This window comes from Rhineura floridana, chromosome 14 (genome assembly GCF_030035675.1).
Source record: "Rhineura floridana isolate rRhiFlo1 chromosome 14, rRhiFlo1.hap2, whole genome shotgun sequence".
In the NCBI taxonomy this organism is placed as follows: Eukaryota; Metazoa; Chordata; class Lepidosauria; order Squamata; family Rhineuridae; genus Rhineura; species Rhineura floridana.
The window spans coordinates 24192948-24265036 of record NC_084493.1 but is presented as its reverse complement, the minus strand read 5'-3'; the positions used below and the strand labels follow the sequence as shown (position 1 = coordinate 24265036).

Sequence of the window (72089 nt, the reverse complement as noted above, 5' to 3'; positions counted from 1 at the left end):
CCCCTGCCTCCTCCTTGCTTTGTGTAATAATATCTTGCTCTCGCCTGATGAAGAGTTATGCAAAACTCAAAAGCTCAAATGTTATATTGCAACAATGTGGTTGGCCTGGATAAAGGAGTGGGTTTTGCAGGGCTTTTTTCTCTCTTATGGACTAGTGCGTCTTTTTTTCCCTTTGATGTTTTAAAACGGCATCTTCAGTCATGTTAGTTGAGACATATCAGCAAAGGAATACATGGTTTATTTTAGCCAGCCAAAATACTACAAACTGCAACACACCCTTGCTTCACAGGGTCAGAATCCATACAATGCCATACATGTTTTTATGTTTCAAAGTTACTGGTAGTTCAGAAGTTAAGTATTTCTAACACATTGCTTGGAATAAACAGATTTGTCCAATGTGTTACCAAGGCTTTGGGTTGTAGGCAACTAACTTTTACTCAGAGTAGACCCATTGAAATGCGTAGCTATGACTAACGTAGTTTCATTCATTTCACTAGGTCTACTCTGAGTAAAAGTTAACTGAATACAGTCCTCTCTTTCACATAGCTAGCTTCAATGGGTGGGCTGTCCTTGAGGTTGGTCCAGAAGCTGCAGCTGGTGAAAAATGCAGTGGTGCGACTGCTCCCTGGGGCAGGGTATCACCAACATGTCTCCTCGCTGCAGAAAGAATTGCAGTGGCTGCCCATTAGCTTCTGGGCTAAGTTCAAGGTTCTGGTTTTGGTGTTCAAAGCCCTATACAGCTTGGGACCAGGATACCTGAAAGGTCGTATTCCTCCTTATATATTCCTCCTCATACAAAGGTCGTATTCCTCCTTATATACCCAATCAATCACTGAGCTCTGCAGGTGAGGGCCATCTTATCAGGAGGGCTGTTGCACACAACATAGGAAATGGACTTTTAGCATAGTGGAACCTTCCCCTGGGAATTCCCTCCCCTTAAATATTAGACAGGCACCATCTGTGTTATGTTTTCAGTGCCTACTGAAGATCTTCCTCTTTCAACAAGCCTTTTAAGTAGAGACCTTATCCCAGAATGCGTCGGTGTTGGAACTGTTTTTTAAGATGTTTTAAAGCTCTTTTAAAAATATGTTTTTAAAGGTGTTTTGTTTTAATATATTTTAAAGTCTGTTTTTAAGATGTTTTAGAGTGTTTTAGTATTTTATTTGCTGCCCTGGGCTCCTTCTGGGAGGAAGACTGTGATATAAGTTAAATAAATAGTAAATATGTGTGCAGCTTGCATCTACTACCCTGCTCATGTGGCCTAGTTTACAGAGGACAGCCACTATTTGAAGCACTGTCAGAGGACAGTCCTCTCTTTGGAGGAATCCTCTGCTTGAAGGGCTGACCAGCAAAAGAACATACAGGGGAAGGGGCCATACTCCAGTGGTAGAGCATCTGTTTTGCATGCAGAAGGCCTCCCGTTCAGTTTCCAGCATCTCCAGGTGAGGCTGTGAATGTCTGCTATCTGAGATCCTGGAAAGCTACTGCCAGTCAGTGTAGGCAATGCTGAGTTAAATGGATCCTGAGTCTGACTCATTATCAGGCAGTTTCCTGTGTTTGTATTTACACACCTGTGAAATTCATATAACATTAAGAAGGGCGGAGGAGAAGAAGGGAGTGCAGGAGGGGCCTTGAAGTTGCTCATCCACAGTTAGCAGCACCTGGACAGCAGACGGCACAGGTGGGCATGGAAGTCATCTGGCCACAGTTCTCCCCACTTTGGTGAGATGCATTTCTATTTAAATTGTAGTGATTATTTCTAAAGTTGCATCTAAATATATTAATAAGAATATGCCAATGTTATGCAAATTGGAGTCCTCTTTTATTTTATTTTTTGGGGGGAGAGGGTGATATATTTCCTTTTTTGATGTCATTGCAGAAGTAGGCCACCTGGCCAGTTCAACTGTTGCAATCTGGCCAGCATCACCCTTATACTTGGGCATTTTTTTAGACAGACGTGTCAGTCTTCTGAAACTTGCAAAGTCTGTGTCTGTGTGTGTCAACAAAGCCATGGTTGCAGGGAGAGGGGAGGGAAAAATAAATAAGCGCACAATCTACACCTGGGGCATAGATTTTTGCGGATGAGTCTGATTGAAGAGTTGTGTGGCAACCAACTCCATGGGCTACTGTCCCCTGTAACCACAGTATACTAAGTTGGGTTGTTGTTTTTTCAACTGGGAGCTGCTGCAAAAGGAGATTGGAGCATCGTTTAGCAAAAAGATCTCAACAGCAGTATAAATTCAGTGGTGAGGTTTTGAGGCAGTGTTCAGCCCTGGAACCTGTGTTTTGAATGTAGGGCTGCCAACTTTTGTTTTTTTATTGACTCCTGCTCTCCTGCCTTTTGCTGCAATTTGATCTGCAGGTTTAGTTTGCAGTCATGGTAATCTCGTTGCTGTGAAAAGCTCCACCTACTGATTTCTGCATATATGAAAGGCAGAGGAGCAAGCCTGGCACACACACCCATCAGCTGGCAATCCCATTTGTTTATTTGCTGCATTTATATACCATATGGACAGTGCATGGTCTTGGACCAGACTTGTCTTCTGCCTTCCGTTCATCAGGGGTGTGGAATCTCTGGCCCATGGGTCAAAGGTGGCCCTCCAGGCTGCTCTATCTGGCCCCTGGGAATTTCCTCAGGGAACACCACTCACCAGCCCTGCTCTGTGTCAAGTGTTTTTGCCTGACTAGAATGTGTCTTTGAACTGTTATAATGCTTCTTGCTTGCTTGGGTGGATGGATGGAGGATGGAAAGATGGGGCATGCATGCATCAAGGCTCCTCTGCTTTTTCCATGGCTACAATATAGCCTATCATACAAAGGTAAGAGTCACATCTGTTGCTCTGTCCACTTTTGTCTCTGGCCTGATCTACCTCTGGCATCAGGACCTCAAAAAGTTGTGGACAAGGGATTGTGGCCCCTGAGCTGTAAATCATAGAATCATAGAATCATAGAGTTGGAAGGGGCCTTGTAGGCCATCGAGTCCAACCCCCTGCTCACAGCAGGAAATCCACAGCTAGAGCATCTCCCGCAGATAGCTGTCCAGCCTTTGCTTGAAGACATCCAGCGAAGGGGATCCCACCACCTCCCTAGGCAGTCGGTTCCATTGCCGAACTGCTCTTACTGTCAAGAAGTTCCTTCTAATGTCCAATCTGAATCTATGCTCCTGCAACTTAAAACCATTAGACCTAGTCCTACCCTCTGGGGCAGCAGAGAACAAATCTGTACCCTCCTCTATGTGACAGCCCTTCAGGTACTTAAAGAGTGCAATCATGTCACCCCTCAGCCTTCTCTTCACCAGACTGAACATGCCAAGTTCCTTCAACCTTTCCTCATAAGACTTGTTCTCCATACCGGCTATCATCCTCGTCGCCCTCTTCTGAACCCGCTCTAACTTGTCTATATCTTTCTTAAAATGAGGCGCCCAGAACTGAACGCAGTATTCCAGATGAGGCCTGACTAATGCAGAATATAGTGGGACTATTACTTCCCTCGACCTGGAAACTATAGCTCTGTTTATGCAGCCCAAAACCGCATTTGCCTTTTTTGCCGCAGCATCACACTGCTGGGTCATGTTCAACTTGCGATCCACTACAATTCCAAGGTCCTTCTCACACGCACTACTGCTAAGCCGGGTATTTCCCATCCTGTATCCGTGCATTTTGTTTTTGTGGCCTAAATGCAGAATCCTGCATTTGTCTTTATTGAATGTCATTTTATTAATTTCAGCCCAATTTTCTAGTCTATCCAGGTCCCTTTGGATTTTATTCCTGTCTTCCATTGTGTTAGCTATCCCTCCCAGTTTCATATCATCCGCAAACTTCATAAGGCTTCCCTCCACCCCATCATCTAAATCATTGATAAAAATGTTGAAGAGTATCGGCCCCAGGACAGAACCCTGTGACACTCCACTCGAAACCTCCTTCCAGTCCGAAGCAGAGCCACCGACAACCACTCTTTCAGTACGGTTTTCCAACCAGTTGTGAATCCACCTGACAGTATTTCCATGTAGTCCGCATTTGACCAGTTTGCTAATCAAAAGGTCATGGGGGACTTTGTCAAACGCTTTGCTGAAATCTAGATAGATGACATCTACAGCATTTCCACCATCTACTAAGCTAGTGACCCGATCAAAAAAAGAGATGAGATTAGTTTGACAGGATTTTTTCTTGACAAACCCATGCTGGCTCCTACTAATCACAGCATTGTCATCTAGATAGTTGCCAGTGGACTCTTTTATTATCCGTTCTAATATCTTTCCCAATATTGAAGTCAGACTGACCGGCCTGTAATTCCCTGGATCTTCTTTTTTACCCTTTTTAAAGAGCGGGACGATGTTTGCCCGTCTCCAGTCCTCCGGCACCTCTCCCATTCTCTAGGATTTCTCAAAGATGATGGCAAGAGGTTCCAAGAGTACATCCGCAAGTTCCTTCAATACTCTGGGATGCAGTTCATCAGGCCCTGGAGATTTGAACTGGTTGGCCACTGTGAGAACAGGATGCTGGACTAGATGGGCCACTGGCCTGATCCAGCAGGCTCTTCTTATGTTCTTATGTTTAACTCATTTAGGTTAACTAGGTATTTCCTGACTATCTCGTTATCAATCTCGAACTGCAATCCTGACCCCTTACTGAGATTGCTACCGATGCAAGGTTGCGCACTGTTCCCTTTTTGGGAGAAAACGGAGGCAAAATGGTTGCTCACCCCTGTTTCTGGGGAGACAGGAGAATGGCTTTCCCAGCTGGACTCTCAGGCTGTTGGTGGCCACTTCAAGAGCAGGTGGCATGCAGAAGGATCGTAGCTCAGTGGCAAAGACCATGCTTTAAGTCCCAGGTAGGACTGGGAAAGACTTGTCTGAAACCCTGGAGAGCTGCTGCCAGTCAGTGTTGACAGTTTTGAACTAGATGAACCAATGGTCTGACTCAGTATAAGGTGGCTTCCTATGCTCCACTCTGGCCTGGACCAATGCTCACTGAGCATGTGCAGAGTGCTTTTTGTCTTGGTGACTATTGAGTAAGATATATAGCCAGCCCACATTCATTTGGGTTCAAAGTCTGGATCTTTCTGCTTAGAGAGGTTTACCTCCAGATTTCTGCACCAGGCTGTCCTACAGTAGGAAAGCAATTACTTCAAGCAGCAGCGGGGATGGAGAGGCACCATCTTCCTGTCTCCATCTCCATTCAACAACAACACATTCAGTGGGAGAGACTTCTTGGCAAGCATGGTTAGGATTGATGCTGAAATGTGATAAGAAAGCATAATGCTGGGGAAAACAGAAGGGCGTAGAAAAAGAGGAAGACTGAACAAGAGATGGATTGAGATGGTCGCCATAAGTCATAATTGACTTGAAGGCATATAACAACAACTGATCCCTAAGTCTTTTTTAGAGAGTCCCAAATCTCCCACCCCTTCCCCCTTTTTAAAAGTTGTAAAAGGATATATTCTGTATATCTCACTGATAGGATACCTGGGTGCACTGCATCACAGTGGGGCCCCTCTGGGGATTTGAAGGAAAGGCAGTTTTTCACTTATAAAAATGTAGCGGAATTATTAATTGTGTCTGAAAATAAGGATGCAGCCTCCTATGCATGCTTACTTAAAAGTTAAATCAGCATTCTTCCGACATCACAACTTAATAATAGATCTAAAGAACAGCCAGTAATATATGCTGGGAGATGCAAAGCACCCAGTGCTGGCATGCAACATATTTTTTGGACCTGCTCTAAAATAAGGAAATTCTGAGATGTCAGAATAAGAGAAATTGAGAGAACAACAGGATACATGTTACAAATAGATCCTCTAATTATCTTATTTGGATACAGTAAAAACCTGGTATTAACAGCGGACAGAGAAATGGTGCTGCATCTAGTGACTGCTACCTGGGTAACCATCTCCTATATATTTAGGAAGGTTGCTTGTTCACTATGCATTTGGACACCTCGAAAGAGATCATAACCAAATTTTGTGTGGTGGTTCCTGAGATTAAAGAGCACGGTTTCCTCTACGTTTGGATACAACTGGATGTCTTTTTGAATCAAGGTGGTGGATTGAAGCTTTCAAAACTGCACTGGTTTTAACTGCTGATTTCAAAACTGCACTGTTTTGTTTTTGTTGGTTTGTTTGCTTTGTTTATCAGAATTCCCTAACGATGATGGGCATGAGTTTACAGGTCTGTTATAACGGGGGGTGGGATAAGGACTCCAACATTGGGAGATAAAGCGTGGGCATAGTATGCATGGTGAAACTGACTGATATGGCCAGAGAGGAAACACAACTCTAGGTCAATCAACTCTATATCCTTTTTGCTGAAAAATTGACTGTTTTCATTTTTTATTGGCTTAACAAGGTTCAATAAAATGCAAATCCATATGTATTGCTGGGAACATTGTGAAATATTTATTGAAGTAATTTGAATGTTTCTGGTGGTCACGTATTGGATATATACAAATAATTTACTCAATTTTATTTATTCACTATTCCCCTTTACTTGTTTAATGTATTTTCACTTTTCTTTGGTATTTGTTGTTATGGGTTGTATCAACACTAGTTCTACTCAGAACAGACCCACTGAAATTAATAAACATAATTAACTTGGGTCCATTAATTTCAGTGTGTCTACTTTGAGTAAAACTTAAGTTGGCGATGCCGACAACCCTATATATTGATTTTAAAAATCGAAATCAAAGTTAAACTAGTATTAAGATCTTCAACTGAGGGACACCTCTGGGTGCTGTCATTTCCTGGAACATGTTATGGTTGCTCAAAGGAGAGGAACTTTTCTGTGGTGGTACCCCAACTTTGGAATACCCTCCCTGGGGAAGGCTAAACTGGTGTTGACATTACAATCTTTTTGATACCATGTTAAGATTTTCTTGTTCTCCAGGCATTTGTGCTTTTTAATTGTTTAAAATCTATAATCTACCAAGATTATTCATTATAATTTGTACAAAATAATAAAAAGGGGAGGGGAATCACAGTAATGAAAGGGCATCATCCGGTAAACATATTGTTATTATATATATCAGGAGGAGCCCAGGGCAGCAAATAAAAACATTAAAAACACTCTAAAACTTATTAAAACAAACATTTTTTAAAAAACAGCTTTAAAACATCTTTAAAAGCAGTTCCAACACAGCCACAGACTGGGATAAGGTCTCTACTTAACAGGCTTGTTGAAAGAGGAAGGTCTTCAGTAGGCGCCAAAAAGATAACAGAGATGACACCTGTCTAATGTTTAAAATGTAAATGTATGGCCTTCAAGTCAATTCCAACATATGGTGACCCTATGAATAGGGTTTTCATGAGGCTGAGAGGCAGTGACTGGCTCAGAGTCACCCAGTGAGCTTCATGGCTATGTTGGGACTCGAGCCCTGGTCTCCCAGGTCATAGTCCAACACCTTAACATTTAAGAGGAGGAAATTCCAAAGGGTAGGTGCCATGACATGATCAGTCTGCTTCCTATGTTGTATGGAACAGACCTCCTGATAAGATGGTATCTGCAGGAGACCCTCACCTGTACAGCGCAGTGATCGACTGGGTATATAAGGTGTTTGACTATCAGGTATTCTGGTCCCAAGCTGCATAGCACTTTGTACACCAAAACCAGAACCTTGAACTTGGCCCAGTAGCTATTGTTGGTTGGTTCCTTTTCATTCAGTTTTTAGCTATACAAAGTTCTGCAGCTGTTAATAATTGGCTGTTATTTCTAGGTAATTTTAAAGGGGTTACATTTGTCTTTGGTCTCCTTTTTTTTTAGAAGTTTTTCTTTAGTTCTTATCGTTTTAGGATGGATTATATTTTGCCTTTAATGTATTTTGTTATTGTTAGGGATGGGGTGAAATTCAGTTCAGTTTCTATTTAAAGTCACATCTATCAAATCTGCACTTCCCAAAACAACATGAGAACTGAAACACAGGCATCCTTCAAAGTTTGCAGATCTTAGAATGTTGTGATGCAGTTTGCCAACCATTGCTGCAAAAATGCAGTTATTATGGGAAAGCATGCACAAAAATGAATATATGAGTTAACATAACATACAAAAATTCATTATGTTAAGAGAAATTGCTTGCCAAACGGTGTACATTATTTATTAGCAAATATTTATTAGTCAAAATTGCATACAAAATGTGTTTATTTGGAGAAATTAGCACTAAAATGCTGAAGAATTTTCCTGAGAATTAAAAAAAATCACAAATTGCTGCAGTGGCTAGTTTCTGTGCAGCTGCTATTGCTTGTCAGAGAGGGATGATAATCTGATTATTTTAATCTTTTATTATGATGTTTTTATCCTGATGGGTGTATATATTATTATCAGTGCCGCAGGTTTTTTTGCTATTACTTTCTGTATCTTGCACTTCTGATGTTTTCTTTTTCGTATTCGCTGGTCTTTGACTGAAATAAAAGTTACTACTTCTTGCTGCACAAATGTGCAAAACTGAATTTAAGACTGGAATAAGAAATGGAGAGAACACAGATTGACAGATCTTTCCGTCCCTAGTTGTTTTTATTGTACACCGCCCTGGGATCTATTTGGATGATGGGTGGTTTAGGCATTTATAAATAAAAATTAAATAAATAGGACCTGCTTTACAGCAAACATGCTTAGGACTGGAGGAGTATTTAAGCAAAGTATACAATTGTTCCTCTTTCATAAATCTAATGCTTGGAACAAAGTTTGTCCCCCATTCACATGCATTCTGCCACTTCACTCTCTCCCAATACCAATCTATATTTTTCCTCCCTAGTGCCTCTACAATGGTTAAAGCAACCCAGCAACACAGAAGATCCAGCAACAGCAAAATAATGATATCAATCATCGGAAGAAGGATGGAGCAAAGAGTGCATCGTAATCAGAGATGTTGCCCTTTGCACACTCCCTCTATTTTCTTCCATCTCTACAGTCTTTTATTGGAGCGATATGGAAAGCTGGAGCATATGATACAAGGCAGCTCTCCGCTCCATGCCTTTCTATCTGTGTGCTGCATCACCCCTTCTCGGGTCTCAGCCAGTCATCGCATTGCAGCACAACAGCAGGTGAGCAGGTTACCTTGCTAGACTCAGTGTGGTTTGCAATCCTGGACTGGCCGGCTTTCATGGGGGTTCCTCTATGACAGGGGTGGGGAACCCATGGCCCTCCAAATGTCATTGGGCTCCAACACCTATCAGCCTCAGCCAGCATGGTCAGTGGTCCAGGGATTATGGGAGTTGTAGTCCAGCAACATCTGCAGGGCCAAAGGTTCCCCACACCTGCTGTTAGATGTATGGTACAGATTCTTGTGCTGCTGCTAATCCATTGCTCCAATTACAGGGAGGGGGTGAGTTTAATGAAATCCACAAGCCCCTCTCTTCCCCAGCCTCAATTTATTTATTTAGAATGAGGTGGGGAACCAGTGGCCCCCTAGATGTTGAAAATGGGAGTTGTGTTATTAAACAGCATTTAGAGGGCCAAGGGTTCCTTGATTTAGATGATTTATATTCTGGCTGTTGATTGAATGATCCTGAAGGTAGCTTTATTTTAAATTAAGTTACAGTTATTTAATTGTATAACATACTAAGGAAAATTATTTAAAAATTAAAATAAGGGCCTATTAGCGCATTCCAGGGTTTGTGAATTCATTGGCAATGAATAAGGACCATCTGAAACAGATTAATGGTCTGACTTTTTGCTGGGCTTTCTTCCAAATATTAAGAAGGAGGTGTTGTAGTTAAGCGGCAGAGCATCTGCTTTGCATGCAGAAGGTCCCAGGTTCAATCCCTGGCATCTCTAGGCAGGGCTGGGAGAGTTCCCTGCCTGAAACCCTGGAGAGCCACTGCCAGCCAGTGTAGCCAATACTGAGCTAGATACTGAGTCAGTGGTCTGACCCCATATAAGACAGCTTCCTATGTTCCTTAGAGAGATCTCAGCTGAGCTGATGGACCTCTGAGCAATTCTCCACTCATGCTGGATTGTAGATTTTTGTATTTCTGCATATATGCTTGGCATTTGCAATTTCAGTGTTTTGTCTACATCTTTTGTAATTTACTAATTGTGTCATAGATTATTATCATTGTAGTTTGTTCCCCCTGCACAAATTATATTGCGCCAATACAATGTGAGTTTTTGAATGTTATTACAGCCATTAGTGTTTTCTTTGCTCACTGTATATAATTATTGGACAGGGGGTGGGATTTCTTTTACCTCCACTTTTTGTTTCACCCCATCATTCCCCCCTCTTTTTGCTGTTGTCCCAATAAATCAATGGCTATTCTGCTATAATGACTATAATGTACCATTGCATCATTATTTGTCAGGGCTCAGCTACCGAATAAGCGACATTTTAGACAGGATTGCCTAAGGAAGAATCAGGTGCAAGGTAAAAGTAATGCAGGATCAGGGCCCAAAGCACCACAGTACGCAGGCATAAAGACATTATCGTAATAATTAACTGCAAGCTGCAACAGACTCAGAAAGGTTCATAAAGGGAGTAGGGCAAGAGGAAATAACTACAAACCCATAAAAATAGAAAAAGGCTAGAAGTTGCATGCCATCAGACTCCTTCCTGCCACCTTCTGGTCTAGAAACTGATTTGTGTTTCCACTCTGCCTTCCAAAGCAAAGTATAGAGGGATTCCATTGCAGAGGTGCCAAGGGATGGACTGACACCAGGTGTGCCTCCAGACAGAAATCATGTGTTATTTAATTTTATTATTTCAAAATACTTATGTACAACACCTTTCATCAAAATAGATTCCAGGGCAGGTTACAAACTATGAAAAAATGCAGACAAACAACATCCAGATAAAAATGCAATACACAAAACATGGCCAGGGGCATTTATCAATTGTTACTGGAAGGATGCTACACTCCATATTTCTAGCTTTGTGCTTTAGATGGATGCTCAAGGCAGGTTCTGGACAGCTAAGTGCTGGGAATCCCAGCCTGGGTTGCACTCAGCCAGGGATGGGGAGGGAACCTGTGGCCCTCCAGATGTTGCTGAACTACAACTCCCATCATCCCTTAACCTTAGCCCATGCTGGCTGGAGCTGAAGGGAGCACTCTGATGATCTCCCTCCCTATCGTTCTTTACATTCAATCTGGACTTGGACCAGATAGTCCTTCTAATAGGAGGACTCCACTCTGTACAGCAGGGCACACCAGCACCCTGAGCATAAGGTGAGAGACTAGATATTTATAACAGATTTAGTGACCCATAATAAAAAAAGTTGCATAACATTTGCATATGCTAATTCATATGTATATGCAAATATATGTTTCTGGGGAAGTTGAAATGGTTGGTGGCCAGGGCCTCCTTAGCATGTGCTTTCCAAAATACCCAACAACCCTGTATGCAAAGTACATTTAAGTTTTTAAGAAGGGGACAAGGTGCAGGAGATCTGGGGTAGAGGGAAAAAATACTGGGGCTCAGGCCTCTTAGCAAAGCCTCTAATTGGAACAGGCTTGGGAATTGTTCTCTTCCCCCATTCCCAGACTAGGAGCTGACAGAGATAGGAAGCCAATTTTTCAAGCTGAGCTCGTTTAGTTCTTACATCCTCTTCCAGAGAGAATGGCCACTTGCATTTGGGTGGATTGATGTTTCACTTAGCCATGTGATCTATGCTAGGGACTGCTCTGCTGTATGCAAAAAAAAAATAGCTGTGCTCAAGATAAGCTTCATATAAAGAATCAGGAGGGGAGGAGTACATGAGACAGAGGTGGAGACGCATAAGAGATCTTTATCCTTAGTCTTACTGAGGTCAGTTTTCAACCTGGGCTTACAGTCATTGCCAATAGCCTCCAAGGCTCCTTTTACACTCCCTGAATGGTACTAAGGAACATAAGTGTCAAAGAGAATGAGACCAGGCCCCTTTGCTTGGACTGCATTTCTCTGCTGTCCACAGCCAGCATGATTAGGACAATTCTGCTAACAATGACACTACCTGCTGTATTGTCCTGCCTGTGCACTGGATCTTCTACAAGTGCCGCTGAAATGCATGAGCGAAGGAGAGGGCCTTTACTGTGATGGCCCTGACAACATTGGATACACCCTCTGGAGTGGCCCAATTGGCATCTTTTCAATATTAAGACCTTCCTGTTTGCCCAGGCATTTTAAAGGGACTACACTTTGATCTATTTTTTAAAAAATCGGTTGTCTTTTATTGTTTTTTGATGGATGTTTTGCTTTTATTGTTGTTTTACACTGCCCTGCAATATCAGAAATATGCTTGGGTCTAGAACCTGGCACCTTTGGGCAGCTGCTGGGGCCCCAACACCACAGCAGAGCTCACTTGGGCAGGGTATTCAGCATGCATTTAATGACTTTCCCCAAAGAATCCTGGGAACTGCAGTTTGTTAAGGGTGCTGGGAATTGTAGCTCTGTGAGGGTAAAATACAGTTCCCAGGATTCTTGGAGGGGAAGCTTTAAATGTATGGTGTGCTTTAAATGTGTGGTGTGAACACAATCAGAGTCTGCAAAATGCCATTTTAAACTTTTGCTGGATTGATTTATGTCAGCATGACTCTCTCGTAGCTGGAGTAAGTAGATATGCCAGGATAAGTCATTTATGCCAGCCTAAGGCCAGCTTAACTAGGATTTGGGAGAGGGAAAGTGAACAGAAGTGTTTAAGATGTGGCAGTATTTGGAGGCTAGGATTGCACTGTTATTCATGCAATTTTGTTCTTGTAGTCTCCATTCATGATCTGTTTTCTTGTTTTGATAGCCACTGAATTCTGAATTCAAGTGGCAATTGAAGGATAGGTTTCTATGGCACACTTAACCCGCTCCCCCAATGCACATAGATTTGTTGTATGTAAAGATCAAAATAATGTTTTAGAGTAGGAACATGTGCAGTTTGAAACTGTGCAATGGGAAGGGCAGTAGCTCAATGGTAGAGCATCTGCTTTGCATGCAGAAGGTCCTAGGTTCAATCCCTGCCATCTCCAGGTAGGGCTGGAAGGGCATCCTGCCTGAAAACCCTGAGCCCCTGCCAGTCAGAACAGTGAACACAGAGCTAGATGGACCAATGGGTCTGACTCGGTATAAGGCAGCTTCCTGCATTCCATAATCTTAAAATTCTTGAAGAAATCTGCCAGTGACTGAGTCCATCAGAAGCACTATGCTTGCATCATTTGTCTGCTGTTGAACTATGCCGAGAATTCTTGTACTTTATCAGAACCTGGTCCTAGTCATGCCCACATTTACTTCCAAGTAAATGTGCTTAGGACTGCAGCCTTCATAATGCATGTCCACCTGCTGTTTTATCTAACATGTTTTGGAAGGTTTGCTATGGCAAATGCCAGACTATCCACTCAAAACCAAAACAGAAGAGGCTAATTTGGATTGCAGGGTAGTGTGAAAGAAGAATGCTAGATGAAAGTTGCCCATGGGAGCTGTCCAAAGGCATAATCTCAAAGACAATAAAGAGGTACATTGCTAGAGTTCTGATTATCTTCAATGAGGCTGGGATTTCACATCAAACCTGTTAATGAATTGCTTAAAACAATGTTGCATGGGCCTGGATAGAAATAATGGGAAATAACACTATACTGCTGTTCATCTGTTTTGGATATTTTACCTCTTTACATAAAACTTGCCAGTAACTGGGAAACTGAAGGAAAAATAGAAGAAGCTTGCATGAACAACCCTGCTTCCACCCCACCCTGCCTCACCCCATCCCAATTTATATTTTAAATCAAGCTTTAACATCATGGTTCACAAACCAGTTAAGACTGCAATCGCCTGCACACTTACCTGGAAGTAAATTCAACTGAACATCGCTGGGGCTAACATCTGCATAGGATTGGGTTGTAAAACTGTAATCCTATGCACATTTAGCAAGGAGCAAGTCCCATTGCACTCGAAGGAGGTCATGCTTCTGCATAAATGTGCTTGGGATTGTGCCAAATGCCATGGAATATTAGGTAAAAGCTCACTAAATTTTGGGAGACTCAGACCAATCAATAAATCAGCTGAACTGGAGTAACTGGAATTAAGGTTTCATTGACGCTTAATCTCTGGCATAATTTATCGGAGCACAAACTGATTTAAACCAAAGTACTCTGTTTTTGGGTTGTGTTTGCTGCTATTAATGCAGTGTGTGAGTAGTTATTTATCTAATGCATTAGTATCACTTTCTTTGACCCATCATGGAACCCAAGGTGACATGCATGAAGTCAGTGGATGCTGGTGGCTCTGATGTCAGTGGGGCAGTGAATCCACTCTGGGTTTTAGTCCGAATGTTCAAGGAGCTGTCCAAAGCGCTGAAAGCAGATTCACTGCCCCACTGACATTAGATCCACCAGTCTCCACTGAACACCATTCATTAATTTCAATGAGTCTACTCTGTGTAAAACTTAGAGACAGCTCAATCACACACACAGAGGAGCAGAGTAAAAGGAACAGTGGAAGCCTCATATGCTCCCATGGCTTTGGCAATAAAAGAAGGAAGAAGGAAAACAAGTCCATTTCCAGTGTTCCAGCTCTCTTAGTCAGTCCTCCCCCCCCCCTCTTCCAGTCCTTCGGCTTTAATTGCAACACTTTCAACTTAACTACCCTATTTTTCAACTCATATATAATAGTTTCAACTCCACCACATCTTTTAGCCAATCAGAAGAAAGGTAGAGTCTTGTTAATATTTATTTTCCTCTTAATTGCCTGGTTCTTAGGATGAACCCTTGACCCTCCTGTGCAGAACATCCATTTGTACTTTTGACCCTCCTCCAAAATTCCTGAGTAAAACATTCCCTTTAATTCCTAAGGAACATTTGACCTTCCTATACAGGAAAGTATTTAAAGCAAAAAGCAACTGTTTTACAACCAACCCCCAACACAAAATAGCTGAAAATCCTTTTTCCTCACACATCCCTTGCCACCAGCATGAAGTTAGGCCAAGAGGCACATGCGGCCCTAGAGCCATAGGTTGCTCACTCCTGGCCTAAGACCTTACATTGTTCTAGAGCCACCTTCTCCAATCTTGTGACCTCTAGATGTTTTGAACTACAGCTTCCATAATGCCTGATCATTGGATATCCTGGCTGAAGAAGATGAGAGTTGGAGTTCAAAAATCTGGAGGGCACCAGGTTGGGAAAGACTGTCCTAGATTATATTTTATGTTGATTCTTCTGTCCTGTATCACTATCCTAAAATTATAGTGATGTCACTTTGCCACTTCATATAGCTTGCAGTTCTGTGATTTCAGTAGGGTTTCCTCTTAAGTAGATATATTTATGATTGGGGTTCTGAATCCTAATTATGGGATTTGTGTTCAACCTTGAACACAAAATGTAGAAAAGCACCATCTGGAGGTTTACATAAGATACTGCACTGGATTTTTCTCTCTCTCACTAGCTCATGCAGAGACCATGAGGGTGGGATATAAATATGATAAAAGGTGGACAGCTCAGTCAACATTCCACTTTCCCCATATGACTCTCCTATATGTAGGGGTTGTATAGAGTGATGGGAGGAGGGTTCAAGTTGGATATGTAAATTCCTGCAGTTAAAGAAGTAAAGAGATCACTGATTTGCAACTGGGAAAGGGCCATGGCTCAGTTATAGAGCACATGCTTTGCATGCAGAAGGTTCCAGGTTCAAACCCCAGCATCAACAGGTAAGGCTGGGAGAAACTCCCTATCTGAAACCCTGGAGAGCTGCTGCCAGTCCACATGAACAATACTGAGCTTGATGGATCAATGGTCTAAGGCAGTTTCATACTACACATTAGGAAGGAAAGCTAAGCAAGGAAACCTTAAGAGCACAAGCCTATGGACGTTTAGTCAGTCCTGTTGAGTGCAATAGGGATTATTTCCAAGAAAGTGTACGAGGTTTAGGATTGCAACACTTCAAGCCAGTGCACACTTACTTGGGTGCAATCTCCATTCATCTCAGTGGCATTTACTTTAGAGTAAACATACATAGGGATTGCACTATAACACTGCAATGTAATCCCCATTATGATCCTTACATTTGGGCACAGTTGAAGAGAATTGGGCTGCACAGGTCAAATGTTGTGTTTGATGCTGATTCTCAAACACAAGCCTCTGTTCATCCCCGGCTGGGGGAAGGGTCGATGTGGCAAACTGGTTAGAGAGACGAGGGTTCAAATCCTTGATCGGCCATGAAGCTCACTGGGTGGCCTTGGGCCAATCACTACCTCTTAGCCTAACCCTACCTCACAGGGTTGTTGTGAGGATGAAATCAGGAGGGGGAGAAACATGTATACCACATAGAGCTCCTTGGAGGAAAGGTGGAGCATAAATGCAATAAATAAATAAATAAATAACATATCTCCATGACAGAGCATCTGCTTTGCATGCAGAAGGTCCCAGGCTCAATCCTTGATGTCTCCAAGTAGGGCTGGGAGAAACTCCCTGCCTGCAACCCTGGAGAGCCACTGCCAGTCAGTGTAGACAGTACTGAGCTAGATGGACCAATGGTCTGAATTGGTATAAGGCACTTCCCTATGTTCCTAACCTCTGTGCTTTTGGTTCTGCAGGCAAAGTCTTTGTGGTGGTGTGCACTTGAAAGGGATGGCAGAATGCCATCCTAAAGGACATATTTGAAAGCGACCGCCTCCTCTTTTGCTCTTGGACTGAATCCATGTCCTTTACACATAAAAATACAGTCGAGGGGGACAGACAATTTTGGATCTCAGTGGGATCCTCAAATAGTATGGCTTGCCAAAGCACTCTTAAGATCCGGAGAGGAATTGTACACAACAGTGGAGCCCAGTGGTGGGGAATCTTTCTCAACCTACATTCCTTTGGAGGAATCTTAAGGGTGGGGGGCATCATGCCAGTGGTAGGCAGGGCCAAATGGGTGGCACAATGAATGCAATTTTTGTCGGAGAGTTGCGATGCTGGGAATGGAGAGTTCTGAGAGAGCTTATGTGTGTGTGTGTTTCAATCTTTGCTAAAGATTATACCTTCCCTGCAAATTAGTCAGACAGAGACTTTAAGCTTTAAAATAAGAAATAGCTACTTTATTCTGGAAGCACATACGTGATAGGAAAGAGTCCTATATCTAGCTAACTAGCTAAGTTGGAGACGCAAACACTGAGCCCAGTGCTTGCCCTCATGCTTGGAGAAGAGGGAGAGACAAAAGGAATATGTCTGCTCTCCCTTACGAGAGAAAGAAGAAAAAAGGAAGGAGGGAAGGAACTGGGATCAACATCCTTTGCATATCAGTCAAGCAGGAACAAGAGACAGCAGGAGATCAAAGGACAGGTATAGCCTAGCAACCAAGAGGTCTCCTCTCTAGCTACCCTTTTTAACCCCATGCAGCCTCAACCCACAAGCTGGAGTTGAACCACATATATTCCAACCATTTTTACCTTTGTAGAGTAGATGAGTTTTTACACACTCCCCTCTATCCAAAGAGGCATCATCAGAGTTCAAGAACAACTCCAGCTAGGCAAAAACATTCAAGAAGGGTGCAGAGAAGGTCTGTGAGGGGTGTCGCCTAGGAAGAGTCCCTAGGACCAATTGGAGAGGGCTAGAAGGCTGCATTTAGCTCCTGGGCCTGAGGTTCCCCACCTCCGATATAATAGAATGTGACCTGAAAATTAAGGGAGAACAGTGTTTTGTTTGGCTGTTTTCATTTGTTCTCCACCCACCACAACTGGAAATTATAGCTGAGTGCACAGACTTGACATGCAGAAGGTGCCAGGTTTAATCCGTAGCATCACAAGGTAAGGCTAGTAAGAACTCTAGTTTGAAATTCTGGAGAGCCGCTGTCTATGATGCTGATCTAGATAGACCAAAGGGTTGTCTCAGAATAAGGCAGATTCATATGTACTCCTCAAGAATTCCCAAAGGCCACCATGAGTGCAAGCACTAGAAAATAATGACCCAGACTTGAATTCAGTTGAGCTTCCTCCACCCAACATTGTAATAAATTGGCAGTGCTTACAGTAGGGTTGATCTTTGCATTTTCCCTTGGGTCTGTTGACACAAACACATATTCAGTCACCCTCCCATAAATTTTTGCATGATAAAACAGATACCATTTGCATAAGGCTGGAAAGTATCAAAAGGTCATATGCAACCTTCTTAACCTACCTAATCCAAGCTTAGGGAGGAAGACAGCAAAGGGCAGCATTTCTGCAAAATAAGTAGGTGCTTCAAATAAGCAAGTCAAGCTGCAAGGCAAATATACCTTCCGGAGTCTCAGTGTAATATGAAGGGAAATTCCTTCACATACTGTTTTAATTTGCTTAAATGGATTCTTTTTGGGGGCCAGGGGGTGTCCAAACTTTTTATTTAAATTCTTTTTCAAATGTATACACAATATTTTCCTGAATAGATGACAATAAGATTAGCACAACCATGGTCTTTGTAAAACAAGCCATTGTTTTAAAATCAAACTTATTTTTCGAAAGCAATCAAACAAATGAATCAAGAAGAAAAAAACTTAATTTTAAAATAACAATTAAGGTATATTAATGTACTAAGGCTGCAATCCAATACATGTCTACTCAGAAGTAAGCTCTATTGGGTTCAATAGGACTTTCTCCCAGTTAAGTGTATATTGGATTGCAACCTAAAATGTTTCCCTTATCTCTCAGGTTGTAACCATTGTATTCCAATAAATTCAACAGATAGTCAAAATATGTATATCAAATCAATTCTTGTCCTCACTGGGATGTTGGTTAAATTAACAATATGTCCATAGCAATGTGAAAAAATAGGAAATGATAACATCCGTTTTATGATTGTCAGATACTAATGGTTCATGTCCCCACTATTTGTTTGTGTTGATTGACATTGTAAAACACAACCAACACAGGCACCTGCAATCAATTTCAAATAAATAAAGTAGCTAACTTGGGGTATTGGTTAAGTGTTGACTCCAGGAAAGTGTGCCACCTAATGGTAACAGTAGCTTCTGTTAATAGTTTGACTTCCTTAGCAATTTTACTTGATTTAGGCTACAATCCTGTTTATGTTTACTTGTGAGTAAGGGCAACAAACAGAATGGGTCTGAATAGACATGCATAGGATTGTGCTGTTAACCTCACAGTTGCAAGGATTGCATGCTTCTCTTTAGCGGTGAAGAGTTTAGTTCTTTTGCATTCCATTCACTGAATACCGTGATATTGCCTGTTCTTTCATTAGATCTTTTCACTGCAAACAAACTGGTTGGTGCAATAGGAGTTTGCAAGGCGTGAAGGATCACATTCACACCTCTCCATGTTGTTATGATGACCATATTGGTTCAGTTCTGATATCACAACAAAGCATGGTTTGTGTAGCTTAACTATGGTTAAGTTATGGTTAAGTTAAGTTGTGGTTTTAGTTAGGGAAGGGCTGTAGCTCAGTGGCAGACTATCTGCTTTGCACTCAGGTTCAATCCCTGGCATCTCCAGGTAGGGCTGGGCAAGACCCCCTGTCTCAAACCCTGAAGAGCTGCTGCCAGTCAGTTTGGACAATACTGAGCTGGATAGACCATTGGTCTGACTTGGTACAGAGCAGCTTCCTATGTTCCTATATTGGGTTTTGGGGTGTGGTGTCTGAAAAGATAAAGCATAGTTTGCAATATGGCACCTATAATTAGACACGAGGGCCTGAAATGAATTTTTGCTAACAACGGTGTGATGTGATGTCTGAATTAGCAAACTATGGTTAGGGTCATTGCTTCATTTCTGGAGACACCCATGCAATAGAATTGTGAGTGCTAAGCAGATTGAAAATGAAAGTGGACATGCAGCTCTAAACCATGGCTTGTCTGTACATTCTGAAGTTCAGATCAGCAGAATTTGGTGTGATGTGTGAAGTGGACCATTACTTGTAAAGCATGCTATTTTCAGCACAGGTTGGACACTCTTTGACCCAAGTTAAATGGGGTTTCTTTATTCTTCCAAGTCATGGATGTTGGGATTATTATATTTTCTTCTCCACTAGGGCTGTAATTCTAAGATGATGGGAGTATGGCTTTTTGAACAGAAAGCAAGGTTGCTTATGTATAGACATTAGGCATGAAAATTAGATTAAAAATAGATAGATAAAAATAGATTAAAAAGAAATATTTTTACCTCTTTTGATACCCAAGGTTCACCTGCCTTTCCATTCTGCCCAATGAAGAATTAGATGTTAAAGTAAAATATTATATACTTTTTGTCAAATTGCACAGATGTTTTTGGATTCTGTTAGCATCAGCCAGCATGGCCAGTAATGAGGGATGATGGGAGTTGGGAGTCCAACAACATCTGGAGGGCTATAGGTTCCCTGTACCTTCATTAAATACTACTTTTATCTTTTACAGTAGTCCTACATGGAAAGGAACATCTGGGTATGAATTAGTATGCAGTTCCCATGTAGATCATCACATAGAATGGTTACACATATTTTGTTCTGTAAACATGCCAGAAATCCATGGTTCATCAGGGCTTCCCTGTACTTGTATAATACATGTATATGCAAATAAATACATTTTAGATTATCATGGCTGATTGTTGCACAACATCAGGGGTGGGAAACTTGCGACCTTCCAAATGTTGTTGGACTATAATTCCCATCATCCTTGGTCACTGGTCATGTTGGCTGGGGCGGATGGGAGCTGGAGCCCTACAGCATCTGGAGAGGCACAGACTCCCCATCGTTGATCCATGTACAGCAGCAATAGGGAACTTGTGGCCCTTGAGATGTTGCTATTAATTAAACTTCCTTCCAGAAGGAGCACAGGGTGGCAAACAAAGAACAAAATACTAAAAACATCTTAAAACATCTTGAAAACAAAACATAGTAAGAACATTAAGAATATATTAAAAACATCTTTTTTAAAAAAATCTTAAAAAACATCTTTAAAAGCGATCCCAGCACAGAAGCTCACTGGCTTAAGATCTCTATTTCAAGGCTTGTTGAAAGAGGAAGGTGCCTGTCTAATATTTAAGGGGAGAGAGTTCCAAGGAGTAGGTGCCACCACACTAAAGGTCTGCTTCCTATGTTGTGTGGAACGGACCTCCTGATAAGATGGTATCTGCAGGAGGCCCTCACCTGCAGAGCGCAGTGATCGACTGGGGATAAGACGGTCTTTCAGGTATCCTGGTCCTAAGCTGTATAGGGCTTTGTACACCAAGACTACAACCTTGAACTTGTTGTTGGACTCTAGCACCCATCAGCACCAGCTAGCATGCCCAATGGTGAGGCATGATGGGAGCTGTAGTTCAACAACATCTGGAGAGTCACAGGTTCCCCACCCCTGGCCTACACTTTGTATGCTTTTTCTGATGTGGGGATGCTTAGTGTGTGCAAGAAACGTCGTACATTTGACAGAACCCTAAGGGCAAGGCTGGTGAACCTAAGAGAGGGAGGCATATAAATGATGCTAGAAATAAATAAGTAAATATGCACGTCAAGATTTGTTACGCCAGTCCTTCTATTTGGGGGACGGGGCTGGGGCTGGGGCTTGGACGTCTGCCCTGAAGCCCGCCCGTGATGGCGGCGCCACCGGCTCCATCTCCTATCCTGAGCCCGCCTCTTCGTTTCAGCACCCTGGAGAGCACCCGCCTCCGCCCCGCCCCTCTCTCGCGTCCGCCGGAGCCACCCGACACTGGGTGGGGAGGGGAGAGGAAGGATTGGCGGAGCCTCGCGAGAGCTGGGGCCGCTGCAGCAGCAGGAGGCGCCGGTGGGCGCTGCGGGTCAGGATCCGGGGAAGCGATTTGCGGGACTCGCGCGGACCGGAGCTGCGGAGCGGTGAGTCCCAAAGGCGGTGGATGGCGAAGCGGGGAGGCCTCGCCCTTTGCATGCCCGGCGGGGCCCCTTGCAAAAAGGCCTTCTTAGAGTCTATCCTCCGCGCCGTTATGTTAGCATGTACCAGGGGGGGTTATCATCATCCACATCTAACACCTCATCTTCCACAGGGCAGGTCAGTGTGTCCTTCAAGTCGATTTCCTAGAGAGGATATGTGCAAAGGAGCCTTCCTCATTGCCTCTCTCTCTTCCTCCCCCCCCTTGCAAAAAAAAGGGACCGTGGATTTGCATCTTGGCTCCCTTTCCTCCGTTTCAATATATGTGCTTTGGATCCCGCGCCTTCCCCCCACAAGAGCGTCATGCAAAAAAATGAAGTCATCGAGGCAAAAGACTGTGTACATCCCCTGCCAAGGTGTTGGCATTGATGGGATGTCTGTCTTTTGAGGCTTTCGGTCGTGCGTCTGCTGGCCCTGGCAAAGGGCTAGGCCCTGTATGTGTGCATTTATGTAAAATGACAATTTTCCTCTCTTCCCACCATCTGCGCTGTACATTTAAAGCAGTATCAAACCACTTTTCAACAGTCATGGCTTCCCCCAAAAGATCCTGGGAATTGTAGTTTGTAAAGGGTGCTGAGAGTTGTTAGGAGACCCCTGCTCCCATCACAGAGCTACAATTCCCACAGTGGTTGATCAATCAATCCCTCTTCCCAGGGAACTCTGGGAATTGTAGCTCTGTGAGGGAAACTGGGGTCTCCTAACAATGCTCAGCAGCCTTCACAAACCACACTTCCCAAGATTCTTTGGAAGCAGCAGCAGCTGTTTCAAGTGAAATAATGTTGCTTTAAATGTATTGTGCAGATGGGCCCTAAGCGTGCAGAGATATTTGAACTGAGGCAAAATGTATGTGCAGGGCAGGGGTGTAGTTGTCCGGGGACTTGAGGAGTCTTAGACCCCTTACTTTTTTGGGAGCAGAGTCCCTATGTTTCCAGCATCCAATGAGCCAATGAGCATGAAATGGGAGTGTGTGAGCCACTGAGAAGAGTCTTCTAACATGCTTTTATGTCCTTTTCTGCTGTTGCTGTAAACTGCCCAGAGAGGCTATGGGGCGTTTTATATATATAAAACCTTTCATTTTGATCTTTATTTTTATATATATAAAGATCAAAATGAAAGGAGGTGAGTCAGCCACTGAGAAGGCTCTTCTCAGTAGCTAACACTCTCTTCTTTCATGTTGATTGGCTCCTCAAGATGTTGTGGGAGAAGAGAAAGCATTAATAAGGATCTCATGCGCAACCCAGGAGTGAAAGAAGGGGGGAGGGGTGTGGCTGTGACTATTATGAAGGGACTCTAAACTTCTGAATTTGCCACTATGCTACTGGTGCAGGGTGACCTCAACTATGGAATTGCACCAAGGGCTTTCCTGTGCTTCATCTAATCAACATCTGCCCAGAGGAAGTTGCCCTGTCTGCCACAGTGAACTGTAAGCTTTCCAGCTCTTGTGGGATAAGTGTCCACTGCACCCAGGCTGCAATCCTATAGCCTCTTGCCTGCCAGTAAGCCCCATTGAACTCAATGGGATTTAGTTTAAATTTAAGTGCAGGTTTGTGGGATGGGGTGGAATGTGAAGTAATTATGTAGTTGTTAGTAGGGATTCTTTAGTATGTCATTTAATGGACTTAAGTCACAGGAGGGTAGACTGTGGTTAAACGTTAGGAGAAACATCTTGAGAGTGAGAGCAGTTTGGCGATGGAAGCAATGCTCTAGGGCAAAGCTCCTAAACTGTGGGCTGTGGACCACTAGTGGCCCACAGGCTTCATTCAAGTGGTCTGTGGCATTTCTGTATTAAATATATTGATTTTTAAATGCTTTTTTGGATTTATTTCTCATATTTGTATTTTATTTGTGGTACAATTTGCATTCTACAGAATATAAATTGTAATACAATAACATACGATATAAAAAATAAAAAAGCAATGAAAATCCAATGAAAAATCATACAGTATCTAGCACAGTGCATTGCAATAGCTACAGCAGGCAGGAAAATCATTAAGTGGTCTGCCATGACTGTCAGCAATTTTCAAGTGGCCCGTGGGGGGAAAGGGTTGGGAACCCCTGATCCAGAGAGATAGTGGGCTCTCCCTGGCTGTAGGATTTTAAGCACAGGCTGGACAGCCATCTGGTGGGGATGCTGCAAGCTCTCAATCTTTTTGCACTGAGCAGGAGGTTAGGCAAGACGGCCTAGAGCAGTGGTGGGGAACCTATGGGCCTCCAGAAGTTGTTGACTACAAATCCCATGATCCCTCACCATTGGCCATGTTGGCTGGGGCTGATGGGAGTTGGAGTCCACCAACATCTGGAGGGCTGCAGGTTCCCCAGCCTTAGCTTAGAGTCCCCCTCTGACTTTATGATTCTGTGTTGATCTTATGCGTTGTTTCAAGCTTGGAATTTTAGCTGCAAATGCATCTCAGGCCAGGGGCTTGATACAGGATTTCCTCACTTGACATGGCTGCTTAAGAGCCAGAAGAGTTTCTTGCAAGCTAATTCTTCAGTTTAGCCAATGGTGGTCTAGGATGTGCTGCTAACGTATGATATGCCTGGCTACACAGTGTGGGTGGCCTGCAAATGCCTCTGATTGAAACATGGCAGTCAGTGCAGGACAACAGACATAGGAAACTGCCTTGTGTTGAGATGGACTATTGGTCTGTCTCATTAAGTATTGTGTTCAATAGCTGGCAGCAGTTCTCCAGGGTTTTGGACAGAAGCCTCTTCTGGCTCATGAAGATGTTGAAAATTAAACCTGGGACCTTTTGTGTGCCAAGTATATGCTCTGGTAGTGAGCTGCAGCTTTTGCTGAACGGAGGAGCTTCAGATCAGTCTTCAGCTAGTTTGTCACAACCCAAAGCCTTCCGCTGCAATCCAATACACGCTTACCTGGGAGTAAGTCCCATTGAACCCATGGAGTATATTTCTGAGTAGTCATATATTGGATTGCAGCCTTAGTGTCTTTGCTTGGGGGACGGTTGGGAGGCCCTCAGAAATAAGGTGTGGCTACTCTAAGACAGCCTCCCCCAACCCGGTGCCTGCCAGATGTTGGATTATAGCTCTCATCCTTTATTGGCCATATACTTGCTGGGGCTGATGAGAATTGTAGAACCACTGTGAGAAAGGGTGGGATGTAAATCTAATAAGCAAACAAACATTTGGAGGGCACCAGGTTGGGGAAGGTTAGTCTAGGACGATGGGTTCTTTGGGGAACTCATTCAGATGGCCACATTCTCCAAAAAGTATAAGCAGGTGATTCTTGGTGACTTCAAAAATAGATGTGAGAATCAATGTGCTGGTGTATATGTTAAAAAAGGGCATTCTTTTAAAACTAAATCTCAGTGTACGGAAGTAAAGATATTTATTCATACTGGAGAGAGAGAGAGTAATAGGCAGACAGCATCCCCTTAGAGAGAGAAACCACCACAAACTGCTTAGTGTCCAGGCTCCATTGATCTGTAAATGGCAGATAATGTTTTGCTTGAAGATGTAGCTTCTATTATTTATAAAGTCAAAAGTATTGGCTCAACCAATGGTGAAATGTCCACTTAGACCAGATTGAGGTCCTCAGTCCAACCTTTTGCATGTTCACTCATCCTCCTGAGACCAACGACACAGAAATGCACATAGGATTGAAGCCCATTTGTATTGGCCTAGAGGTAGCTTATTCGGAGGCTAAGTAACATAGAGGCTGTTGGCTGCAACTGGTAAATGAAACACTTTTTTGGTATGATTTCTCTTGCATAAACTTCATGGTCCTGGTGTTCCTTGGCATCCATTTAAATTGGGTTTCATCCTCCCAGTGGTGCAGTTAGGTGATTTTAGACTCTAGACCAGAGTCTCTAGACATTGCTGAAACTACAGATCCCATCAACCCCAGCCAGCATGGCCAATAGTCAAGGATGATGGGAGTTGTAGCCTAACAACATCTGAAGGGCCAAAGATTCCCCACCCCTGCTCTAAACCTATGGTGGTGACTCTTTAGATGATAATGTGCATTACTTCAGAAAGTGGCAAGCCAACTGTGTTGTGATTTTGGGAGGCGGCCTCCTCATTCTGTGAAAGAGAGCCCTTGACCTCTGCCCCAAAGTCCTGTCCTGATGGCACCATTGAACTCTGGGGAGGATCCTAGGGGATGAGCCTTCAAGGTTAGTCACAGAGCATGCAGAAGGTCCCAGGTTTATTTGTTTATTAATTAATTTTATTTATTAATGATATTTTTTTCAAAATGGAACTCAAAGCGACTTGCAAAAAAAAATTGTGCTCAAAGTAGCTATAACAAAAGCAAACAACAATTACAAAAACAATTTCATAATAAAATAATACAACAGCAGTAATAAAACAATAACAAATGTCACAGCAAACACAAAACCCTTTTCAATACTGTAAGTATAATATTACATTCTTTAGCAGGCTACATTACACTTCTTGGCAATATGGCAAAAATAAAAGGAAGTTAAGACAGTTTCAGCTTTGCTCCTAGAAACACCCCACCCATGACGTTACTTGCAGTCTCACTCCTGCAGCCACTTCTTGCAAGCCCTCCAAAGGCTCAATCAGGTTCCGTCCCTGACATCTCCAGATAGTGCCAGGAAGGACCTTGGAGAGCCGCTGCCAGTCAGTGTTGGCAATCCAGAGCCAGGTGGACCAATGGTCTGACTGCTTACATCAGCTTCCTATGTTCCTAATCCAGTGACCTGGCTGGAAGCAGAGAGGCTGCTCTCGCCTGTCATATGAGAACAGCAGAATTTGTGGACCTTTGCAGATTGTTGTCTTATACCTTGGACTATCCGTGGCTGTATCTGGAGGTTTCTGTGCTATCGTAGGGCTTTAAGAGGTGCAGAAAAGAGAACCAGAATGATTAAATGGACAGAGCGCCTTCCCAATGAGGAAAGTTGAGGCTTTTTGGATTAAGGAAAAAGAGTATTAAGGGGAACATGGCAATGGTTTATAAAGTTATGGGTGGTGTGGAGAAAGAGGAGAGGGAGAACTTACTCTTCTTGCATAACTTCTTGCATAACCGGCCCGTGCACTACGTTCTGCTACGAAGGCCCTCCTCCGGGTTCCAACTCACAGGGAGGCCCGGAGGGTGATGACAAGATCTAGGGCCTTCTCAGTGGTGGCCCCCGAACTATGGAACAGTCTCCCTGAGGAAGTACGCCTGGCGCCGACTCTGCTCTCCTTCCGGCGCCAGGTCAAAACCTTCCTATTCTCTGAAGCATTCTAAGTTACACTGATTTAATTTTAAAAATGTTTATTGTATTGGATTGTTGATTGTATTTTAGTATTATTTTGTTATTCATTGTATTTTTATGCTATTTTATGTTCACCGCCCAGAGAGCTATTGCTAGTCGGGCGGTATATAAATTTAATAAATAATAATAATAATAATAAATAACTTATGCTCTTTCTTCCATTGGTTCTAGTCCTGCCCCTTACTGCTGCTCTAGGGCGGCAGCACAGAACCTCCATCTTCTGGGCCTAATTAGGTCTGCCACAGGTCCCAATTGGGCCTGCAAGGCCATTTCCTCCCAAACCATGCTCACCTGCCCCACATCTGATGTCATATATGATGTCAGTTATGTGGCAGGTAAAGATGTGACTGCAGAGAACAGCCAGGAGTTTAAAGTGCACTCCTGATGGTTCTTTGGCAAGTGGGGCTCACTGCCAGTGCTGATGAGTGAGCCCCACTGGGTTTGGCTGCACTAGAAAGTCCCCTACTGGGAACTCTCTAGTGCAGCTGACGGGGCTGGCTGTTGGCACTAATCAGCCAATGAACATTCTTCCCCTGCCAGTTTGTAGGTGTGGTTTGATATAAATCACTTTAGTGAACTGACATTAAATGAGCTTGCTGTAACTGCCAATCAGCTGCTTGATGAGCACAGCAAGCCTCATTGAAAACACTCTGTCAGCCCCAATCAGCTGACTGGCACTGACCGCACATATTCAGAGGGGCTCACTCTCAGTGCTGATCAGCTCTGAAAGTGAGGTGCTTTCAACATGTCACCTGATAGCATGATGGTGTCAGGTGACTGACAGGTAAGCAGCCCAGCCCTCCTATCATCCTTGGTCTGTGGGGGTGGAAGTAAAGATCCAGCCTTGTGGCCAGATCCAGTTCCCTGCCCTTCTGCTCTAGGGCATCAAGATATGTTCCAGTGCAAGCTGAAAATTCCCCTGTGCAAACTAAAAACTTTCCAGAAAACCCACACCACTTAGTCCAAAACATCTGGAGAGCACCAGGTTGGGGAAGCTTGCCTTGTTGCATTTATAGAACACTTCTCCCGGCACTGAATTTTACATCTTTCTGGCACCAGACGAAGACTTTATTTGCTCATGCTTTTTTTAACCCTTAATCCTAATTATTTATGTTTGGTTTTGCTGCTTTTAGTATTATTTGGTGACAGTTTTAATATGGTTGTGGTTATTTTTTAAGTGTTAATTGCAAAGCACACTGGAGGCTTATGAAACTGCAGGGTGAGGCGTTAAATGTTGTAGGTAAATAAATAAAATGAAAACATTAGCTCTCAGAATGATCTATATATGATCTTTCCTGCTTCTAAATATCATATATGCTGTAATGTCAAATCTGAGCCCAATTCTGAAAACTTTTAATGGGGGATAAGTTCCATTTAAATTAATGGGTTTTAGCCAACCCTTTTCTACTTAGAGTAGACCCATTAACATTAATAGTCCATTAATGTTACTCATGTCTATTAATTTCAATGGATCTACTCTGAGTAGGACTAACATTGTATACAGCCCTATATTTAGGAACAACATATTTTTGTCTGCCTCCCCCACTCCAAATAAAGCAAATGCATAATGAGATTTTAGTCTTCATGCAAGTGGGACCTGCAACAAAATGTTGCTATGTAGCCTCCGCTCCTAAGAGTCCTCAGCTACCAAATGTGGATCAGCATTGCATAATTTGGACTTGGTTTAGTAATTAAGCCTTTTTTTTTTTTTTTGAGAAAGGAATTCTGGAGATGAGATTACAGGATGTGGAATCCTTCTTAATCAAAAGAAGGAAAGAAAGAAAAAGAAACTTCTGGAGATTTTGAAGAAAAAGAGCCTGAATGATGAATCAGGAAGTCACCAAGCTGAATCTTGCCTCTTCCATGAAGTCACTTAATGGCCTTAGGCAAGCCAGTCTCTGTCTCGGTATTTCGATCTGCAGTACTGAGAAACAATAATACTGACTTATCTACCTTACAGGGCTGATTTATTTATTATTTTATTTATTTAATTACATTTCTAGACCGCCCTATAGCAGAAAGCTCTCAGGGCGGTGTACAACAAATAAAATCACAATTAAAATATGAGCAAGTGTGGAAAAAAATATATATATATAGTACAATTATAAAACATTAATAAAATTGCCATTGAGATTTAAATTAAGATCATATTAAGTTTAAAATGTTAAATTAAAATATTTAAAAATTTACAAAATTTAAAATGATGATTGCTTTGCATGGGAAATCTTTTTCCCTCCCTCCTTTTTACGGTCTGGCTTAGCCATATTTTAACTCTGGCCTTGTGTTGACACAGTAAAATAAAAGACCACAGTAAGTTGTTTGATTGGATAAAATAGCATAATGGAACACTGAAGTTCCAGGGCAATGTTGAACTCATTGTTTACATCAGTGGTCTCCAGACTTTCCCCTATGGACCACTTGAAAATTGCTAAGGTCTTGGCAGACCCCTTAAGGTTTTTGCTGCCTGTTGTAGCAATTGTAATGCTCAGTGCTAGGTGCAACATGGTTTTTAATCAATATGTGTATTTAATGCGGCTGTGCCACAGACCACCTGAATGAAGCTCGCCGACCACTGGTGGGTCCATGGCAACCTCTAGCTTACAAGATTATAATAGATTTATATGTATCTCTCCAAGGATCTGATCTCTGAACATTGTTTGCATTTTCCTAATAAATAAGGTGGCTGAAATGGTGTGGAGGGAGAAAGAGCAACAGTGGTTTACTTCATATGAAATTATATAGGGGGTGCGGGTTGGAAAAGCGGAGCTCCACTCTTGAATCCACATGGTTCACTGGCTGGTCTTGTGCCACCCTATCCTGCCTTATAGATTTAGTGAGGCTGTTCAGCCTTTACACCAGGGTTTCCCTAAGCGGTGGTGGTTGACTTCCTAGATGGGAGTGTGTAGTAGGTGAATAAAGACCTAGGGGTTAAAAGCGAGATGAAAATGTCCTAGGAATGAAAAAGTAGTTTACAAAGTATAGGGCAGAAATTTTAATTGGGAACTATGAGCCTCAGAAATAAAGGGAATGGGGAGGTAAGGAGCCCAACTCCCTTGCCAATGAGGAGTCTCTGTATTTAATAAGATGATTTTACAATACGACAGTTAAAGTCTATCAGGCCCATCCACCTCGTTTGGAAAGATACAATATGGTATCGTCATTGTTTTCACTTCCTTCCTTATATCTGAGGAAATTGAACTTGTCAAGTATTATCAGTACCTCGGCACAGTCATTAACCAAAATGGAGACACTAGTCAAGAAATCCAAAGAAGGCTAGGACTGGGGAGGGCAGCTATGAGAGAACTAGAAAAGGTCCTCAAATGCAAAGATGTATTGCTGAACACTAAAGTCAGGATCATTCAGACCATGATATTCCCGATCTCTATGTATGGATGTGAAAGTTGGACAGTGAAAAAAGTGGATAAGAGAAAAATCAACTCATATGAAATGTGGTGTTGGAGAAGAGCTTTGCGCATACCATGGACTGTGAAAAAGACAAATTGGGTGTTAGAACAAATTAAACCATAACTATCACTAGAAGCTAAAATGATAAAATTGAGGTTATCATACTGTGGACACATAATGAGAAGACATGATTAACTAGAAAAGACAATAATGCTGGGAAAAACAGAAGGGAGTAGAAAAAGAGGAAGGCCAAACAAGAGATGGATTGATTCCATAAAGGAAGCCACAGACCTGAACTTACAAGATCTGAACAGGGTGGTTCATGACAGATGCTCTTGGAGGTCACTGATTCATAGGGTCACCATAAGTCGTAATCGACTTGAAGGAACATAACAACAACAACAGTGCCACTGCCAAAAGCCCAGTGGAAGTTAAGCTGGCTGTCCTTGCACAGCTATTCTGGTTCTTTCTCCATATCTGCATATCCCCTTCTGTGGATTAGAGGGTCAGCGTAGGTCAGTTATCAGTTACTCAAGAAGAGCCAGATGCTAAGTATGTTTGCCCTACATTGTAGAACATTTTTTTTTACTTCTTTAGGCTAAAGCCAGTTTGCTTAACACCACGCTCCTGCTGGATGCCACTTGTATCTGCCTCAAAATGCTTTGCCTGGGGTTTGCTAGCAAGATCTTCTGCATTTCCATTTCTCTAGATAGGATTCAATATTCAGCACAAAGTCCTCTTCCGGTTCTATGACTGGGATACCATAGGAAGATGAGCATAATTAAGAAGGCCTTAATCTATATCAAAGGTGGGCAACCTCAAATCAGGCCCTCCAGGCCTCTCTGCCTGAATCTCTGAGCTCTCTCCAGGCTGCCCCACTCACTGGCCCTTCTTTGCACCCCAGTGTGTCTTTGTGTGGTTGGAATATGTCCTTGCTTGTCTGTCTGGAGGCTAGAGATGGCTTTATGTAGAAACTAGCCTACTGTACAAAGGTAAAATTTCCATTAGTTGCCTCACCCACTTTTGTCTCTGGCCCCGCCCACCGCTAGTACATGGCCCTTGGAAGGTTGCTTAGAGGGAGTGTGGCCCTTGGGCTGACAAAGGTTTCCCACTCCTGCTTTATAGCGCGCTTAAATTTGCTGAGGAGGTGATGCTTTAGCTTTGAGCGGTGTCAAGTCAATGCAAAGGATTCCTTGGATTTCAAGGAGTTAAGTCCTTAAATTGCACAAAAAGGGATGGTTTGCCAGACGAGGAAGTGGTTGCATGCCATGGACTTGTTTAGTTCTTGCAATTCCTAGTCCATTTTCTTTTAATATATCTGCTGTCATGCAAGACTTAGGGGACACGTCAGTCAGGAAGGTAGACAAGAGCTTAATTGTCTCTCTTAAACAAACAGAATATGGCTGAATCCACCCAGATACAACTAAGTCCAGTGCCACCTAGTGGCAAAATTTGATAATGACACTATCCACCCATCTGTCCCCTATTTTTTTTCCAGCTTTATTGGTGTTGTGACGAATTCTTCTGTCTAGTTGTGGATTGAAGACTAGGTGGCACCATGGGAGGTAAGATGACTGTAAGATTTCCTTGTAAACTGAAGCTTTCCTTGTATGAGAGAGTGGTGCTCTGAGCAAGGCCTGAGTCTATCAACACTTTATCCTGGGATAGTAGTCCTGAAAATCCACTTTTGTTCTGAAGTTCACATCTGAACTGGGAAGCTGATGTGAACTGAGACTTGGGGGGCAAGATCTGGACTCTTGAATTGCCCATGTTTGACAGTAGGATTAACTCTTGATTGATAGAGTTCCCATTTTCATAGAAAGTGCTGATCTGTCAATAGTCCAATACAGTTAGTAACAAGTGGAAACTATGACAAAATGTTGTAGTCTGTATTGCTGCTGATCAGTGTTCAAGACAGCCAGCCATGCCTTCTTCAGGATATTCCATTCCCCTCTCGCTCCCCCCTCCAAATTTTTATCCCCACCCCAACAGCCAGATACCATTCCATGTCCACTGAGCATGCTCAGTCTTCATTGGGCTGATTTTGGTTCCTCGCCACCTTAGTTTCCTCCCTTACAGATGTTTTTGTGTGTGCTTCTCCAAATCTTGGGGTTCCCTGAGCCTAAGGATACCTCCCTCGTGTGTGATGGTGCTGTTGTGATTACCTAAGAATCCACACTTGGAGAATAAGTTTCTCATGATTATATAATCAACATGGTGCTATGTCATGGACTCCAGTCCCTGGTCATAGGCTATTCTGGCTGTGGCTGATGGGAGCTGGAGTCCAACAACGTCTAGGAGGCACCACTTTGGCTGCTGTTGATATATAGGATGGTATATGGCTGAAGCAACCCACAATTCCCTGGTGACATAGACCAGGTGTGGGCCATGTTTGCTAGGGCCGATGGGAGTTGTAGTTCAGCAACATCTGGAGGCCCAAAGGTTCCCCACTCCTGATGAAGATCGAAGCTAGCAAAATCCTTGAGGGGATCAACTCTGGATTGTGATTGCATAAGGAAGCTCTGTATGTAACTAAGGCTTCCAAACTTCTTAAGGGAGTCGCCAGTGGGATGTTCATTGTTTCTTTTCCCATATGTCAAACCTCTCTTCCCCCTTGACCTGCAAGTCACCCAAACAAGAAGTTTATATTCTTGTGGAGGTTAACCAGTTTTCCCCCCTGCCTGAGCATCACTATTATGAGGGAGGAAAAATTCTATCTGCTGTGCATAATTTGATAGACCTCTGTCACGTGTCTCTGCCCTCCCCACCCATAATCAATATGTTATGCTCTTGATCATAAATTTATTTTCTTGGAAATAAAGCCAAACTCTGCCACTAGGCAGAAGTGGGCTGTCAGCTCCATTGATAGACTTGGGATATCATGAAAGGGCAGGAAATTGTCAGTCATTTAATTTATTGTTGGATTTTTATTGCTGGGAGGTGATGGCATGAAGGTGCGCCATTTTCATTCTACGTCAAATGTGCTAGATTGTTATGGACAGGTCCTGTTTTCAAATAAATCCTATTGATTTCCAGGCAAATGTTCTTAGGATTGCATGCTAAATTGCTGCTCTCCAGCAGTAGCTGCCAGCATTCCAAGCAAATTGACATAAATGGGACACACAACTCATTGTTTCTGGGATACTGAACCATTCATTCAGTCCTCCCAACCAGTAATATTTGATTAGAGCATCCTCTTCTCCTGCCCCCAGCCTCCTCACAGGAAAGATGCATAGGGTGGCCACCATCTTTCTTTGTATGTAAAGCATGCATTTAGGAATAAAAAGCAGGCTGAAAGAGAAGTATTTAAAATGTTAATGGACTTATCAATGGAAGCAGAATTGGGAAGTAAAAAAAAATCAATCCCCAAATAGATTATTTTCTGGACCACATTTTAAAATGTAATGTTTAAAATGTAAAGTTACGTTTCAGTGTAAGTTCGGAGGAATTGCAATATGGCTAAAAACTTTGGAGGAACTGCAATATGGCTAGTTGAAAGATGTGGAAGCATAACTATCAAAAGTGTGTGCCCAGAAATCCCCCAGTTTGAACCAACAAAGTTACTGAATGATTCCAGATAAGCTGTTGTATCTCTGCTGACTGCTTATAACAGGGGTGGGGAAACCGTGGCCCTGCAGATGTTGCAAGGACACCAATACCCATTATTTCCAGCTAGCATGGTCAGTGGTCAAGGACTATGAGAACTGTAGTTCAGCAACCTCTGAAAAGCCACAGAATCCCCATTTCTGACCTATAATATTGTGATACAGTAGTGTCGTTGCAAGGGTGGCAGAGATAATGGCTGGTTTCAGACAAAACCCAAAACCATAGTTTGTTTTTACTAAGCCACAGTTTGTTTTGATGCCTGAACCAGAGCCTTCTTACAAACCATGATTTGCTTGGGGCTGACAAACCAGTTTGAAACTTGCTTGCAGACTCCCATTTCTGCTAACTGTACTTTGCTGTTCCATCTGAATTTGCAGGCTGTTGGCAAACTACAGTTAGGGACATTGCTCTGCCCCAAGAGGCTGCTGGTCTTTGGAGAGAGGAGCAAACTTATGAAGCTGAGGACTAAGCATATGGTCAATAAAGGCAGATGGGCAGCGCTAAACTGTGGTTTGCCTGCTGTTGTATCTGGAGGCTCAGACTGAGGCACAGGTTCTTAGTGCAAACCATGGTTTTGTGTCTGGCTTTTGTATATATTCGTTTTGTACATGAGCTTTGGACCTTGAGGAAAAAGCACCGCTTAAGTACAGTAATACCTCAATTAACAAAGTAGATGCATTTCTGGACATTACTTCTTTAACAGACACTTTGGTACTAGAAGTAGAAATAGCATGGAAAGAATAGGGATAGAGTCCTACACCCTCTCCTGGATGGTGGAGGCAGCTTCAACAGGGGCTTTAAAGGGTGCCTACCCAGCACCCACCCCTCCCCCTCCTTTCCCTCCCCCTCCTTTCCCTCCCCCTTCTCCTCCTCCTCTGAATCGTATTGGATCCTTCCCTCCCCAGACCTGGGAGAAAGAAAAAGATGTCTTTAATGCAAAGCAAACACACAGGCTTCTCTGTTTCACCCTAGCAGACCAAATGCACAGGCTTATCAGTTTATTGATAGCAAAACACTGGTTAGTCAGTTACACCTTAAAACAAAGTCATAGGCTTGAAAGTGTATCCATAACAAAGCAAAGGCTGTCAGTTTCACCTTTAAAAAAGCCTTCATTAAAAGGAGCTTCATTCCTGGAGGATTCATTAATTGAAGTATTACTGTACTGTCACCATGACTGTGTTATTTGTGGGAAGGGAAAAACCCTCACCTTCTGGTTTTGTTTTTTTTGTAGAAAAAATGAACAATTTTCCTCCTCTCCCTCGTTTCATCCCGCTGAAGCCATGTTTTTACCAGGATTTTGATGAGGAAATCCCTCCCTTGCACCGAACCACCGTCAAACGTCTTTACTACCTCTGGATGTGTGAGTTGTGGGGTTGGAAAGTGGAAAGGGCAAGCCAGCTTTCAGTGGGGATAAGTGGGAAAGCATGGATCCAAAGGGGTAAAGGACCTCCTCTCTTTCCCCTTCCCGCAAATCTGGTTTGTTTAAATTAAATTTATTTCCAATATTTATAGATGGCTTTTCACCATAGATGGTCACAAAGTGACGTACACAGCAATCAGTGAAACAATTCATCAATCAAATAAAATGGTGTTTAAAAGAAATGGAAACCACAAATTAAAAATGAATAATAATGAATATTATTATTAATAATAATAATAGGGCTTTGGGGTTGGATCCAGTGCTTCAGAATGGCTGTCAGCTCTTCACTGAGACAGCAGTGTCGGTGGGGGTGCAGGCAGGGCTGGAGATTCCTTGGTAATTGCCAGGCCATAAGTCCTCAGCTGGCAGCTTGGCTATAAATCTGCCAGGCTAGCAAGGAGGAAGCAAGATAAGGGCGAGGCCGTTCAAAGCTTACGTGCCAAGCCAGAAATCCAGAAGAGATGTCAGTGAAGGTCCAGGTCTAGTTTGCTGAGAGATCAGTCCAAGTCAAGGTTCAGGGGATAGGAAGACACACAGTGGTCACGCCTGACATTGTAGTCAGCAACAAGCTGAACCCAAGGTTTGACTTTTAAGGAGCAGGTTTGTCAGCAGGTGTGAGCCATCAGCGTTTTGGCCTTAAGTGGACAGGCCTGCCCCTCTTCTGCCTGACCTTCTGTTGTCTACGTTCTGCAGGTGAGGGGGAGTATCCTGTTCACTGTCTGTGTCTGGCTGAAGGGCTACAGCTGTGTCTGGGGTGCTCTGCAGCTGAGGGGGAGAAGGAGCTGGGTTCTCAGGAGTTTCCTCCATTTCTCCTTCTGGGTCTGCTGCTTCTGGGTCTGCTGCTGTTACTCCCGAGTCATCCTCGTCTGATGAGTCCTCTGACGGGGCCATGACAATGGCCCTGATCTAACCTGGATGATTTAGGGCCAGTCTGACCCGGATTCCAGCCCCAAACTTATTAGAGGCCCTTACACAGTGTTTAGTTAGGGGGTTAAACTCTAATTAAACATGTGGTTGAGGGGGAGGGAGAAGGGGAGGTATGCGGGTTGCCTGTGTGTACCTCCCTCCCTCTGCTCTCCTTGCTGCCAGCCCCCCCTTTTTGCCAGCCCCGTATTGCTCCAGGTGGACCCAGTCTGGCCTGGGATGTTCCGAGGCTGCCTCAGCCTGCTCTGGCTGAATCCTGGGTTGACCTGAATTGGCCTGATTTGGGTTAGGATCCGGCCATAGCCCAGTGCACAGCCCTAATAAATAGGCATAATGCAACTTACTTCAAATGCCTGCTAAAATAGAAAGGTCAAGGGCCTGAAGTTCAGTGGGGAGAGAGTTCCACAGAGTCAGGCCTGGAAATGTTGCATGCATTTCCTGGTGGATATGAACTATGCCTTTGAGCCATGGGGGGCACTAACAAAGATTCCCCTGAGGATCCCAGTCATCAGGCAGGGGTATAAGGAATCTGGCAGTCCTTAATGTGTCTGGGGTCCAAGTTGTTAAGGGCCTTGTAAATTAAAAGAACTTTAAACTTGGCCTGGTAACATACGAGCAGCCCATGCATGCTTTTAAGCACCGCAGGTAGGCACTGGCAGTAGTCTGTCCCCACCAACAGCCTAGCCGCAGCATTTTGTTTTCTAATTGCTGTTTAATGACAGGGCCACAGCAGCAGGAAAAAGGGGAGCCCGTATAATGTTACCTCGTGTGTGTGTGTGTGTGTGTGTTTGTGTGTTTTGTTCTCCATGCAAGTTATTATTTTTATATATTTCTGTGGAGGTGAGTCCATACGTAGAGCCTTAGTTTGTCAGATCTGGGGAAAAAATTTTGCCAGCCTGAAATAGCCTTCTGGTCTTTGCTGCTGTGAAGAGTCAACTCATAAGAAGAGCCCTGCTGGATCAGGCCAGTGGTTTATCTAGTCCAGCATCCTGTTCTCATAATGGCCAACCAGATGCCTCTCCGGGAAGCCCGCACATAGACGGAGAGCATAGCCATCATGGCTAGTAGCCACTGATAGCCATATCCTCCATGAATAGGTCTAGTCCTCTTTTAAAGCCATCCAAGTTGGTGGCCACCACTGCCTATTGTGGGATAGTTTAACCATGCACTGTGTGAAGAAGTAATTTCTTTGGTCTGTCCTGAATCTTCCAACGTTTAGCTTCCTTGGATGTCCATGAGTTCTAGTCTTATGAGAAGAGAAAAACTTTTCCTTGAGCCGTGCATAATTTTATACACTTCTATCATGTCACCTCTTCCTCGCCAACCATCTTGGTTGCCCTTTCCTGATCTCAGTAGCCAATGGAGTCTGTGGATTTCTTCAGATCCTGCTGGGACATATGCCTGGTTCCAATGCTTGGCCATCTAGCCCAGAACTGTCTACACCAGTGTGCTCCAACCTTGGGTCTTCCAGATGTCATTGGACTACAACTCCCATCACCCCTGACCTGTCTAAGCTGGCTGGGGAAGATGGGAGTTGTAGTCCTACGACATCTGGAGGACCCACGGTTGAAAAACACAGGTCTATGCAAGCCTTTCCAAACCTGGCACCCTCCAGGCCACCTAAGAAAAGGTTACTGGGTTTGGGGATCTATGCCATGGGCAGCTCTTCTCGGCGTGCCCCTTCCCTTTTGGGGAATACAGCATTATTGTTCACGAGCCCCAAAGGGTCTGAGGAAGAAAAGTCTTCCACCCTGTCCCCCCCGCAAGCATTTAAATAATTAATGTATAATGTTTACAAATTGAGCTTTCTAATAAAATATTTCAAAAACCCACAATACAGTAACAAAGACAGTAAGAAGGTCAGGAGCATTGATAAAAGCATGCCATCACCTGCCAGCAGTAAAGCATTGATAAAAGCTGAATCTCAGGTTTGAAAGGCCTGTCTGAATAATATCGTTTTCAGAAGGTATTTACCAATGCGCAGGGATGGCTCCTGCCTAGCCTCTATTGGCAGGGAGTTCCACAGGGCAGGGCCTGCCACACGAAAGACTTGGTCCCTGGTAAAGGACAGCCGAATCTCAGGGGCACGTGGGATCACCACAGTTGCCCCATTGGAGAATCGTAGTGGAGCATAAGGAATCAGGCGGTCTTAAAGCTACTTTGGGTCCCTGTAAATGAACACAAATGCCTTGAGCCTGGCCTGGTAGCCAATTGGCAACCAGTGCAGCTCTCACAGCAACAGAGTAACATGTCTCTAGTACCTTGCTCCTTTGAGCAGTCTGGCTGCTGCATTCTGCACTAGCTGCAGCTTCCGGACCAGATACAAGGGCAGCCCCCTATAAGATGCATTGCAGTAATCAAATCCTGAGGTTACCGATGCTGGCACCACCGTGGTCTGTCGTGTTTTCTCAGTTTGACCTATTTGGCCAGCTTAGGGGCTCCTAATTGCCCAGGGTTCTTAGGCCTCGCTGCTGCTCATCCTAGAGCTTTAACTCTTCCTTTTTGGGAGAACCCCCAGCTCCCCACATGGCATGCACTTACTTTTTCTTCCCTGCTGCCTTGTGCCAGGGCCTTTGTGTTCCAGAATTCATCCTGGGATGACGTTTCTGGCCCCATGTTTTTTGCATGCTTTGGGGGTAGGGCAAAAGAGCTCCCCAAAGTCTGGATTACATCTTATGTTCTTATTAGAAGATTACACCAACTGAGGGAGAATAAGGCTATCAGTGGCCGCTAACCATGATGGCTGTTTTCTCCCTCCACTGTCGGAGGACGTTGCTGGGAACTGCAAGCAGGGAGAGTGCTGTTGCACTAGGATCTTGCTTTGGGCTTCCCACAGCCACCTGGTTGACCACTGTGAGAACAGGATGCTGGACTAGATGGGCCACCAGCCTGATCCAGCAGGCTTTTCTTCAATTGTTTGTGCAAGGATTCTTATGGTTTTGGGGGTTATTGCTCTTATCTTTAAAAACAAAAAGGCTGAGGGCTTTTCTTTCTTTTACAAAAAAAGCAGGGGGGGGCTTGCTGTCATTTCTTGTGACAGCTTGCTTGCTGTCAGGACCAACATTCCTGGATCTGATGAGAGCCAGTGTGGTGTAGTGGTTAGAGTGTTGGACTTGGGGACCTGGGAAACTGGGGTTCAAATCCCCACTCAGCTATGAAACTAGGTGGGTGACCTTGAATCAGTTACTGCCTCTCAGGTTAACCTTGAATACAATATATTATAAAATATAACATTATAACAGAGCTTTTTGAATGAGAATAAAAGAGAGAATCGTTCAAGCCCCAACACTGTTATGTATTCGACCTTCGCTGAAAACTTTTATTCCCAAATTAGCCTGTTTGATTTCTGCAATCCTTGATTCTTGTCGCCTTTCATGTTTTAATTAATGCCTTGTTATGAACTGCATTATGTTTTGTATTCTATTTCTGTTTTTCACTTTTTTTTTTTTTTTTCAATAATTTTTATTCAGATTTTCATAAAACATACAAGACAAAATCATAAAACATTCAAAGACAAAAAACAAAATCAAAAATAGTTAAACAAAAAGAAAAAAAGAAAAAAAAAACAAAAATAAAAAATAAAGAGTAAAATATTGACTTCCCATTTGTCAAAGATCAAATCAGTTATAAGTCTATAATATATAACAATCCTGTCTCTTAAGTCATATTATAAAATCACTTTCCTCCAGTAGTTATCTTACTTAATCATCAAATCTCATAAACATTACTTTATTCTTTCCACAAAAAGTCAAAGAGAGGTTTCAATTCTTTAAGAAATATATCTATCAATTTTTTTTTCCAGATAAGCATATCGATTAATCCATCTCATTACTAATTATGATAATCTTGTTGTCATAACCATAGTCAAAATAAACATTTCAATTAATCCATCACATCAGAATCTGTTAGGTTCAGTAATTTCAGTAGCCATTGTTCTATTATCCCTATTAGTTCCATTTTCCATCTTCCATCTTCAGTAGTCTTGTTAAGTCCAGTAATTTCAGTATCCAATCTTCCATTATCAGTATTCCATAATAATCTTGCTGTCAAAGCCATAGTCATATAGTAAGAGTCTGATGGGAATTACCTCTATCCCAAATATTTTCTTGCCATCCATTCTGAATAGGTTGCTGAAATACTGCTGTAAAATCATATCTCTGTTCTTTTTTTCAAAATACACTGGGTCATCTCTTGAAAGTTTTTCCATTGTCACATGGCTGCAGTTAATTCCATAGATTTTCTCTATATTGGGCTCCATCACATCATTCCAGTCCAGAAGATTATCCATGCCATTGATAACTTTATCTCTAGAATCTTCATTAATTTCTTCAGAGATAACATTGAGTTCCAAACAATAGATTTTATTTCTAAAGTCCATAGACTCCAAATCTTGTTCCTGTTCCACGTTTGTTCCAATCTCCGGGATCTCCTCTCTCACAGGGACCCCTGTTCCAGTCTCCAGGGTCTCCTCTCTCACAGGGACCCCTGTTCCAGTCTCCAGGGTCTCCTCTCTCACAAGGACCCCTATGTCTTTAATCTCCTGTGTCTCCAAACAATAAATTTTGTTTCTAAAGTCCATAGACTCCAAATCTTTTTCCTGTTCCACGTTTGTTCCAATCTCCGGGGTCTCCTCTCTCACAGGGACCCCTTCCAGGGTCACCTCTCTCACAGGGACCCCTATATCTTTAATCTCCTGCTTCATTTTACTCAATTCAATTTTCAGCTCCTTACAACCCTGTCGCAGGTTTTGTTTCGTTATCTCAATCTCATCCATTATTTTCTGAAACATAGTTATTTCCAGCTTCTCAGCCACTTTCTTAATTGCCATTTTAAAAGAAAAATATAGGAAAACCACTTCTTATTTCAGCAACAATTGGGTTAATACTCCAAACTTGGTGACATCACAGTATAAACAGAGCAGACAGCCTTATCTCTCCATGCTTAAATAAACAAAATGCAGTTCCCAGGATCGAAACAATTAATGGCGGTCGTCAGAAAACAGATTCGTCAAAATAAAATAGACCAAAAAGAGAGTAGTCTCAGACAATATAATATTCTTCAAAATAAAAATCTGGAATAGAAATCCCTCTTCTGTGTATATCTTTAGAATGCAAATCCAGGACAGCTTTTTGCAACAAAAACAGAGATAAGCTATTAATTAGTGAGTAGCAGAGAGAAGTTATGGCTCCCCAGTGAGATGTCAAAAACCGATCAATCTGGCAAATCTCTTTTAAACAGCAACAATTTAAGTCAAGTAAAAGAAAAATATAGAAAGAAGGGTGCTTGCCTGTTAGTGCGTTCTCTCTTAGAAGATAAGATGAACGTTCGCTTTTCCAGATAGAGCTTGTTGTTAAAAATCCGTCCCACCTTCGTCGGCTGGACCTCGTCCCATAAATTAATGAGATCTGGTCGTCCCAACAAAAATAGGCTTTGAGGTTAATCTCTTCGTTTCTCCCTACCCGGGAGAAGTTTAATCAGTCAAAAAAAGAAAAAATCTGACTGATATATCTGAATAAGCTTCTTTTGAGGCAGGAGCCCGTCTCAAAAGCAGGCACAGGCTAAGTCACCCTTCCCGGAAGTCTCTGTTTTTCACTTTTTGTGCTGGTTTTGTATTTTATTGCTGGGGGGAGTTTTCTTTTTGAAGATTGTAAGCCACTTTGTGGAGGAAATTCCTCAAAAAGCAAGCTGTAGGTTTTTAAATAAATAATTAAAAAATGATGCATTGCATGTCAGAGGCAGTCATTAACCCCTGACAGGGTATTTTATTTATTTATTTATTACATTTCTAACCCACCTTTCCTCCAAGGAACTCAGGGTGGTGTTCAGGGTTTTCCCCTCCCCATTTTATCCTCATAATAACCCTGTGAGGTAGATTAGTTTGAGAGACAGTGACTAGCCCAAGGTTACCCAGTGAACTTCATGGTTGAGTGGAGATTTGAACTGTGGTCTCTCAGGTCAGAGTCCAATGCCCTAACCATTACACCACACTGTAGCTTTAGTTGATCATTGTTTTTTTGTTCCACTCCCTTGTCTCTCTCCTTGGTGTTGCCACCTCTTTCTATGTGCCTCCCAAAGGTGATGTGGGAAGTCTGGCTTGGAGTGCCTCCAGACCTCCTGTTTGTTGAGCATCTAACCTGATTGGTTTGCAGGGGGATTAGACGATGCTGGCTATTTAATGAGCATTCTTTCGTATTTGTTTGCAGGGAAGTTAGACTGCAGTCACATCCAAACCATACATTTAAGGCACTTTTATACTATGTTAACAGTCATGGAGGAAACTGGCAGCTGTAGTTTGTTAATGGTGTTGGGAATTGTAGCTCTGTGAGGTCAGCAGTCTTAAGGAGCTACAGCACCCAGCATTCTTGGGAGGAACTGTTCAAGTGGTATAAGAGTGCTTTAAATGTACGGTGTGGATGTGACCTGTTGTGCCAACGTGTCATCCCACACTTTCCACTGCATTTTCCTGTCATTTTCCTTGTTGCAAATACCCAATCTTTTGAGAAAGCAGGTTTTTTGTGCAAGAGCTCTAAACTGGCTTTAATGGGGCAACTTGAATTTGCCAGTGTGTGATTGACTCATCCCCGAAAACAGTGATAGTCTGGAAGCGTCCTTGGAAAATTGTGGAGGCGGCACTTCTTCTTCTTCATTGACTCTCTGAACTTGTTTTGTCTTCCCCACTCTCAGCTTGTCCTTCTCTTGCTGTGCGATCTGCTACTTTTGCTCTTCTCTCTCTCTTTCTTGATGAATGTGTTTGCAGTGAATAGCATCACCTTGGCAGTGAATCTCATTGGCTGCCTTGCATGGATGATCGGAGGCGGTGGAGCAGTTAACTTTGGACTGGCAATTCTCTGGCTCATTCTCTTTACGCCTTGCTCCTATGTCTGCTGGTTTAGACCCATTTACAAAGCCTTCAAGTAAGTGACAGGTGTAGCTTCTTTCTTTTCCTCCCCCCCCCCCACCATACTCCTCAGTCCTTTTGGCCAGGTGCCACTGCAGGGATGAGGAACCTCTGGCCTTCCAGGTGTCGTTGGTCTCCAGCTCCCATTAGCCCCAGCTACCATGCCCAGTGGTCAGGGATGATGGGATTTGCAGTCCAGCAGCATCTGGAGGGCGATAGGTTCCCCATCCCTGTGCTGCTGTATTAAGTACCTCTTCCATATCCACCCATTTGTGGACCCAAGGATGGACTCCAGGAGACGAATGAGCATGCCCCTGGAGACTACTCTGGCTCTGGGCAGAGAACCTCCTTTCTGGACACTGAGGCTGCATTCAGAGAGCAGTATATTCCATTTTCCCAACGTTTGCTTACCTGATAATTTTATTTGATCTTTCACAAGATGTAAAATCCACTTCTGGAAATCTAGTGGAATACAGTGGAGGTTTAGCGCTCATTTCCATGTTAATTGCTTCCAGAAAAAAATCTGTTTGCAACCCCTTTAACCTGGAAAATTGCGGGTCGAGTGATGAAATTTAGGGCAGTATGCCATTCTTTCCTGCCGTTTTCATGGGGGAATCATGAGGGAACAAAAGTGCACATGTGCGGAAAGGATGAAGCAGTAGCGACATCCCCAAGGATACTCATTGTTACATCACGCCCACTGGTGTAAATGAAATATAGCATGACATGAAGGTATATCAGTCAAAAAGCCTCAGCCCCATAAGGCAACAGGCATTCCAGTGTGAAAGGAATGTTAGAAATTGGGACAGAAGCACTACCATTATAATCAGTAAAACTAACACAATAAGCCCCATGTCCAAATGCAGCCTTAGTTTCTGTTTTGTTCTCCTGCACACAGATGCGGTCATTTGTGGCTGCCTCCATCCCCTTCCAGACATTCCTGCTTCTGTGGCTCTCACTCTACATCACCCACCTTTCCTAATCTCTTATCCTCGCCCTACTCTGGGAATCATGGGTCACCCTAGCTCTGCTTTAAACCCTGCCTCATTCCCCATTGCTGCAAGAAAAGACTTTGACAGTGTATCCTCTCCTTTTCCAAGCAGCCATAATTATCTTCATTGTGTGTTTCATGCTGTTAGGCATACAGAAATTGGAAAGTGCCTTTTAAAGTTATAAATACAAAGTCATGGAGGCAGTATTCTTCTGAATACCAGCTGCTGGAAACTGCAGGAGGGGAGAGTGCTCTTGCCCTCAGGTCCTGCTTGAGGGCTTTCCATGGGCGTCTGGTTGGCCACTGTGCAAACAGGATGCTGGACTAGATGGGCCACCAGGCTCTTCATGTTCTTATGGAGGATAAGGGCATCAGTGGTTGCTAGCCATGATGGCTTTGTTCTCCCTCTACTGTTGGAAGCAGCATGTCTCTGAATACCAGTTCTTGGGAATCACAAGTGGGGAGTGTGCAGTTGCACTCAGATCTGTGAGAATTAGATGCTGGACTAGATGGGCCATTGGCTGACCCAGCAGGCTCTTTTAAAAGATCTTATGTATTCAACTCTGTTTGATTGCAGCCTTTGTGTGTTTTTTCTATGGATGTTCTCCCCCCGGAGAGCACAGATGATCAAGCAACACGCATCCCAATTGCACATTCCTCATAGCATGATGTACCTAGCACATGGTGACACTGTGGAATCCAGTCCCACAAGAGGCACTGATGGCCACCAACCTGGATGGCATTAAAGAGGGATTAGACAAATTCATGAAAGATCAGGCTGTCAACGGCTACTAGCCACGATGGCTACGGTCTGCTTCTACTATCCAGGGTTTCAGGCAGGGGACTTCCCAGCCCTACCTAGAGATGTCAGGAGTTGCAACTGGGACCTTCAGCATGCAGAGCAGATGCTCTCCCACTGAGCTGTAGCCTGTCTCTAAGGTCTTTCCCACCACTTGCTACCTGGAGATGCTGGGGATTCCACTTGGAACCTTCTGTAGGTTCTCCCCCTGAGCTACATCCCTTCAAGTAACTTCTCTGTAGGCTGCCCAAGGAGTTTCATAGAGATTTGATCCTGGGATTTCTGCTCCAGCTGAAGGCTTTGTCCTCTGCACCATGCTGGCTCTTAGCTTGACCGCCCTTCCTGCTTCTGCCCGCCAATAAATATGTGCTTCCACTGTCCTGTCTTTTCATGGAGGGATCCTAACCAGTGGTGGCTGGTGGCTCTGTGTCAGTGGGGCAGTGGAATCCGCTCTGGAGTTTAGTCCGAACTTTCAAGGAGCTGTCCAAGGTGGATTCCACTGCTCCACTCACATGGAGCCACCAGCCGCCACTGATCCTAACTGGGCCCTGTGTTTGGTGATGGGTTGTTTTTTTTAAAGTATAGGAGATCTCTCTTTCCTTTTGAGTCTTGACTCCTGGTGGCAGACATGTCTTGTGGTTGGTGTGCTGACTTGTCAATAACAGGATAAGGCTGCTATCAGTGGTTACTAGCCCTAATGGCTATGTTCTGCCTGCACTGTCGGAGGCACCGCACTTCTGAACACCAATTGCTGGAAACCACAGGAGGGAGAGTGCTCTTGCGCTCCGGTCCTGCTTGCGGGCATCCCATGATGGACATGTGGTTGGCCACTGTGAGAAGCCTGATCCAGCAGGGCTCTTCTGATGTTCTTCACAGCAGTGCTGAAGGCAACAATGATGGGCTCTTTCTTTTTTGTAGGACAGACAGCTCCTTCAGCTTCATGGCTTTCTTCTTCACCTTCATGGCCCAGCTGGTGATCAGCATTATCCAGGCAGTTGGGATCCCTGGCTGGGGAGTCTGGTAAGACTGACATTAAAGGCATTAACTGGAGCAGCCCCTCGTTTAAAGAAATCTTTACTCAATGAACTGTATGGGTTGGTTTCAAGGGTGGGGTACCTTTTTCGGCCCAAGGGCCACGTTCCCTTCTGGGAAACCTTCCGGAGGCCACATGTCAGTGGTGGGCAGGGCCAGAGGCCAAAATGGGGCAGACAATGAATATGAATGTTTGCTTCCATTCCGTATGCTTGTTTCTGCATTTCCTGGGACACCCCTTTGTATCCTCCATCGAAGCAAGGAAGGATTATTATCAGAGCTCGAAAGCACCTCCAAAACAGGCAGAAATGCTCATGGAGGGTGTGGAGCAGGGCTGATGATATTAAGGCCTGGGGAGGATCTCGAGGGCCATGTAGAGAGGCCTGGAGGGCCACATTTGGGCCCCGGGCCCAAGGTTCCCCACCTCTGGTTTAGTTGATTATTCAGTAGAAACCACAAAGTGGTAAACTTTCCTGTGTTAGGGCCTGCCCAAGCTGGTGCCCTCCAGGTGTGGTTGGACCCTCAATGCCCACCAGCATGGCCAAGGTTCAGGGGTGATGGGGGTTGGATCTCCAACAACATCTGGAGGGCCACCGGTTCCCTAACCTGGCTCTGGATCTAGAAGTGACTTCCTTTATGCAGCACTCTTCTTGTGACATGCAGCCCTTCCTGACCTTAAGCTCTGTGGAACTTTTTGTTCGGAGTCCTAAGAGGCAGGTCTTAAAAAGGAATATGCATAGATATTTTCAATTAATAAAATGCAGTCCAGCTTGTAGAGGGATCAAAAGTGGATAAGGTTGACTGTTTTTTATTTTTTAAAGGCGATTTAGCCTTTATTGGGGTGGGGAAATGTTAGGGACATAGGAAGCTGCTTTGTGCCGCGTCATTGATCAGTCTAGCCCAACAGAGTGACTCTTTGGAGTTTCAGGCTTTGGTCCTTGCCAGTTCTACCTGGAGATGCCAGGGTGTGAACTGGAGACCTGCAAAGTAGTTTCTTTACCACTGAGCTATAGCCCTCCTTTTCGATCCAAAGCAATGTTTTTGGCACCCTACTTGAAGGACCTGCTGGCATCCTTGCTCAGGCCTAGGAAGCCGCCTCCTGCCGAGTCAGACCATTGGCTCTTTTAGCTCATTAGTGCCTACACTGACTGTTAGCAGCTCACTGGAACTTCAGATGAGGGAGTCTTCCCTGGCCTGGCTCAGAGATGCCGGGGATTGGACCTGGCGCCTTCTGTGTGCACAGCAGAAGCGCTGCCACTGACCTACAGCTCTTCTCCAGGGTGTGGCTGAAGTGAGTGGTTTGGAGTGGCAGCATCGGTCCCATAGACTCCTCACAGCCTCTCCCCCTTTTTTGGTTTCCCTACAGTGGCTGGATTGCAGCAATATCTTTCCTTGGGACAAACGTGGGCTCGGCTGTCGTGATGCTCATCCCCACCATCATGTTCACAGCCATGTCTGTCTTCTCCTTTGTTGCCCTCAGCATGGTAAGAGCATGGGAAATGTGTTTTTATTTATTTACTTATTAAATTTATGTCCCACCCTAACAGAACCACTAAAAGCCCTTTGAAATGTCTTAAAAACAAAAGACTTCAGAGCACATTAAAACAAAACATCTTCAAAAACTCCTTAAAACAAAACATCTTTAAAATATCCTTTTTAAAAAAACAGCATCAAAAAAAATCTTAAAAAGCGGGTGACGAGGCGGCCGGGACTTAAAAGTGGTTTACAACAACCCTGCAGTGTGGTTTAAGGGGTATTCATACGTTACTCTTCACCTAGGTAGAAGCCCCCTGTACCTGGGTACAGCTGCTCGTGAGAAAGAGTGTACATGTGGTGATTTCAAAAATCACCAAGTGTACAGGCATCCTGGAAAAAGCCGTCTTCTGCTCACGTGGTGATTCTCCCTGCATGCTGTCCCCGTGGAGCTGATTGTGAGCAATCAGTTTCTCCCCGGGGACAGCCTGAGCCTTGTACTAGCAGCAGCAGCAGCAGCAACAGCCAATCAGAAGTGGGCTGAAGAAAAACTGGAGCCAGGGAGCGGGAAAGAAGAGTAAAGCTAAAATAGAGGCAAGTGCAAGGAAGAGGAAAGGGAGACCAGCCTGAAGCAACAACAGAGCTTGAGGGAAGGAAAGAGGCAAAAAACGGGGGGGGGGAAGAGAGGCAAAAAACGGGGGGGGAGAGAGCTTTGAAGGACTCGCTGCAATTTTTAAAAAGTCTACTCAGAAGTAACTCCCATTGAGTGCAATGCTTCTGTGTGCTGGCAGTGATTGAATTTGAGGAAAGGAAGGAGAAAAAATGGGAGAGAGGGAAAGCTTTGGAGAATTCACATTTGAATTTTAAAAAGGTCTACTCAGAAGTAAATCCCACTGAGTTCAGTGGGGCTTACTCCCAGGTAAATGGAGTGACTAAAAATGTGAGACACTTGTCAGGAAGCTAGAGCTAGGTTTAAAAAATAAAATTGTTTTACAAACTTGAATGGAGTTTAAGCCTCTTGTGGGCTCAGGCGAGTGAAAACTGCTGTCTTGAGAGAAGGGCAGAAGGAAGCAGTAATCAGAAAGCTAGCGAAGAGAGAGAAGGGCAGAGATTCTGAGGGCTCACAATATAATTCTAAAAACATTACTCAAAAGTAAGTCTCACTTAGTTCAATCGGGCTTACTCACAGGTAAGTGGAGTTAGGATTGCCTAAAAAAAGCAAGTGTTCTGTCAGAGAAGCTAGAGCTAGGCAAGGACTTACATTGTTAATTTTTACAAAATTAAGTTTGATTACATTCCTAGTACAATCCTAACCCCATGCTTACTCTAAAGTAAATCCCATTCAGTTTGGTGGGACTTACTCCCAGGTAAGAAGCATTAGGATTCCAGCCGCTTCAAAGAAACAGTTGGGGGGGCAGAGAAAGGGAGGGGAGTTTGCCTCTGTGTCTGCTCACAGTCCAGTCCTACTCATGTTTACCCAGAAGTGAGTCCCACTGAGTTTAATGGGGCTTACTCCTGAAGTGAATGTGAATATAGAATTACAGCCTTTAACTTCTAAATTCAATCCTTTCCTTTAAATACTAGGTGATTTATCAATAAATATTATAAAATTTATAATGTCTGTTAAATGTTCAATGTATCATCTTGTGACTCTTATTGTTGCTTGTTACTAGTACACCTACTTTTCAGGATAGTGCCACAAATAGATTCCAAAACTTGTTCCAACCCCCCTGTTCAGGTAATGAATAATAGCTGCTATCACAACTGCAATAATAAAATAACTTAATGGCTAGGTAACACATTGCTCAGAAATTATATATATAATTTCTCAAGTAATTGTGCAAAGGATTGTAGCCTTAATCTTATTTAATGCCTTATTTCCTTTACGTCTCAACTTTCTTGCAAAGAGCTCAGTGTGGCATACGTACACACAGCACCTCAGAATAGCCCTATGAGGTAGTTTAGGTTGAGAAGGTGACTAGCCCAAAAGTCACCCAGTAAGTTTCATGGCTGAATGAGGGTTTGAATCCAGGTCTCCCAGGCCCTAGCCCAGTACTCTTATCGCTACACCACACTGGCCTTTGCAGAACTTGTACACTACAGTACCTCTATAAATCCAATGTAAATTACCCACTATACTTCTCTTCCTTGGTCTTTTAAAACCGATTGAAATCAATGGTAAGGTAAGTTCTGTTGTGTGCTTTCTATTTCCTCCTAAAGGTCAAGAAAGAGAAATATGGCCAAGACTCTTCCAATAATTTGATGACATAGGTCAGTAGTGATACATGGGTGGGGGAGAGAATGGCAGTGGCACAGAGATGGCAAAGTTGGGGGTACTTTGGTGGAATGCAGCACAAGCTTGCAGGTGTGTGCCCACCTGCTGCAGGATGGTGGTGTCACCAGCTCTGAACTTGCAGGCACCTTGCCCCATTCAGTGAGTGGCAATGCTGCCATTACTGAGAGAGCACTGCTATTGCAGAGTCTGGGATCCACCCTGTGTTTTGCTAAAACCTCAAGAACCACCAGCTGCAGCCAGCTGCAAAAGACATACGTCTAGTATGAAAGAACATGGCAGGTCAGAGGAGACATGATAGAAGTGTATAAAATTATGCATGGCATTGAGAAAGTGGATAGAGAAAAGTTCTTCTCCCTCTCTCATAATACTAGAACTCGTGGACATTCAAAGAAGCTGAATGTTGGAAGATTCAGGACAGACAAAAGGAAGTACTTCTTTACTCAGCACATAGTTAAACTATGGAATTTGCTCCCACAAGATGCAGTAATGGCCACCAGCTTAGATGGCTTTAAAAGAAGATTAGACAAATTCATGGAGGACAGGGCTATCAATGGCTACTAGCCATGATGGCTGTGCTGTGCCACCCTAGTCAGAGGCAGCATGCTTCTGAAAACCAGTTGCCGGAAGCCTCAGGAGGGGAGAGTGTCCTTGCACTCGAGTCCTGCTTGCGGGCTTCCCCCAGGCACCTGGTTGACCACTGTGAGAACAGGATGCTGGACTAGATGGGCCACTGGCCTGATCCAGCAGGCTCTTCTTATGTTCTTATGTTCTTACGTCTCTGCGAAGCTGCTGAGCACAGGGTTATCAGAACTGAGATGAGCTCACAGTCTTTCCACACATAGATCTATTCCTGCTTTACACAAGTATTCTTAATTTCAGTTGTCAAATTTCCAAACGGATGTGTGCCCTTTTGTTGCTATTGTTAAACAACTGGAAGCCAGAAGCGCTTGCCAATTGACTACAAATCTCCCAGGGATCTACCAATAGATTACAGTCTATCTTCTGGCCATCCGTGCACTAAATCATTTGTATGGGCACAGACCTACCTTGCAGGGTTGTTGTAGCATGGTTCAAAAGAGTGCTTGCAAGAATGAAACTACAGTAGCAGAGGTAAGACTCTTCAAAACATTGCCAAAGAAGGCATTTTCAAAAAAGCAATGTCACCTTTCTACTGTGTATCCAGAAATTGAGAAGAGAATAACTGTGGATTTGCTCATCTCTGTGCAGCTCTTACCTTCTATGTCAAGTGTCATGCATCAAAATTAGACACACCTGATGGTCAAACACATAATGGCTGCCTCCATTAGAAACTGCTGTCAGAAGTAGCTGCATCACATGGTTTTATGGTAACACAAACCTGCCGTGTAGGGTTGTAATGTTTTGTTTGTTTGTTTATTATTTAATTTATATCCTGCCCTTCCTCCCAGCAGGAGTCCAGGGTGGCAAATACTCTATGGTTAGGATGGTTAGACTTCATGGTTAGACTAGATCAGGATCTAATACTCTAGATCAGGATGGTTAGACTTCAGTTTTTTTGTATTGATTTTATTATTATTATTACAAAAACCCAAGATCCACCAACCAGAGCAAGCCACAAAATATATGCACTTAGAGTTAAATAATTCTTAGCCCAGGAATTTGTTTGGAGTTCCAAAATTGAACTGAGCTCACAGTATTTCCACATAAAAATCCACTCTGATTACCCCCCACTTTCTTCATTTCAGCAGTATAATGGTGGGGTGGTCATTTTCTTGTTTTCATTGTGAAACAGGAGTCTGAAATCCTCACTGATCTTCTGTGAGTCATCCTGAGATACACCAATACATTTTGATCTACTTTCTGCCCACCCTGCATTTAAAATGCTGTCTAAAAGCTAAATATTATGACATAGATCAGCGGTTCCCAACCTGGGGGCCGCGAAGTAATCCAGAGGGGGCTGCAAACAGTAAAGAAATTAATTATTATTATTTTAAAAGGTCTTCACTCCCTGGACACTGTCTGCTCCCCATTGCCACTGCAAATGACACCTCCTTGCTCCAAATGAGAGGCGAGGACTTTTGCTGAAGTGCTAGAGCATCTTTCAGGCACACCAAAGGTATAAAATACATGGCAGACACCAAAGGAGGCTGAGGGTGAAGCTACCAGAAAGAAGAGGGAATTACTACCACTGACTGCCGTCTCCTCACACTACCACTGCTGCTGATGCCCTTACTCAGAATGAGAGGGCTTTTAGTGAAGCAAAAAGAAGCAAGGCTGCAAGCAAAGGCTGCTTTTCCCCTTCCTTCCTGGCAGCCAAGCTGCCTTCCTGGAGGGAGGTCACAAATTTTTTTGAGCTTATAAAGGGGGTCCCGTACTCATAAAGGTTGGGAACCACTAACATAGATCATAAAAAGAGATACAGATGACAACTTTGATACTGAGCTACAAACATTTCTACTGAAAAACCATAAAAACCACAGCCCCAGAGCTTTCCTGTTTCCCAAATACCAGGAAAGGCTTTCCAGGGGACAGAGTATGTTACAGTGGGAGCAGTAGGCTGGAAAGCCCAATTGATAAAGAATTTTCCGCACATTTATATTTTGAGTGTAGTTTTGTCTATTAAAAGGCATGATATCCTCAAGAATCAGGTGTACCATGTTGGAAGAATAGTTTCGTTTATACTCTTTTAAGCAGCTTGTTTTTGTTGCAGCCCCCTCCTCAAAATATTTTCATATATAAATATTCAATACATTTAGGTCTGCACTTTCACAGAGTTATCTATGAGTAAGTCCTATTGATCTCTATAGAACTGTATAGACATGTATAGGATTGTTTCATGGAAGCCTACATCAAAAACCATACATACTCTAATAACAGGCAATAAAAGTGCAATATTTTAATAACTATAATTATGATAGTTACAGGTGAGTATTTTCTTTTTAAAAGTTGGGGTTTTGATTTTAAAAACTTAAGAATCTGCAGGAAAAATGAAAAGAGTAAAACTACATTCCTGTTTCTGCCAAAACTCTTTCTATTGAATGTACCCCTTGACAGGAAACAGTTTCAGGAAGTATAACAGACCCAGCATGCCTTGCCTTGTTGCCAGTAAAAGGGAATTGCTTCAATGGTGCATTTAAAAAGTGTCATTGAAGCCATTTTCTTTCCCTGGCAGCAAATGTGTATATAACAGACTGTACACTCGTTGAATGTTACATGTGAATAACTGTACGAGTGTACAGCCCAACTACCTGTGTACCTGGGTACACAGACTGTACACTTGTTGACTGTAACGTGTGAACAGGGCCTTAGTGTTAACCCCATACTGTAGATTGGGGTGGGCATTGCAACCACCCTGTACTATGATCTGCATATTTTAGGTGGGAGCTGAGATGGCTGCATGGGAACGCTGAATGGAGTGGTGTAATGGCAAATTCAGAAGTGCAGGGTCCCTTCATAATCATCACGGTTACACCCCCTTCTAAAACTATAGAATAATCTGGCCAGGCTTGAATACTGCTTTCTGCTTCAATATCACTGTCACTATTTGACTGTCCGTTCTCACTGTCAGAGATATTGCTTGAATTTCTGGATCAGCATGAAAGGGAAGTAAGTTAGCCACTGAGAAGAGTCTTCTCAATGGGTGACTCACTTCCTTTCACTCTGATTGGCTCCAATCAGCGGGAAAGAACAAGGAAACAAGTTAGAAGACTCTTCTCAGTGGATAATACCCCTTTCATGTTGGTTGGCTCATAGGAAGCTGGAGATACAGGAACCCTGCTGGCACCTGGCTCCCCAAAAAGTAAGGGATCTAAAACACCCTGAGACCATGGGTGACCACACCCTGGCTGGCTGGCTGCATCTCACACTCTATGGCAGGCATGCGGAACCTTTTCAGCACAGTGGGCCAAATCCCCATCTTTGTTCTCACCCCATGGGCTTACTTTGACAAGTGGACAGGGCCACCCCGGGTCAATTATGTTATGTTATGGTTCATTTCTATGCCACCTTTTGGCCAAAAAAGGCCTCCAAGGCGACTCGCAAAGAATACACACAAACACAAAATACATGTAAGAAAAGAACAATTTACAAAAATTTTAGACAACAAAATCTTAACATTTTAAAAAAGCAGCAACAACTAAAAGCCAAATTCATTCAGCTTCCTGCTAAAGGGCAGTCCTCAGAAAGATATTAGAAAGAGCAGTGGTGAGGGAGTATGGCAGGTGGAAAAGCTGGCCTTGTGATGCTCCCAGCACAGTCTCATCCAGCAGCAGATTATTATGCAGTGTGAGGTGATTGACAGGTGGGAGGTTAATGTGCCCAGGTTTTGATATGTAAATAGCCTCAGCAGCTTCAGGGCCACCAGGGTGGGTGGGGAGAGAGGAGGTTAATTCTTTCCCAACCCCAGCAAAAATTGTCTCTCTGAAGCTGTGCTCTTGAGAACTTTCTGTGCAAGCAAATAGCAGCTTCAAAGAGGCAATTTTTGTTAGGACCTTGGCACGGAGAGAAAGGTTAACTCCTCCCACCCCACTTCTCCACATGGTCCTGAGGCTGCTCGTTCTTCCCATTAGCTTATATTTACATAAGAAAAGCCTGTGAGCATTGATTGGATTGACATGAGATGTAGCAATGGCCACTCACTTGGATGGCTTTAAAAGAGATAAGATAAACTCATGGAGAATAAGGCTATCAATGGCTACGTTCTGTCTGCCTCCACCGTCAGAGGGAGTCTGCCTCCCAAAGTCAGTGCTGGGAATTGCAAGTGGGGAGAGTGCTCTTGTGCTCAGGTCCTGCTTGCGGGCTTCCCATGGGCATCACATGAGAACAGGATGCTGAATTAGATTCAGGGCTTTTCTTCCATTAGATGGTTACATCATAAGAAACAAGAAGAGCTTGCTGGATCAGGCCAGTGGCCCATCTTGTCCAGGATCCTTTTCTGACAGTGGCCAACCAGATGCCCCAGTGGGAAGCCCGCAAGCAGGACCTGGGTGCAAGAGCACTTCCCCTCCTGCAGCCACCGACAACTGGTTTTCAGAAGCAGACTGCATCTGATGATGGTGGGCAGAGCACAGCCTTCATGACCAGTAGCCATTAATAGCCTTATTCTCCATGAATATGTCTAATCTTCTTTTAAAGCCATCCAAGTTGGTGGCCACCACTGCCTTTTGTGGGAGTAAATCCCACAGTTCAACTATGCGCTGTCTGTGTGAAGTACTTTCTTTTATCTGTCCTGAGCCTTCCAACATTTAGCTTCATTGAATGTCCACGAGTTCTAATGTTACGAGAGAGGGAGCAAAACTTTTCTCTGTCCACTTTCTGCATGTCGTTTCGTTGCCCCAAGGATCTCCTGCAAGGTCGGCCCCTTTGCTTGCCCTCCCAAAGCTGAATGAAAAGGGCAATGGACAGACCCTGTCTTGTTTTTTTCCCCCCTCCCAACCCAGGTTCATAAATTTTACCGGGGCAGCGGCGGGAGTTTCAGCAAAGCGCAAGAAGAGTGGACGACGGGAGCCTGGAAGAACCCCCACGTCCAGCAGGCGGCTCAAAATGTGGCGGTCGGGGCTGCTCAGGGTGCCATGATGCAACACGAAACGCAGTATTCGGCCACCCCTAATTATAACTACCCCAACGACATGTGAGGTGTGAAGACCCCCCCCCCCGACTAGAACTTCCCAAGTGAGATGTGATCCCAACGGGGTTGTGGCTTGAAGTGGGCAGGAAGAACTGGAGGAGTGTGTGTGTGTGTGTCTGTGTGTTTTTCTGTGTGTGTGGTGTGTGCGTGTGCAAATTCCACTGTATAGAAGGGTTGGGGCAGGGCTGACTGTATAATATCCTCCTTGATGGGCGGAAGCATGTCAAGATCCTTATTCTCCCTTGCCCCCTCGACTGTGTTCTAGCATAATTGTCCTTGGAAATAATTTGTTCTTTCTCTGGTTGCATCTACACCATGTATTGGAACACATGGCTTCCCCCCCCCCCAGGATCCTGGGAATGGTAGTTTTTTAAGGGTGCTGGGAACTGTAGCTTGATGACGGCTAAACTACAGGTCCCAGTAATCTTTGGAGGAAGTCCTGTGCTTTTAATTCAACCTCTCTCTTTCCCTCCCCACATCTGAAGAAGCTGTTGCGTTGACCTACAGGACTGTTGTGTTGTGCTGTAGTGACTGTACACGTGTGTGCTAATTTTTCTTTTTCCCTTTTGTGAAACAAGTGTACAGTGAGTGGTTTTAAAATTTCAGTGTGGTGGTAGGTGATATTCTAGCTACATTGGGCAGGGAGAGCCCAAACATTCAAGAGCTTAAAGAGACGCTCCGGGAAGTTTCACGGATAGCTGCCACTCCACGATAGCTGCCTCTTGCAAGAATTTTATCTTGTTCATTCTGTCCCAGCACTTTGGCATTTCTACCGTATGACACAGAGGTGGGGAACCAGTGGTCCTCAGGACAGTGCTGGACTCCTCTTCCCTATTGGAGCTTGCTATATATTGCAGCAGAGTACAGGAATAAATAATTTGATAAGGCTGTTGGTTGAAAGCATAAACTTAAGGTTTATTCCTACTGGGAAATAAAAGTCATTCTGAGTACAGGCATACAGGGGGCCATTGTAGAGCCATGAGGCTCACACTCTCAGACACTATCTCTGACTAACAAGATAAGGAAGAGGAAGGGAGGAAGTAAAGCCTGAGAAAAAACATCAAGTAGTTACTAAACAAAGAATTGGAGAGGGGAAAAATAGGTTATCTTTCTGTCTGTTGCCCTCTGTGCTGGTACAGATTACTTGTTGCAAGCATTGGTGCTTTACTGTCAACACTCGTATCTGCCTCAGACAGCATGGCCAATGGTCAGAGATGATGGGAATTGTAGTTGAATAACATCCGAGGGCTGCGTGTTCCTGGTATAAGGCACTGTTGGCTTATTAGTACTGAAATCCTACTCACTCACTCACTCACAGACACACATGCGCGCACACACTCTCACACTCACACACACACACTCACATACATATATCCCACTCCCCTTTCATTCCATGCTGATCTTCTCATGCTGGCGACTACAGCTTCCCTTAATGTGCGGTGTTACAAATAAACGTCCATTTGCTCTTCTGATGTAACAGTAGGAAGGCAGTGTAAGTGTGTGGCTTACAAAACAAAGACGTGACCCTGAATTGTAGCAGACCTGCATGTTTATTGTGAAGTTGATCACATTCCAAACCCTCCCCTCAAAAACCCTACCTAGAATCATAGAGCTGGAGAGGAATTTGTAGGCCAGGGCTGGGGTAACATTTTCAGTCCGAGGGCCACATTCCGTTCTGGGCAACCTTCCAAGGGCCGCTTGCCAGTGGTGGGTGGAGCTGGAGGCAAAAGTGTGCAGAGCAATGAATGTAACTTTTACCTTTGTATAGTAGGCTAGTTTCTCTCTCTGTCTCTCCCTCTCCCTCCCCTCCGTCCAGACAAGCAAGAGACATGATCAGAGTTTAAAGACACATTCCAACCAGGCCAAAAGCACTTGCGAAGCGGGACAGTTAAGAGATGTGGCCTGGGGAGAATTCTGAAGGCCAAAAGGACCCCATTTGTCCTCTGCCCCTGAGGCTTCCCACTCCTCAGGCCATCTCTAGTCCAGCTCCTTGCTTGATCCAGGAAATCTAGAGCTGGAGCATCCCTTACTGATGGCTGTCTTCTCTGCTGTTGAAGCCCCAGGGGTCTCCCATGCACCTCTTCCAACATCCTCTCTCTGTCTGGCACCTTTGAAAAATGGAAACGGACTGCCTTCAAGTCGATCCCGACTTATGGAGACCCTATGAATAGGGTGTTCATGGTAAGCGGTATTCAGAGGGGGTTTACCATTGCCTCCCTCTGAGGCTAGTCCTCCCCAGCTGGCCAGGGCCTGCTCAGCTTGCCACAGCTGCACAAGCCAGCCCCTTCCTTGTCCGCAACTGCCAGTTGGGGGGCAACTGGGCCTTGACACCCAGGAGACACGAGCGGGGGTTTGAACTCACAGACTCTGGACTCCTAGCCAGGCTCTGCCCAAAAGCAAAGCAAGGCAGATTCTGGATTCAGGCCCACAGCAGGTTGCTGAATTCCATCCTCACTGGCCCTGGCAGATGGGGCTGACGATAGCTGGAGTCCAACCCTTTGAGGGCCACAGGTTTCTCCAGTCCTGATTTAGAGAGACTGCCTCAGTCACACTTCATGTAGATGCCAGTCATTTGGGTGAGATAGCCATTGCCCCAGGTACTCACATGGCAATGATCCTGCCTGGCACTCCCACTACCTCCTGCTCAGGCCAAGAATGGGGACCACTACAGCAGGGCACTGGCTGCACTGTGCCAGTCTGTTTCCCCTTTCCTGGGGAAGGGCCCATAGCTCAGTGGTAGAGCATCTGCCTTGCATGGCGAAGGTCCCATGTTCAATCTTCAATGGCATCTCCAGGTAGGACTGGGAGAGACTTCCTTGTCTGAAATCCTGGAGAGCTGCTGCCAGTCAGTGTAGGCAATACAGAAGTAGATGGACTAATGGTCTGATTCAGTATCAAGCAGCTTTCTATGCTTCTTCACCATGTCTAATATCACTAGGAAAGAGTGCAGCTGATCCCCAGTTATACACGTGCCAAGTCTCAAGTAGGAGCAAGGTAACTAGACCTAAAACTGGAGGTTTTGTTTATTATTTTTTTCCCGACCAAAATGTTGTGGAATGATTTCATTCATTTCTGAATTGTCCATAGGCTCAATGCCCAGTAATGGAATTTTCACTGTATCAGCATCCCCACAGAGTTCTAAGGCTGCTTTATGAATTTTTTTAAAAAAAATGCAGACTCAAAAGGTGCTTCTACCTAGGAATTAATAGGAAGCTCACATGTAACTGGCTCTATTGTGTAAGTTCCACACATGGACAAACTTTTTGAAAGATGTGGGCCTACAATGCATCCTGAGAAGATCTTCATTTTAACCTCCAATGCCTTTTCTTGATTTAAGTATGGCAACACATTGTTAGCGGAAATAACATACAAGCATGCATTATATCAGGAAAAATAGCTTGCCAAACTCTGTACGTTAGTCAAAACTACATACAAAAATGTGTTTATTAGGAGAAATTTGTACTAAAATGCAGAAGTATTTTCATGAGGATTTCTTTTTTAAAAAATTGCAAATTTCTGCAGAAATGCAGAGAACTGAATTTAAGATTGGAAAAATGAGAAACAGAGAGAACCTTCTTAATTAGCTCTCCTTTCTCCCCCCCCATGTGACTTCCCCCCTCCCCTTCACAAAAGCACATTTCCAGCTACTGTGTTGGTTCTGTGAAATGGGTTCATTTATCTTTTGCAGGGAAGGGAGAAGGAAACGGAAAAGGTTTTCAAGCTGTGCTATTTTTAAGCATCACTGTTGACATCCACCCACCTCCATAATACACATTGACCAAATGTATGGAATTCTGCCTGTTTTGCTGGTAAGGAACGGCAAAGGCCTGCCTGCTCTCACTAATGGGAAGCCAGCTCATCATTCTGAGCAGATGGAATCAGTTGGAACAGTGTGGCCTCTGTTCATCTGGCTCATCAGTTGAAGCAGTTGAATCAGAGCTGAGAAATTCATAGTGTTCTGCTTTGAAACAGCAGGCGAATCTGAAAGGTAACTTGCTTCCCACTGAGCCGTGGTGGCTGGTGCTCCATGTCAGTGGGGCAGTGGAATCCGCTCTGGGTTTCAGTCTGAATTTTTGAGGTGGTTTCCATTGAACACCTTGGACAGCTCCCTAAAAGTCTGGACTGAAACCCAGAGTGGATCCCACTGCCCCATTGACATGGAACCACCAACCGCCTCTGCTACTGAGTGTGGAAGGTCATGCGGTAATGATCCTTGCAGCTCTGGGAACAGAGAACTAGGTCAAGGCTGTGAAGGAAATGGGACACAATATGGGTTTGAGGACATCCATAGCTCCTGGTCCCCAAGAGAGAGAAAGGTCCTTTAGTTACAAGGTGAGCCTCAGACAGAAGCCCAGTTCTCACTCTTGGGGTACGCCTGCGTTTGAGCAGTATAACTTCAGCTTGCAGGAAGGGGCTCACACAATTGAATCGTAAGGAGCTGGAGGGGACCTCAAAGGTCCTCTAGTCCAGGCCTCTTGACGATGCATGAAATCCTCTGCTACAGCACCCCTGAGAGGTGGGTCATCTGGCCTCTGCTTAAAAACCTCTGATAAAGGAGAGGTGGCCACCTTCTGAGGAGTCTCATCCACTCTCCAACAGCTTGGACAGTCCGGAAGCTCTTCCTGTAATGTTTAGTAGAAATCCCCAGTATTGTAGTTTGAACCCTTGGTTGTCACCGAGTGAGACCCTGAGAGCAACATACAGTAAATCAATTTTGCTCCATCATTTCTGTGACAGCCTTTCACATGTTTTATTATTTATTTGTTACATTTCTATATCACCTCTCCATTTTAATCCTTATAATAGCCCTGTGAGGTAGATTAGGTTGAGAGACTGTGACTGGCCTGAGATCACTTGGTGAGATTCATAGCTGAGGTGGGATTTGAACGTGTGTCTCCCAAGTCCTAGTCCAACGTTCTAACCACTACACCACAGTGGTTTAATATCTGAAGATGGCTATCATATCACCTCTTAATGGTCTCTTCTTCAGCTAAAGATGTCCTAGTCTTTCAACCTTTCCTTGCAGAACTTTGTCTCCAGACCCCTCACCATTTTTGTTGCATTCCTCTGGACGTGTTCTGTTTATCAGTATCGTTCTGCAGTGCCCACAACTGGATACTGTACTCAAACCCTTCTCCATTTTTAAAAAAATCCCTGCACAGAAAACAAGCAGGAAGAAGCAGGGCTAGGATTCATCTCCCTGACATGCTGGTGTTCTGCATGTAGGGATGTTGTTTTTGTATGGATGAGGATTCCATCATGTGAAACCCCATCTGGGATTGGAAGTGGTGCAGTCCAATCCCTGGTTGACCAGCTCAGCGAGGTTCAATTGGTAGCAGCTCTGTGTGTGAGAGAGAGAGTGAGAGAGCATTCAGTCTTCCTTGTTTGGAGGTTTTGTAGTAAACTAGAAAGATATGTTTTTTGTTGTTATATGCCTTCAAGTCGATTATGATTTATGGCGACCCTATGAATCTTTTTTGGATATATTCATAGAGTTTTCATGGTAAGAGGTACTCAGAGGTGGTTTACCATTGCCTTCCTCTAAGGCTTCGGTACTAACCAGGCTTGACCCTGCTTAGCTTCTGAGATCAGACGAGATTGGGCATGTTCAGGGTAGTATGGCCATAGAGAACGACAGATACAAGTCCTTAAAAAAGGAAGGCATGCTTTTTGTATGGATGAGTCTTGTGCCAGCACTGTGTCTCAGAGAACGTAGACTAGAGAATGTGCTCTGGCTCTGCAGCTGTACTCCTGGAGACCATGCAAGTGGGGAATTTCTGTGGGCTCAAAGCCAGCCAGCTTGTAGTTTATAGGGACTGAATGTGCTGAATGAATGCCTCTGCTCCCTGGAAAAACACTTTGAGGGGGATGAAGAAGAGGTGTTTGGAGCTGAATCAGGGGAAAAATATCCCCAGTGTCAGAGGCAGCATGTCTCTGAAAACCAGTTACTGGGAAACAGGAGCAGGAGAGTGCTGTTGCACTCATGTCCTGCTTGTGAGCTTTCCAAAGGCATCTGGTTGTCCACTGTGAGCACGGGATGTTGGACTAGATAGGCCTTTGGCCTGATCCAGCAGGGCTCTTATGCTCCATCACTTGTTGTAATACATGAGGCTTCCCAGCATCTGTGATCCTCACAATGGGTCTGATGGGCTATAGATGCCTTCTCTTGCAGCCACAAACCTCACTGTTACCAGCACCGGCTTCTGTTCATCTGTCCTGATGTTTAGCTGCCCCTTGCTTTCTTTTCCTCCATTGGGCTCTGGCTTCTTGCCCCTTGAGGCTTTCTTGCTGCAAGGGATAAGCCTCACCTGTGGCAAGCTGATTTGAGTCAGAGCACGGCCACGCTTAGGATTTGGGTGCCTCCATCTGCAGACATGCCAGAGAGTAGGACCATAGGAAACTGCCTTATACTGAATCAGATCAATGGTCCATCTAGCTCAGTATTGTCTACACTGACTGGCAGTGGCTCCCCATGGTTTCAGATGCAGGACATTCCCAGTCCTTGCTGGAGATGCCAGGGATTGAACCAGGACTTTCTGCATGTAAAACAGAAGTTCTACCACTGAGCTTCTCATCCCCTAAAAGATGAATTCAGTGCTTGGTGGCACATGGAGAGGACCAGCTTACCCCAAGCTGAAGATGCTGGCAGCTGCCACAGGTGAGGCTTTCCTAGTATCCCATTGTGTTGACACTGTTGTACAAATAGGCCCTGAATCTCAGCCTGGAAGAGAGGAGATAGTGAATGTTGCTTATGGATTGCTGCTTGAGCCAGTAACCTCTTAGGTTTGTAGGTAGCTTTCATTTGCGGCATGCCTGGATTGAGTTACTCATGATAAAACCAATTCAGTCTGACAGAGAAAAATTGTGGGCTGGATGCATTTGTAATTATTATTTTTCAAAAGGGGAAATAATGGCTTGTAAACATTTTGCACTGAATTCTTGTGCGTTCCCCTTGTTTTGGTATGGCAGAGGCCCCTCCTCTGCTAAGCTCCCATTTGGTAGAGGAGAGGAGAGAGACTGGCCATCCCATTCTACATTTCTTTTCACAAGACTCCCAAAATAGCTGTGGTGCCATAAGTAATTATGTCAGTGTATCTAATCCACAATCAAGTTTTTAAACAAATGTTATATAGAGAACTGGGGAACAGCTGGGGGCGGGGTTTTTAAATATGGGGACCACTTGTGATTATTCAGTCATTCCATGTCTGTCCCTGATGAAACGGTGTCAACCTGGAGACTGATGAATAAAGTCAAATTATATCAAAGGTTGCCTGTTTTTAATTTTGTTTTGTCTTGAGCTTCTGGCAGTGGTGCCTTGCCACAAAATGCCTCGGAAAGAAAATGCCAAGAGAGGATAGGAGAGAGGTGCGGAGATGGTGGAAGTGGGATACAAAGATGGGCCAGAAGCTGGTATGAGAGAGAGTGTCAAAGAGGCGTGAGAGGCAGGCAAGAAGGTAGGTGGGTGGGTCGAGAGATCCTCACATGGGTTGCTAATTGGATGAGGAGCTGGCAAGTGGGGATGTGGAGCTGGAATTTTTTTTGTGCAGTTGGAAAGCTGATAATGTGTACATACTTGATAAACAAAGTGGAACAGGTTCAGAGGAGGGCAACAAAGATGATCAGGGGACTGGAAACAAGGCGCTATTTTTTTTATTTTTTATTTTATTAAATTTTTATACCGCCCCACTAGCATAGCTCTCTGGGCGGTGAACAACACCTATGAGGAGAGACTGAAAGAACTGGGCATGCTTAGCCTGGAGAAGAGAAGACTGAGGGGAGATATGATAGCACTCTTCAAGTACATGAAAGGTTGTCACACAGAGGAAGGCCAGGATTTCTTCTCGATTGTCCCAGAGTGCAGGACCATGGAATAATGGGCTCAAGTTGCAGGAAGCCAGATTTCGACTGGACATCAGGAAAAACTTTCTAACTGTTAGAGCCATACGACAATGGAATCAATTACCTAAAGAGGTAGTGGGTTCTCCAACACTGGAGGCATTCAAGAGGCAGCTGCACAGCCATCTGTCGGGAATGCTTTGATTTGGATTCCTGCATTGAGCAGGGGGTTGGACTCGATGGCCTTGTCGGCCCCTTCCAACTCTACTATTCTATGATTCTATGACACATACACGTTAGGTGTGTGTGTTTATTAAGCACTTTCAAGGACAGGCAATGTCAGGGACACCACATACACAAATCCTGTAACAGTATAATGTGCTCAGTTTCCTCATTTAAAACAAACTACCCAAATCATATTAAAACACTTGATTCTTTTTGACTGGAACCTCCTCTTCGTCTCCTTCCTCTTGGGGAGATAAAGCTTTGTCGCATCCTTTTAAATACCCTTAAAAGTACTCCTTTTTTTTTTGCATGTGTTGCCTCAATAACTAAGGCAGATTCATAAATGAGTTGTCGCTGTCTAGCAGATACAAACTTGTATTGCCAAAGGGTAACGGTTCTTTGTGGATTTGGAGACAACGATCACAAAAATGGAGTGAAATGTTTATTTATTTAAGGCATTTATATACCACTTTTCAGGTGGTCCTCACAAAGCCGTTTACATAAGATTATTACAGCAATAAGTAATGATTTTCTAAAGTTACAATAAAATGGAAAAGACAGCTTGTTTAAGAAGAATCTGTTACTGCTGCTTCTCTCTCCTTGGGTCAAGATGGTTCTGCTGCAGATGCCCCTGTGGTGATTATTGGGGGAAGGAGGGAGGGGGCAGTGTGGGAGCTGGATGGTGACAATTTATTTAACTACTTAAGAAAAGCCTACAGAAAACAAAAAGATTATTAATCTTGCGTCCCTGCAACTGCCTAAGAGCCCTGAGAATGACAGTGAACAGACCCCTGCAGCTGGAATATGAAGCCCCAGGATCAAATGGTCTGTGCTCCGATATGGGATGGTTTTGCAAGGCTTTTTATACTCTTAAGTGCTAACTAATTACACCTGATATTTGGGTTATCCATCAGCACTTGTGACAATGTTTGTTTTCATAAGGCCAAAAAGTGCTTCATTTCTGGTAAGCAGCCAAGATAGATATCTGACCAATGATCATCACTGCTACTGGTGAGCTTATCTTTGTGAAAAGGACAAATGATAAAAATCCCCAGGCTCTGCTCGGTGCCATCTCCACATATATAACTACTATCATAGAAAATATTTTACAGAACAATATGCATTATAGGCATCAACCACTTATATGGCTCTGGCCCAAAAGAATCCCTAAGCATGAAAGCAGCAAGAGAGCCAGAGATGTGTAGTGGTTAGAGCATCAGACTAGGACTTGGGAGACCAGGGTTCAAATCCCCACTCAGCCACGAAGCTCACCTTGGGCCAGTCATTGCCTCTCGGCCTAACCCACCTCACAGGGTTGTTGTGGGGATTAAATGAGGGGAAGAACCATGTATGCTACCTTGAGGTCCTTGGAGAAAAGTTGGGATAGAAATGCAATAAAATGAATAAAGTATGGTGTAGCAGTAACTAAACTCCTCTATATGCAGTTCTCTTCCACATATGCCAATACAGAACTACTGACTCCTATGGAGAAACTGCCGCAGATACTGGGTGTAAGCAAGGAGCAAAGCAGGCTTTGTATTCATACGGCTTTTTTTCTTTCTTTTTTAATGAGAGGCATCTGGCAGGGAATTTGTGCAGTTGGAAAATCTGTTGTTTTTTTTAAAAAACGGTGTGTGGTGGGGGACTTGTGTATACAGTTCATCAGGCAAAACAGCAAGCATGGAGAATCTCAGGCCTGGAGGCTGAATGCAATCTCCAGGATTCCTTAGACAACCTTCAAGGCTCTCCCCTGTTCATGCCCCCTCACCAGCTTTGCTCTGTGCCCTTCACAAATGCTTTGGTCTGGCTGGAATATCTTCTTGAGTTATTGTTCTTATTTATTGAATTTATATCCTGACCTTCCTCTCGAAGGAGCCCAGGGTGGCAAACACATCAACAAAACAGTTTTTTTAAAAAAGCATTCTAAAGAGTTAAAACATTCTGAAAACACAGTTACGGTTAAAAACATTCTTTCATCCAATGATCTCTGGGTTGCCAGGAACAGTCTTTCAGCCATCAAATGCCTGGGTAAACAAGAATGTTTTCAATAGTGATGGAGACAGATGCACCTCACAGGGGAGGGCATTTCACAAACAGGGAGCCACCATCAAAAAGGCTCTGCCATGGGCCAATGATAGCTGTGCAGTCTTCAGCGGCACAACCATCAGCCAGGCCTCACCTGCTGACTTTAGAGTCCGAGATGGCATACTGGGGAAAGTGCTGTTTTAGATACTGGGGTCTCGAGCCTTTTAGTTCTCAAGCCTTTTAGGGCTTTATATGCTAGTATTGACACCCTGAATTGATATTGCAATGATAATGCCACCTGCCTTGATGGAACATGGAGAGGTTGCTGGTGTGTGTGTGTTTCACCTCTAACTTTTGCATGGCTAGAATGCAGCCTACTCTACAAAGGTCAGAGTCATATGTATTGCTTGGCCCACATTTTTCCTCCAGTCCATCAGTGGCATGCAGCCCCCGGAAGATTGCTTATGAGGGATTGTGGCCCTGTGGCTCAAAAAGGGTCCCCAGCCCTGAGCCACGGGTTATAGAATTCCAAGATCCATAGTAGGGAAATACCTTTATTAGACTAACTAAAATGTCACAAAATAGCGGGCCAGCTGTTAGTTCTTCAGAACCACTTTGTCATGCTGAGTGTTAAGCACAGGGAAGTGGTGGGAGAAACTGGTTTGGTTTTAATGCCATAAGGTCTGCGTTGGTCTCAGTCTTAAGATGGATTGTGAGAAGGGACAGCAGATTTAATAGCTGAGGGTCTCCTAGGTGCTAAGCAGGTTACCCTTAGGGATGCTGCGATGAAGAAACACAATGAATGATTTATTTTTTTAAAAAATAATAGTTCTCTAGATTTGACTCCAGAAGTTGCAGTGTCTGGGCTCTAACACTGGAACAGTCTAACAAATATATGACACAACACCTTATCTGAGCACATTGATCAGGGTGTTTTTTAAAAGTCAAATGTTTTTCTACTTCAGACATACAAAACTGTATTGAAACAATGGACATATGATAACAGAAAATGTGTAGAATCAGTGTGTTATTAATAATGTCGTGCATCTGATGAAGTAGTCCACATGAGCTTATGTCATAATAAATTTGTTAGTCTTTAAGGTGCCACATGACTCTTTGTTGTATATCCTGCTAAGTACCTTGCTTACATACATGTTTTAATACTCGTAACAAAATCAGCATGATGTTCTAAAACATTAAAACTTTAGAGCAAACATCTTACTGGCTAAACATGTAGTAGCGATCATAATGGAGCCACCATAATACAGATTTCAACAGCAAATACTCTCCAGCTCAGTGGATACCCAGTAGTGATCATGTTTGACAGTATTCAACATGCAGCAGCAGTAAACTGCTGTTCATGTTTGTATTCTCAACCTTCCTTTCTTGAGCCCAAGGTGATGTACATTGATGTTGATTACCCCATTTTATCCTCACAACAACCCTGTGAGATAGGTTAGCCCCAAGGTAAGTGAGTGGTGATTTAAACCTCTATCTGTCTACACCAAGTCTTATTTGTTTGATTGCTATTCACCATTATTGTTAATTACATTTTCGCCCCACCTTTCCTCCAAGGAACTGAAGGTGGCATTCATAGTTCTTTTCCTCCCCATTTTGTCCTCACAACAACCCTGTGAGGTAGGTTGGGCCGAGAGGCAGTGACTAGGCTTAGGTCACCCAGTGAGCTTCATGGCTGAGGGTGGTTTTCAACCTTGGTCTCTTAGTTCTAGTTCAGCTACTGGCTCTGATACAAGCAAGTATATTTGATTGAGATGCAGTAGTAATCAATCCTGAAAGTCTACTATTTATCACACCAAACACAAATTGGGTTCACCTGACATCCATTACTTGGATAACTGTTGTAACTCTGGGAAGAATAGGTGCCCACAAGCACTGACCTGTGGGGATGTGTGCATTTTATCACTATATGCAGCAATTGATCTTTGACAAGATCAGAAGCTGGCTTGCATCACTATTTGTCAGAAAGGACTGTAGCTGAGTGGTGGGAGCATCTGCTTTCGTGCAAAAGGTCAGATGTTCAATCCCTGGCATCTCCAAGTAGGGCTGGGAGATGCCCCAGTTTCTGCTGCCAGTCAGTGTAGACAATACAATACTGACCTGGGTAGTGCAATGGTCTGACTCAGTAGAAGGCAGCTTCCTAGGTTCACATCTGTGTCACAGGCAGCATCAGCTCACCTGAAATCAGCTCACCTGAAATTTAGCAGATTAGGCACTTCTAAATCAGGAAATATCTCAGGGAGGGAGGAACACAGTGACACCAAAATTCAAATTGTGACCCCTACAACTTGGATTGAGTCCCCCTCTCCCCATGTCAGTTCACCCCAGACATGCTAAGAAATATGTTCTGAACTGAAATGGTAAACTTTCCCTCCCCACCTCAAAAATATTTTCTAGTGCATCTCTTTGTGAGGTTCTGAGGAGGTAAAATAAGGAGTGGCCTTTACTGCAACCTGGCCAGTGTTGCATGAGGGATTTGGGACTGGATCTCCAAACCATCTTTAGCCTCGCCTCTAACCTTCAAAATTAGTACTGGATTACATTACAGGGCTGTCGTGACTCTTCTCTCAGCTACAGCGCCTCCAATCTGCAATATGTGGATACTGGAGTTGCTTTGGAATGGGCATTGGCAGGGTAACTTTAAAAATATTATTTTTATCACCATCATCATCAGTAGTTGTAATAATGATCACATGAAATAAGAACCTGAGTTAGGAAAGCAGGATCTCCGCTCGGTACTGGTCACTTTTTTGGGGGGGCGGGGAACACCTGCTACCCAGCCACAATGTGATGATGTACTGCCTTCAAGTCGATCCCGACTTATGGCGACCCTATGAATAGGGTTTTCATGGTAAGCGGTATTCAGAGGGGGTTTACCATTGCCTTCCTCTGAGGCTGAGAGGCAGCGACTGTCCCAAGGTCACGCAGTGAGCTTCATGGCTGTGTGGGGATTCGAACCCTGGTCTCCCAGGTCGCAGTCCAACACCTTAACCACTACACTACACCCAGCCACAGCTACCCTAAAATATCCTAAAATCCTGGATTTCTCCACTGAAGCCAATGAGCACCTCTACTTTCATCCATCGTTGGAGGAAACTGCTGCTTGCGTGTCACTCTAAAACGACGTCTATGGTTCAACTACCGCTAATTCTGGAAAGGACGTGGAAGTTGAGCCATGTGTGTCAGTTTACATATTAAGTCTATGAAAGGAAGCGGAAGTTGTGTCCTGAGTGTCGGTCCAACCCATACGTCTATGGACACAGCCGGAGCCGAAGAGGAAGGTCCGACTCCTAATGCTGCCCGTGCTTCCGCACTTCTCACTGGCGGCTGGTTCCTGCAGGTGGGTTGGGAAGAAGTAAAAGTTGATAGAGTTGTTTGCTCTTTATTTTTATTGTTTTTGGTTTATTTTATATCCCGTCTTTTCTCCACGGTCCCCCCTCCATCGTTTTAGGCTGGAATCCTAATAGTGTCTACTCAGAAGTTAAATCCTATAACATTCAACAGTGCTTACTCCCAGGTAAGTGTGGTTAGGATTGCAGCTATGTCTCACGAGGGACCTTGTGACTGTGAGGTAGACTAGACTGAGAGATACGGTTACCTGGGAATGTGAACCTGGTTCTTTTTTCTCCTGCCTCAGGTCTGTTTCTCTCATATATCAATATCTACAGACGTGTGGCAGTTGAAGGGCATCATCCAGTAATAAAGAGCGACAGGATTGAATTTTCAGTTACCTTTTTTCTCTTGTCAGAGTAATACGTTTCTAGAAAGATTGCACTTTTGGCTGCAATCCTAACCCGAGAGTAAGCCCTACTGAATTTAGTAGGACTTACCTCTAAGTAGACATGGGGCTACTTTGATGGTTTATTTGAAAGATTGTTTTAAGGTCGTGAAAGACACTTAGACTATAATCCTAGGTGTGCTTACTGAGGGGTAAGTTCCTTTCAATCCAGTGGAACTTGCTTATGAGTAACCACACATAGGATTGTATTGTTGGAAATATATTCTGTTCAAGTAGAGAGACTGAGGATAGCTTTCATCTCTCTACCACCACCACCAGTTTTGTAGACATGGACATTTGGGGGACATTGTGAACAGTTAAAACACAACATACTTACTAGCAACATGTGGCTGTTGCTGGTGATCAGAGATGAACAAATTCTGAAATTAATTCTGAATTGGATTGCAAGGGCAATCTGTATTAAATACTTGGTATATATATTTTTGAAGGTGTGCAAACCATTCATCCACCAAAACAGAGAGAGAGAGAGGAAATAGTTTTGAACCAGTCCTTAGTCCAGCATTTCCCAGGCTGGTGCCCTGCTGATGTTTTGGACTTAAACTCCCATCAGCTCCAGCCAGCATAGCTAATGGTCAGATGTGATGTGAGCTGTAGTCAAACACATGTTAGGGCATCTGGTTTGGGAAAGCTTCCTTAATGTGTAGCAGATGGAAGGTAGAAAGACATGGCTTGTGTTACATCTGCAAGCTACTTTAGAAGACTTCATGACACAAATTTAAGAGTGTAGGCTATGAGCCAAGAAATCTCTGGTTCATTATCAACTCACCTATAAATTAATACCTTATTGGAGATCTAAGCAACCTATTTATAATCTCATCTCGTGCTCTTCTGGAACTAATCCTTATACATTTCTCAGACATGTACTTTTTGTGCAATATGGTCAGTGGAGGAGTGGGGCATAGAGGAAAAGGGTGACTAAAAAGGGTTGGGAGACAGGAGGAAAACAAGCAATTTTTTTCTTAGTTACAGAGTTGTTGTAACAACTAGCTATAATGGAAAGATTTCAAGGAGAAACTTGCCAGTCTTTCAGCAGTGCAGATGGAGAGGTCCTTCTGTCATCTCTCTCTCTCATATTCTCTCTCTCTCTCTCTCTCTCTCTCTCTCACTCAGACTGACTGACTGACTGACTGTCTCTCTCTCTCTCTCTCTCTCTCTCTCTCTCTCTCTCTCTCACACACACACACACACACACACACACACACACACACACACACACACACACACACACACACACACACACACACACACACACACACACACACACACACACACACACACACACACACACACACACACACACACACACACACACACACACACACACACACACACAGAGAGAGAGAGAGTGAGAGAGAGTGAGTGAGTGTCACTTCAAAGTTTGCTTCATCTGTGTTTGGTCCTGAACTGGCATTCTCTATACTAAAGCAAACTGGAAGGTCATTGTGTGATAAATCCACTATCGCCCATTTGCTGTTAACCTCCAGGTCGGATAACTGCAATGTGCAGCTACAGCCTTGAACTTGGCCCAGAAGCTGCAGCTAGTGCAAAATGCAGCAGCTCAACTGCTTACGGGGCAGACTATAGCTACTATGGTATGCCACTGCTGAGATAATTGTACTGATTACCATTCCCTCTCCTATACCAGAGATAGAGAATCTTTTTGGCTCCCACCCCATGGGCCAGCTTTGACAGGTGGACGGGACAGCCCGCCTGTCAGTTTTTATGATGTCACATGATTGACAGGTGAGTTGCCCAGCCCACATGTAAAAATCCCTCTGCAGGGTTCCTAAGCTTGGGAACTTGCAGCGTAAGGGGCATTGCCAGCTCTGTGCTTCACAAGCCACTTTGCACTGCTGCTTTCAACCTCTGAAATCAGTTGAAAGGAGCAGTATGGTGTAGCTTCAAAGAACAGCGCTAGGAGGAAGAAGTGGTTTCTATTGAAAGTTGAATGGAAACTGCTTCACTCTCCTTTTTTTTTTTTTTAATAATTTTTATTCAAATTTTTCCAAAAACAAACAAAACAAAGTCAAAAAGACATAACAATACATCAACAAAAAAATGAAAATAAAATAGTTGACTTCCGATTTGTCGCAGATCAGCTATAAGTATATAATATACATCAAACCTGTCCCTTAATGTATACATACAGAATCCCTTTTCTCCATAGGCTGTCTTAATTAATCGTCAAATCCCAGTATCATCATTTTATTTTGATCTTTCAACAAAAAGTCTAAGAGAGGTTTCCATTCCTTAAGAAATGTATCTGTCGATTTTTCTCTAAGTAAACATGTCAATTTATCCATTTCTACTAAGTCCATTAATTTCAATAACCATTCTTCCATTGTTGGTGTTGATTCCATTTTCCACTTTTGTGCATATAATAATCTTGCTGCCGTAATCATATATAATATTATTCTTCCATATTTCTTTTCTATTTGTTTATCCATAAAACCCAATAAAAAAAATTCTGGTTTTGACTGAATATTTATCTTTAGAATTTTTTGCATCTTCCTACCTATCTGTGCCCAAAATAATTTCGCCTTTTTACATGACCACCACATATGATAAAAAGATCCTTTTTGTTGTTTACATTTCCAACAAACATTAGAGACATTACTATACATTTTTGACAGCTTTTCTGGAGTCATGTACCAACGGTACATCATTTTATAAAAATTTTCTTTAAGATTATAACATAATGTAAATTTCAAGCCTTTTTTCCACATATTTTCCCATTGATCCATTTGTATGTTATGACCAAAATTTTTTGCCCACTTTACCA

At 43.7% G+C, this 72089-nt stretch overlaps 2 protein-coding genes across 8 annotated transcripts in view; both read left to right on the top strand.

Annotated features, from left to right (window-relative positions):
• Positions 1-17451: 17451 nt before the first annotated feature.
• Positions 17452-57522, top strand: SCAMP5 (secretory carrier membrane protein 5). Of its 4 annotated transcripts, XM_061595002.1 has the most exons (8): positions 17453-17660; positions 21459-21663; positions 31859-31925; positions 35198-35326; positions 43068-43224; positions 45917-46018; positions 47397-47514; positions 55217-57522. In XM_061595002.1, the coding sequence occupies exons 3-8, from the start codon at positions 31919-31921 to the stop codon at positions 55409-55411; spliced, it is 708 nt and encodes a 235-aa protein (XP_061450986.1). In that variant the 5' UTR covers positions 17453-17660; positions 21459-21663; positions 31859-31918; the 3' UTR covers positions 55412-57522. The 4 variants fall into 4 exon arrangements, with proteins under 4 accessions (XP_061450990.1, XP_061450986.1, XP_061450987.1 ...); XM_061595003.1 differs by lacking the exon at positions 21459-21663; XM_061595005.1 differs by lacking the exons at positions 17453-17660; positions 21459-21663 and adding an exon at positions 23121-23138.
• Positions 57523-68777: 11255 nt separating this feature from the next.
• Positions 68778-72089, top strand: part of PPCDC (phosphopantothenoylcysteine decarboxylase) — a 20171-nt gene continuing 16859 nt past the window's right edge. For 2 of the 4 annotated variants that reach the window (XM_061595667.1, XM_061595662.1), the window contains exon 1: positions 68858-69025. The gene's annotated coding sequence lies outside the window, so the exon portion shown is untranslated. The other 2 variants (XM_061595663.1, XM_061595665.1) reach the window with 2 other exon arrangements.

Excerpts from the sequence above, each read along its gene's own strand:
- SCAMP5 (XM_061595003.1), top strand. Across the intron at positions 43,225-45,916 it reads CCCATTTACAAAGCCTTCAA|GACAGACAGCTCCTTCAGCT; the intron begins GTAAGTGACAGG and ends TCTTTTTTGTAG. Across the intron at positions 46,019-47,396 it reads ATCCCTGGCTGGGGAGTCTG|TGGCTGGATTGCAGCAATAT; the intron begins GTAAGACTGACA and ends GTTTCCCTACAG.